This window comes from Myotis nattereri, assembly GCF_964212035.1.
Source record: "Myotis nattereri genome assembly, chromosome: 3".
Classification (NCBI taxonomy): domain Eukaryota; kingdom Metazoa; phylum Chordata; class Mammalia; order Chiroptera; family Vespertilionidae; genus Myotis; species Myotis nattereri.
This window is the reverse complement of record NC_138077.1, coordinates 7,379,838-7,446,289: the sequence shown is the minus strand read 5'-3', so window position 1 is coordinate 7,446,289 and position 66,452 is coordinate 7,379,838. Positions and strand designations below refer to the sequence as shown.

Sequence of the window (66,452 nt, the reverse complement as noted above, 5' to 3'; positions counted from 1 at the left end):
CTAGGATGGCGGCTGCAGAACAGCGTCGGCTGGAGTGTGAGGCCCAGCAGTGCTTGAGGAGTTAACCTCCTGCTGTGGAATTCACAGACAATTGAGCTGCTTCCCTGCAGAACGTCCGATAAGGGGCCAGCGGCAGCGTGGGCGGAGCGCGGGGGTTGCAGAAAGAGAGGAAGATGTTTTCAGGAGCCCTTCGTGTGTGGGAGGCGAGGAGTGTGCACAGCTGGCGGAGCATCCAAGGCTGCGAGAGGACAAACACAGGCACTGGGAGGGGACCTATGGGCCCAGCCAGAGGAGCTGAAACCAGGGAGGCTGTAGAGGGAGCAGACTCCCCACATGCTGACGGCAGAAGTTCATTGGAACCGAGCAGTGAGCCTCTCGATAGGGCCCAAGGTTGAAATGGCGACTTCAAAGCAGGACAGGTAGCCCTTCATCCAAACTGGCCTGCCCTTTGAGAAGTCCCCGCCTGAGACCGGTCCCAGGCAGGTGGGGCAGAAACCCCGACGGGAGTGACGGCTTTATGGAAGGATCTGCCTTGGGGTCTGCTCCTGTATTAGCACCCCCTGCCCCCGGGACAGCCCTGAAGCTTTTCCTGACCCTTGCTCTCCCTGATGGCTGGGCATGTGGGTTTGGGGCTGGCCACCTGCCGCTGTGGTTGCCCCGCTGCGAGCTGCAGCTGTGCCAGGAGTCCCGCTGTCTGTGCCTGGGGGTCAGGGAGCCGGCCCGAGTCTTTTGCTCAGAAGTAGCCCAACACTAACCGCCGGGAAGCGTGGGAAGTTCCCGTGCAACCTGACCCTGGTTTTTTGTCGATATGCGGGCTGTCAATTGTAGATTGCTGAGAGAGGGATGAAGACAACGCCCGCTGTGTCCCCTACACCTCTCCGCAGGCAGCTGGCGTAGCTTCATGTCACCCGTTCCTTTCCCTGTTAGGAGTTGTCGCTTCTTATTGGAATTTGCAAGTGAGATCACAGCGCTCTGCAGGTGGTAGTTCTGGGAGGAGCTGTGGGCCCTCAGAGGCCGCCTTCCTCATGTGTGCACATGCGTGTGTGCAGGTGTGTGTGTGCACGCGCACACGTGCACGTGCATGTATGCGTGTGTGTGCATGTGCAGGGGTGCATGTGTATGTTTGCGGGTGCATGTGTGCACGCTGTCAAATCCTACTCACGAGCCCAGTTAGCACCAATGGGAGCTCTACGAATCCCTCCGGTGCTGCACGTTGGTTAATCTCATCCCACCTACAAAACACACGCAGCCTCTGAGGCCTGCTCCGTGAATTCTCATCATGGCGGCTTACAAAAACACACAGCCCTTCACTGTGTGGGAAACACTCCTTTTCATCATTTGCAACCCGGATTAATTCTTTTAAGAGATGCTGTTACCAGGCACATGGGTTTGATGTAATTATGTGCACGGCAAAAGTAATAACCCGCCTCCCACTAATGCTATTACAGGTCCCGTGTGACAGGTGGGGTTTGCAACTGGCCTTCCACTCGTCTCCAGCTTAAAGAGGAGGAGAAAGTGCTGTGCGAAATGGCATAGAACTGGGAAAGGCGGACCTGTTTGGAAAACGGTGCGAGGCTTCTTCGGAAATGCTCCGTAGCTGAGGGTGTGTCTGTAGGGTGTTATTAATATGTACGCGATAGCACATTGTTATGGTATTAATATTACAGGAAAGAAAACAGCCATTTGCTTCAGCGAGAGAGCCAGCCAGGTTGGGGGTTTATCACTCTGGAATAAATATCCGGTTATCTGACTGAATGTAAACCTACCCAGTGACTGATTTGATGATCTGCAGAAGGAACTTTAATGAGTCACTGTTACATCTATTCGCTGCCTCTCCGAGGAAGGAAAAAGCCGCCTCTAAGCAAACAAAATGAAAACCAGAGAATGTGCTGCGGAGTTCTCTATGGCTAGTCTTTGCTTTAATTGTGGGGCAAGCAAGCAAAACTGCTGCAACCAATGAGGGCTTCCCAGCTCGCCTGCCTGTGCCCGTGTGGGCGTGGGAATGCTGACCCTGCACCGGGCCAGCGAGCCAGCGACTGCGCCTCGGTGAGGAGACAGGCCAGGGCGACCCTATGGGAGGCAGCGCTTTCTCGGCCCATGACATTATCTCAGTGTCCCTGTGTGTGTTTCTACACGAACCTCCAAAAAAGGAGCCAAGGGTGGCAGCGGGGGCTGGGCGAGAAGGGGCAGCGAGCCTCCCGCTGACCCAGGAGAAGGTGGGAGAAGACGGTTGGGCCCCTCGCATTTTGGAATGTGCTCATGTCAGTTTACAAATGTGTCCACACGCCTGCATGGCCGCCAGAGCGAGACAGGCCTGCCTCCCGTACTGACGCTGCCGCTCGAGAAGCCCCTTGGCGGGGCTCAGGCTCAGGTGTGCAGTCTCGGCAATGGGCATCAATGGCCTCCACTTCCCAGGGGCCTGTGACGATTCACCGAGATGAGCTGGCACCCGCCCCTCTGGCCAGCACGTTCTGCGGGGCACAGCCTGCGTGGGTCTGCACAGCAGGCCGGGTGGTGTTACTGGGGAAGGTGCATGCAGGTGGCGTCCTGCAGTGCCCACCTGTGACATAGGAGCTTCGTGGAGGAAGTTAGGGGACTTCCCCTCTAGGTGGCCCCTAAACTGTAGGTGAAGCTCTAACGGTGAAGAGAAGGGGGTCAGGAGGTCAGCGTCCTGCAGGGCACGTGTCAGAGGCGTCAGACCCCGGGGCCGGATGTTAAGGGCCAGGTCGGCCAGCATGCAGGATTGTCAGCGGACAGCAGTTTGTGAGTCCAAAGAGGGGCAGGAGGAAACAGAAGCTGGTCTTTGGGAGAAAGATTTGCTTCAGGATCCAGGGGCCACATCCATTCTCCTCCTTGGAGGGTAAGCGTTGCACAGGGAAGGAGAATGGGAAGGGAGGTGTGGGCGACCTGGGAAATGGAATCTGCGGTGACGCCAGGGGGGTCTGTGCTGGGACCCTGTCAGTAGACCACGGGGCTCAGCTCTCTTCTCTCTCTGGGTCAGCCTGTGACCAGTTACGAATATCATTGACTGAAAAAAAGGGAGAGAAAACTGCAAACAAATGATGAGAGGCCGGGAGGAGCCCTTGCCCAGGACAGGAAGGAGCACTGTAGTCATGCTGGGAGCACCCACCTCATTCCAGATGGAAAACGTTGTCCAGCTCAGCACCAGCGGTCCCAGGGGCTCCTCCCCACGCCAAGGCCCGCGTCTGTGCCTGGAGGCCTCGGCCAGCAGAGACACGGTTTCCTTGCTTTGTTACCGAGGCCGGCCGCTCTGTGTCTTTTCTTACTGTAGAATCGGGGTGACCAGGGATTTGTAGGGTCTCTGGGTCAGGCTCCCCTGACCCAGGGGCCGTGGAGAGTTCCCCGTGGCCACACTGGATCCGGCTCTGTGGGAGCGTGGTTTCAGGGTCATTATCTTTCAGGGAGTGAGAATATCATGAGGCACCATGTGACTTGGTTAATGTTATGTGAGTACGGGGTCTGTTTTATACAAAGTTTTACCTTATAAATTGGTAACTATGGAAAACAGTCATTTTACTGTATTGTTTTGGAAAAAGCAATTCCGGCTTCTCATGTGATATAAGCTAAGTTATTCCAGGAGTTTCAGAAGAGGCCAGGATTTTAATTCAAGCAAAGGCGTTCGGAGGCATTGCTTCAGACCTGGCATAAGCTGAGTCCGGGAGGACACCATGCTCCCTTCTTATGCAGGGCAGGCGTCTCCATCTAAGAATGCGGTGCCGGGGCCCCGTAGACCAAAGGACTCGGCTCTCTGAGGGTGGGCCTGGGAACCTGTGTGTCCAACAGAGCCCCCCAGCCCAGGTGGGCGCTGAGAGCCGTGGGAGAGCCTCTCCGTTGCTGCACAGCTGGAAGCCCCGATCTTTGTGGCTGGGGCTGGGTTAGGGCAGGGGACAGGGCGGGCATCGCTGGTGAGGGTGGGGCCCCCTGATGTGTGGCTCCCAGCCTCAGGGGGAAACCCGCATTGTCTCGGCCCCTCGGTCAGGATGCTGGCGACCACAGGAAGAGATTGTGGTTGCCATACAGGGAGGTTAAAAGTTGATGAGCACTAACGGGCCGGTGCCATCCCGATTGGCCTCCCAAAGGAGACACGCTCTCATTAGTGCCTTTCAACATGAGTCACCGCCCAGCTGCCCCGACATTTGTCTGCGCTTACCCGCATGCATTCAGGGGAGTGGTGACTGACAGCTTGTCCCAGAATGGAAATGCAGATGACAGGAGCGCCATCAAAATAGAACAGGCCGGGTTTTTAAGACCTCACAGTTGGAGGCACAGCTTGTGCTGGAAATGAAGTCGAGGTGGCCTTGAATCGGAGTGCTCTGAGCTGCAAAAACGTGACTCAGCAGGACCGAGGGAGAGGCTTGCCGCCCCTGAACGTCTCTCTGTGGGATCCCCCACTCTGATCGCATGTCACGCTCCCTCCCCCCGTGGACTTTAAACTCCCCCAGGACTGTGTCTTACTCATCTCAGCAAATTCCATAGCATCCAGCCCGATGTCAGACACATAATAGGAATCATTTTCTTTTTTAAGGAACGGATCCATACAATCAGCAGCACCTGGGAGGTGGAAGATGGAACTGCCTCCCGTTGGCCTCGTGGAAGATGGCATTCCTCGGAATGGGTGCTTCTACCAATCCCTGAGATTATTTCTGCCCATTTTCTGCTGCCAGAACCAGTGCCTTGTAATCCTTTAAAGTAGGGAGGCCCATGGACCGTTCATTCATGACACGGGACAGAGGCACTAGAAGGAGAAACGATGAATTGACCTGCGGGCACAGCAGCCGGGCCCTGCAGCGCAAAGTTCAGGCAGGCTTTGAGTCCACGCTTGTCGTCTCAAGGTGACAGTTATTAGGGTGAACCCTGGCCTTCCCATCGTCACCCTCAGGTGCCTTTGGACAAAGAGGAGGCTTCCGAGAGCATCTGCTTTGAATGAGTCACACTCATGTCGGGCACTGGCACCGCGGGCACCTCCTGAGACAGCGGGCACGTCTCCGTGCTGCTCCTGCGGGAACAATAGCCCGTGTGCCCGGCTTGTGGCGGGGACGAGGCAAGGTCAGCCCTCGGAGCTCAGGAGCAGGCTTTCCTGGGCAGAAGCCTGCAGGAGCAACGGGCCATGCGAGCTGTTTGCTTGTGGACACTCCGAGTCCCCCAGGAGGTCCTGTCTGGGTGTGAGGCCCTGCCATTTGGAAGACAAGCACTGAAAATCACTTAAAATGTTTGTTTTGCTGGATGCACTTGACCAGATGTGAGCTGAGCAGAGCGAGGGCTGAGCGTGGTGGACACTTGCTCCCCGTGACAGATCTCACTGCGGCCCCCGGAGACGCTAGGCATGGGCTGGCACCGGGGAAACCCACTTGAATTCGCCCCTTGAGTCCTCCAGCCTCCGCTGTATAAGTTCTTCGAGAGGTAATGTCGTGTGGAAAATGCCAGGTCACACGCTGAGAGGGGAGCCTTGCGGGTCGAACGGGCGGTGGTTTGTGTGTGGCCAGCAGGTCCCCACATGGTCCGTTTCTCCCCCTCTCAACAGACCGTGGCGGTTTCCCTCTTCCCGATGAGAAAAACAATCAATTGCAAGAAGGCGCCTCCGTGACAGAAAGCTCTTTAATAAACTCACGGAGAGACGGAAGACATTGACCGCGCCTTGTGGTTGGGCCGCAGCCTAGAAATGCAGCTGGAGCTGATCGCCTCGGCGGCCACAGGACTGTTCGTGGCCGGGAGGACGTGGACTCCCCCGGGACCGGCCAGGTGATCCAGTCCTGGGTACCCGCTGGCATTCTGGTTCTGAAACCACAGGAACCAACACCCACTCAGCAGCCAATATGCCCCGAACTGAGGAGAAGGTGGAGAGCAGACTCAGCGGGGGGCAGGCACCAGCTGGGAACAGTCGGGGGGTCCAGGGAGGGTCGGTGACAGCGCTGGGGCCTCAGACACTCGCCATCACGGCACGGCCACCTTGGGACACGCTGTCCTCCACGGCAGCGCCCGGCCGCCGACGGTCCTCATCATTACATCACCCCTGCAATCACCTGGGAGAGCCACGAGCCTGCACCCACTTCCAGGGAGCTGCTCAGACTGGTCCTTCTGGGTGCCTCTCCCTCATCAGGGGGACGCGAGGGCCGGTAGCCCTGGGCTGTCCAGCGGTGACCGTGCAAGGCCCCTGGCTTCTGCGAGCCTCGTTTCTTCCCCTGTGAGACGGGGAAGCCACACCAACCTGCGGGTGTGGGGGGCCAAGCTGGGCTCACGGTGAGAGCCGGCCCCGCTCTAGAGCCCTCACGATCCTCTGCGGCTACTACAAACCCAGAAGCCTCTCTGCTCCCCAGAAACACTGCCGGCACCAGAGCCGTCCGCGGGAGGAAGGCGTGGGCGACCGGAGCCTGCCGGGAACGCAAACGGGACTCTGCTGTTTTCCAACTGATAATAAAAAGAGAAACAGAGAAGTAGCCTGTGAATGCATCTGATTCATCCACGGCAAAAGATTTAAACTCCTCGACGCCAGGGAACCTCAGCCTCACAGACGCCCGTGGTATAAACACTCATAAATACAAGCAGTCCCGACGCCCAGGGCAGCCCTGTCCTTGCCTGTCCCCGTCTCCCGTCATTGGCCACTCGTCACACAACACTGACACCATCCAGCCCGGAGGCGATGGAAAGCTGTCCAGACGCTGATCCGGAGAGGTTCCCGGGAGGCAGAGTGGGAGGGAGAAGGAGCAGGAGAAGCAGGACCGCAGGAAGGGAACCGCGTCAGGTCTAGTGACCGCTCAGTCCCCTGTCATCTCACCGACCCTCCGCGGGCTGTCTCCCCACTGTGACCCCTGCTGCGAGGTGACATCACCTGTGAGGACAGGTGCCTCTGTAGAAACCAGGCGGGGGATGAGTGTGCCTTCATCACCGTGGCTTCCCCTCCCTCATCTCGGAGCCGAGAGGATCAGATGGAGGACGTTGAGATTTTGCTGTCACAGAGAATGGTGAGGTGGATGGGGGCATGGAGCACTTTGGGGCGGGGGGACAGGCTGGATGGGACTCTCCCATGGGTCCTGGGTCCCCAGGAAGGCACAGGGCGGCTGGAGGCCGGAGCTCAGAGCACAGAGAGGCGGGCGAGTGCCAGAGGCAGAGGGGCCTCCTCACGACTGGTAAGGAGGGAGGCGTGGCTCAGCTCTTCCTCCCGTCTGCACCCCGATTCCATGACACAGAAGTCAGGCCACCGCCTGGCCACGGCAGGGCTCTGAGGGCTGGCCTGTCCTCGGTGGGAGCACAGACTCTGGACAAATCACTCACAAATGAACTTGGGATGCAACCTACTCAGTTTTACGTCCATCTGTAGTCAAGCTTCAGAACTTTCTAGAAAGTTTGGCTGAGATCTGCCCCCGGCCCTGTCACAGGACAACGCAGTGACCAGAGGCTTAGAAAACCTCAACCCTGCACTTCCCCCAGGAGCGACGGGCGCTCTGCGCTGTCAGTGCGCACGCGGCCTTCACAGGACCAGCTGCTGCAGAGGACGAGGGCGGCCCGCCTTCCTGAAAGTCTGAGCGTCTGTGCCAGGCCATCCTCTGAGCAACGCCGGCGGCTGTGGCTGCCGTTGCAGGAGGGAGGGGCCAGGCCCTTGGGCGCGGCCTGGACGCTTGCAGGGCCCCCTGACGGATGCGCTGGGTGCCGCTCCAGGCCGCCTGCGTGCTCCTCGGTATCACTCGCTGCTGGTGTGGGAGGAGCGGGGCTCCCTTCTCCCCCTCAGGCCCTGTCTGTTCACAGACCCCGTCTCTGTTTGCTGAGTTCATATTTTCCTATAATATCTTCCCAGCAACCAACACACACTCCCACAACCTGGCTCCCAACCACCTCCCCTAGAGCTGCGATTTGCTGAGCAGTAAGATCTGCTCCCAGGGGGTCAATGAGAACCACAGCCTGCCCAGAGCGACCCCTTTCCTGCCTCTGTAACAGCTTCCTCACTGCCCTCCCGCAGCCTTCTGTCGTGAAGGTCACAGGTGGGGACCGTCGGGGGTCGTCGGAGACTGTCAGGGGCTGCGCTTCGAACCTGAGCAGGACGCACGCAGCAGCCAGCTCCTCAGACCTCACCGGGCACCCTCAGAGGGAGGTCATGCTCGGGCACCGAAACGTTCCAGCCCAGAAGGGGCACACGTCACCCCGACAGTACGTTGGCCGGACAAGGCAGGGGCTGGCAGTGCCATCACTGCGTGTGCTTAGAAGGGGCACGAGTTGGAAATATTTGGCAGCAAGATGCTAATGAGACCCCCAGAGGACCACAGACACCAAGGACTTCCGGGGAACTCAAGGGAAAGGATGCGTTGTAAGCCCGTTGGGCAGCATCCAGGGCCGGGGACCAGCCCTGTGGGGGGCTGGCCAAGTGGCCAGGAGAGAGGACACACTTACTCTGTGGCCCATCGCCTGCTCGGTCCGTGCTGGCTGCACACAGGACGGGGTAGGAGGCAGCACACCCTGGATTTCACCGGAAATCCCGTGTTCCCTCCGCCACCTTCCAGGGTCTAATCCAGGGGCAGGTCCTGGATTTGTGTTCCAGCTTCGCTAGGGAGAAGGGCTCAGTGTTTGCTGCTCCCCAGCCCACATTTGCAAATGATTTGGGCAGCTTCGGAGGAGAGCCGGGTCTGTCCTGGGAGCGTCAGGAACGTCATCTGTCACCAAGCGGAAGGCCTCCAGTGGTTCCCAGTCCTGATCAAATCCCCTCCCGGCTCCGCTGAGTCACTGGCATTTGGGTGGTTTTCTTGCATTCCATATGATTTGGAGGCATCGATTTATCATTTCCCCTACTTGGTATTCCAGCGACATCCATTTCTCACTCCATCCTGCATTTCTATAAATAAAGTTAGTGGTAACTTGAGCTTCTTACTCATTTCCCTTCCCTTTCCACACCAGCGGGCGGGATTGATCAGTCCTGTGCTGAGGAGGTGAGCGAGGGACCAGCGCTCAGGCTCGCCCTCGTTGCTCTGCCCGCTCTTCTGTGGCCGTCTGCGTGGCACAGGTGTGAGCGCTGGCACGGGTGTGAGCGCCGGCCCAGGTGGGACAGCGAGGGTGGGGCTCGCTCCTTGCGCTCATGGGTTAGGTCACCAGGCAGGGCCCTGGGGGGACCGCTGCGTGGAGTCGCCCGACCTCTCGGGGCTTCAATGACTTTGTCTGGACGTGGCAAACGGTGTCTGACCCTGGTTCCCACAGAACCAGAGGCCGAGCAAGAAAGGTCTGGCTCAGGCAGTGACGTTGTTTGGTTTGCAATGACAGGATTCTAGAATTTTCTTAAAAACACACAACCTTTTAAGGGGAACGTGAGAATAGAATGGGGGCAGGTCAAGATGACACAGTGAAGGCGTGGTGTTGCTGACTGGTGAGTCTGGGTGACGGGCACCAGGAACGTAATCTATTTTCTTGTCTATTTTTGTGACGCACGAGAATTCCCATAAGAAGTGTTTTAAAAAAACCCACGTAAAACAGAACCACAGGGAAGCCTGGCTTGCTGTGGCTTCTCGGGTCAGAGTGGCTGAGCCTGGGCTCCCAGCCTGGCTGGGGAAGGACAGACAGACGGTGAGCTGCAGACACAGGCGGATGCTGACCCTGGCTCAGCCACAAAGGGCGAGGGGGTTGAGTGCGGTAAGCTCCCCGGGCCTCAGTTCCTTCATCTTATTAATTAATTAATTTGTTGTTAAAAGGAGGGAGAAGTGTGGGGAGGAGGGGGTGGTGTCTGTGTGGGAGGCCCTCCTGCGCTGGAACTTGATGTCTGTCGGGTGTCCTCCCTTCGTGCTGGGCAGTCCCGTCCCCGCACCTGTGCCCACCCTCCTCCCCTCTGCCTGCAGGCCCACCTGGCCCGCTGGCGCTGGTGGTCTGAAGCAAAGCGCCTGCCCTTTGGTTCTCGCACCCGTTAAATGCTCCCCGAGACGCAATCGGACCCTCCGACACCCAGACCTGCAGGGAGCGCTGGGGATCTGCTGGGCTCTTCCCTGCAGGGGACGCTGCCCTGGGTGCTGTCCTCTCCGGGCCCATCTGTGAGTCAGCTCTCAGGGGCCCCCTTGTGGCAGCAAAGGAATCGGGTTATGTTAGAACAAAAGGAAGAGACAAACAACAAAAACCGGGCCTCACTCAGCCTTTCAGACCCCAGGCAGGAGCAGCGCGCAGGCCCTGAGAAGTCGCCTGTCTCAGTCTGTGCCCCTCCCCAGCCCCCTCTTCCGTCTGTGGCGGAGGCCATGATACGGCCCTGCCTGGACCCCGCAGCACCACCGGCACCCACCCCGGCTCTGCAGCGAAGGCCGTGGTCATGGAGCCAGGATGGCCTCCGGTTTGGGGCATCGTGAGGGGCCCTGCACAAATGCCACCTCCCGGGCACCTGGGGCGGGGGTCAGCTGGGCTCCGCACGGTTAGCAGGACGGCGCGAAAAGCACAGGCCAGCGGCGACACCCCTGGTTTCCACGTTGCCTCTCGTCTGGCCTCAGCTTCCTCAGCTGTCAAGCAGCCTGACGTCACCATCAGCCCTGAAACTGATTGTCTGACCAAAATGGAACCTGGGACTCTGCCACCCAGACTGGCTTTCCTTCTGGCCCTTCCCTTTCTGACTCTTCACATTGTCTCCTGGTCGGCGATTCCCCAACGTCACCTTCCCTGCACCCCACTCAGTGCCACCGTCACACACTCCCTGTCACGGCCGGTATTGGCACCACCTCCAGGGCCTCTGCTCTGCCCACCGCCTGTGTCGGCCAGCACTGCCCTCCCCGGGTCCCCATCCCCAAGCCCACTCCACCCGCCCGCATCTACCTCTGCACACCCAGGACCTGGCCTGCTCTCCTGGCCTCCCCCCTCCCCTGCCCCTCGCCCATCCTCCCCCCTTGCCCTGCTTGTCTGGAAAAATCCTGTTAAGACCTCTGGGTCTGCAAGGACTTCCTCTGCATGGTTTGCTCCACCGTTCACTGAATTTCCTGCTCAGCTGTCCCGTCCTCAGAGACAGCCGTCAGGTATAAAATGCCATCTCCTCCTTCCTGACCCGGGCCCTGGTTTAATTTCTTCCTAGACCTTGGCCCCTGAAATGGCCTGCTCACTTGTTTGCTTGTTGTGGTCTGGGGCCCAGGGGCCAAAGCTATAAAGAGGACGGGTCGGAAGGGAGCCCCAGAGGCCGACAGGCACGTGGTCGCTGCTCACTCACCGTGTTAAATGAAACACATTAAGGTCAGAGTCATGTTTGCTTCTAAGAGCAGGGAGGGCCCGGGGGCCTGTTCTGGGCCTGGTAATCGTCTCTCCCTGGCCCTGGATATGGTCGCACGCTGTGCGTTTACAGCTACTGCAAACAGCGGCTGCCGGGGGCTCCCGGGCCGGGGCCTGGGTCTCCGTGATGCGATGCTGACGCTCAACCTCGGGGTCCCACATGCTTAGGGCGTCAATGCTGGAGTCCTTGCCTGTGGATACCCAGGAAGCGAGCCGCCTGCTTCTCGGGTGTCCACCAAAGCACCCCGGTTTCCTGGTGCAGACCCAGCCCCTGCGTGGGCCTCACTCACACCTACTTCAAGGCAGGAAGAATTACCTGCGTGTCTCAGGCCATCAGCTTAGTTTGACTCAAGGGAGCAAGTGCACCAGAAGGTGTGAGCCTCAGGTGACAGTGACACCAAGCAACCGGTGTAGGATAACAAAAGCTGACGGCCCTCCCTGTGCAAGGCCTGGGAGGAGGAGCCCATAGTACACTTGTTCTCTAAAGGGCAGAACATTCTGGAACACACTGGAAAAGGAAGCCCACGGGGAAGCTGTTACCCTAACTGGCTGCGTCATATGGAGGGGCCCCCCAGGGAGGGAGACCAGGTGAGCCCACCCCTCCTCCCTGGCTCTGTCTCTGGGGGCTGCCAGGACCAGCCCGGCTCTAATCTGGCCCGCGGCTCCCACTGTAAGTCTGTGCCAGCGTCCTGGGCACATGACCAGTGCAGTCACACGGGACCCTGTGCTCAGAGGGCCCCGTGCTTGGGGCTGAATGCTCTGCAGTCGCCGGTTGAAATTCTGAATAATGTCATCCCTGCCTTTGTGTTTGTCAGTGAAGCTGGTGGGACAGCGAAGGGGGTGCCGGGGACCGGAGCCGAGGCCCCCCTCCTGTGACCCCTCCTCCTACCGCCTCCTACAGCAGAAGACAGGAAAGCATTTTGTATTTCAGAACCCTGAACAGCACCCCTTCCTGCTTTTGAACGAGGGGCTCCTGTTTGCATCTGGCACAGGGTCCCGGTTGGAGAAGCGGAGGCCTGAGGCTCAGCCAGCCTGCGGCTCAGTCCAGGCTCCTTGGGGACAGTCCCCACCACACACTGTGGGCAATCCACAGCAGCCCCCGCATGCCCGCACCAGCCTCCGTCTGCTCTCCTGCAGCAACCCCCAGCCACACGGCCACACGGCTCCCTCTGTGCGGGTCCTCCAAGTGTGGTCCGGGCCAGGCCAGTCCTGCGCTGCTCCAGCTCCCGCTCAGATACGGAGACCGAGCGAGCGTTCACCAGCTTCTGCCCTGACTTGGCCGAGTGGTTTTATGCCGATAGAATCTGACAATAAGCCATTAGGACTTGTGTTTCTTTCCAGTTATTTTTTCTAGTAATTTTGTTTCCTTGGATTTTGCAGCTGCGATTGCAGGGGTGGTCCTGGTGTTTGACTTTGAGGGGCTTGTTTGTGCGGCTTCTTCGCTTTGTGACTGTGGTCCCACCCTGGTTCGGTCACAGCCCCTTCACCAGCCTGCATCTCAATCATCCTGGCACTTTGTGCAGATCTGAATGGGGAAATCTCAGGCGCATACACATTCAGGAGAGGCAGTGCCGTTTCCATACGAATGCAAGCGGCTGCGCCCTAGGGCTCTGCAGACAGGTACCTCAGTGGCTGCTCTGGATCAGGCAAAGTGCAGTGTGTGTGTTTTTTTAAAATTTTGTTTTATTGCTTAAGGTATTACAAAGAGTAGTACATATGTCTCCTTCCCCCCCCCCCCTTGACCTTCCCCCGGCCCCCCCCACCCCCCAGTGTCTTGTGTCCATTGGCATGCTTATATGCATGCATACAAATCCTTCGGTTGAGCTCTTAAACCACCCCTCCCACCCCAACCCTCCCCGCTGTAGTTTGACAGTCTGTTCGAGGCTGCTCTGCCTCTGTATCTATTTTTGTTCATCGGTTTATAATGGTCTTTATTATCCATAAATGAGTGAGATCATGTGGTGTTTTTCCTTCAGTGACTGGCTTATTTCACTTAGCATAATGCTCTCCAGTTCCATCCATGCTGATGCAAATGGTAAGAATTCCTTCTTTTTTACAGCAGCATAGTATTCCATCGTGTAGATGTACCAGTTTTCTAATCCATTCATCTACTGATGGGCACTTAGGCTGTTTCCAGATCTTCGCTATGGTGAATTGTGCTGCTATGAACATAGGGGTGCATATATCCTTTCTGATTGGTGTTTCTGGTTTCTTGGATATATTCCTAGCAGTGGGATCAATGGGTCAAATCGGAGTTCCATTTTTAACTTTCTGAGGAAACTCCATACTGTCTTCCATAGTGGCTGCACCAGTCTGCATTCCCACCAGCAGTGCACGAGTGTTCCTTTTTCTCCGCATCCTCTCCAGCACTTGTCGTTTGTTGATTATTCGCAGTGTATTTTTATATTCAAATCATACACCTTCTCCCTAAAAGTCGTGATGAAATCTTCCCGTCATGGATGGAGAATGTGTTTCCGCTGACCTGCTTTAACACTTGGCTGTGGGTCCTCATTTTCAAAAAGGGCAGGCTCTCATTTCTAAAGGCCTCCCTTCCTCCGTGGCTGTGGAAGACCGTCCTCAATACCTGTCCCTGAGCTGGGAGGCCAACCGCGGCCTCAGCCGCCTGTCACTCCACTCCAGATGGTGCTGCTCTTGGGAAGGTGCAAACAGGAAGTGGGTCCGCTTAACACCTGACCTCGGCCTTTGATGAGGTCAGAGAGACTTGGAAAGAATTCTCTGTGCATTACTGAGTGGCCTTTGTTTATTCAATTTAATTCCAAAGTGAGCACGGAGGACAGAGGTGGTGAGCAGGGGGCTGCAGCCACAGGGGCACGGGCCAGCGCTACCACCTTGACCCTTGTGGGCAGGGCCCGGAGGGGCAGCCGAAAGCCAGGGACAGGGACCCAGGAAAGGAAGCCGCTGGAGGTGGGCAAACACAGGATGGAAGAGAGAAAGAGACCTGGGCGCTGAGTGAACGGTGTGTGAAGCTGTGTCTAACCCACTTGGTGTTTGTGGAACTTTTTAGTTGGAGGAAACCCGTTAAACGTGGCAGTAACTTCTGTTATGAAAAAGCTAGCCGGCCTGTGAGGACAGGGCCATTCAGAAGACCTTCATCAGGCCTGGCTCTTCTCTGACCCTTGTGGGAATGACGATAGTGACCTTGACCTTGGTGGTGACCTTGACCTGCTCTGAGCACCGCCCTTCACGCTGTGAAGGGGCAGCGGGGAGTGCTATCCACGCATCCTCCTGAGGGACATGTGCGTCACGCAGACTTGGAAGATGCCTGTGTAGGAAGGTCTGAAAGCCTGCACTCCCGTGTGCGACTTCAGGGGCAGCCCGCTCCTCCCCTGTGTGACATTTCACAGTCAAGGACAAATCGTGGCATATGCCTTCAATTGCATGACTTACAAAACATCCTGTATTTGAAGGAAGCTCGGCCTGCTCCTCAGCAGGGTGGCCCTTCTCTGCTGGAACAGAAAACCAGGAACACGCAGTTCTATTGGGAAGTGAGCAGGAACAATCACCATTCTGATTGAGTTTTTTAAAAAAACATTTTATTTCAAAGGGTAGATAAGGGTTTTGCTAGGCAACAACCAAGAGAACAGTGGCCACGGAACAATCAGCCTGTCTTAATAAATAACAAATGCCTGTGAGCCAGGCTCCACAGCACAGCGCACACTCTAAATAAATAAACCGCCGTCCCAGGTGTCGGCCTGTGGGGAGCGAACACACTCTGCACTGGGACCAGCCACTGCCAGTGCCTCCCCCCTCAGCCCTCAGGCCCCTGCCCCGTCTTCCCGGACCCCACAGGGGCCCAGCAGTGTCAGGGCCCAGAGCTGGGGTGACCGGAATCCCGGGGGCCCTGGGGCTGGCATTCCTGGTGCCCCCGGGGCCCCGCAGGCGTGGATGCTTCCTCGCTGCTCCGTCTCACGGTGGCTGTCAGGTGGGCACAGACAGGAAGTGCCGGCAGTCCTGCTCCGTGGGTCGGACTCAGTTGCGAGGCTCCGTCTCTGGGAAGGGGCTGTTTGCGGGCTGCCTCCTCCCTTGTGCGGCGGGAGCCGACTCTCTTCCACGAGTGTCCTTGGAGTTCCCGCCCTCGGGCACTCACCCCGTTCGAGCATTCTACGCCGAAATACCTGAGAGACAGGGCACCTGAGTGTCCCGCAGCCCGTGCCAGGTGCCCCCGGGCTCCACCATGGCCACGGCACCTCCTCACTGCGGTCCCCGAGCGCCAGGCCCGTCTGAAACAGCGCCGGGAGCTCTCGAGGTGGCTTTTGTGTCTTCTCCAGGTGCATGTGCAAAAGGCAGGAGTAAGTCATTCTTTTCAACACAGGATCCTTTATTTGAACTTTTCCTTGAAAGACAGTTTGTGGACGGGCCTGGCGTCCCTCTGCAGGACTGAGTGGTCAGTGTTCCTTAAACCTGAAAGGAAAGGGTGAAATAGCAGCTGGTCACACAGACATGGGATGGGGGTGGGAGGACAGATGCCCCTGGCCCGGCACAAGCCCCTCGGAGGGAGTGCCAGCTTCCCTCCCCTCTAGGGGGGGCGGAGAGGGAGGGTTCCTGCCCAGCCCTGCCCCACCCCGCAGCCTTGGGCACCAAGGGGAGAGCGGAGTCAGGAAGGGGGCAGGGGCCGGCTGAGCTCTGGCTGCCACCTGAGAACAAGAGCCCAGCTCCCTGAGAACAAAGGAGGCCGTCTCCATCTCCCGCCTCCCGCCTCCCGCCTCCCGCCTCCCGCCTCCCGCCTCCCGTCTCGTCTCCCGTCTCCGTCTCCCGCCTCCCGTCTTTCACTCAGATCTTGAGGGGAGGTGACCAGGATCGATCCACACCAGCCATTTATGGGCAAAGGAAAAGGGGAGCTGGCGAGATGTGGGACGAAGGGAAGCGAGGAGTTGTCTTTCTTCTGTGAGAGCAGCCAGGTGTGGGCGGCAGATAAGCCACAGTGACGTCTGACGCAGCAGCGCTGTAATCACAGGGAGGAGGCCGGGGGGACTTACGGAACTTGATCCCCGGTCGCTGACCCTGGGCAGCTCAGCTCCTTGTGTATGAGGCGGATCAGGAACTGCACCCAAACAAAGACAAGACCACGGTCACTGCCACGGAGACCCCGAGTGCTGCCCTGCCCCCACTGGAGCCGCCTTCTAACCAGCCCATGCCAGCGTCTGCCCCGGACACGTCTTCAGAACATATAGGCCTCGGGGCCTGCGCACAGGCAGCGGAAGCCCAGCCACGGCTGCTGCTTACGAATCCCTGTGGAGGACGCGCTGCTGGCAGTGAGGCTGCAGGAGAGAGTGCAGCCAGAGGGACTCCAGGTGCAAGTCATGTTTAAAACGAAGTGAGCCCAGCCATAAAATGTCCCGGTGGGAAAAGACAGAAAGACAAGGTGACCCACAACCACGTGACACAGGGGGACTGGAGAGCCGCGCAGGGGGCTCAGAGCCAGGCGGGCCTTCAGCACGCGCTCTGGCGGCTGAGGCGGTCGTCCTGGGCACGGCCTGGCGGTCGGACTTGGCGCTCGCTGCCCGCCCTGCAGCCCCCAGGCGCTGCTGATGCTGCGGGTAAACCGAGGACAGCCCAGCCTTCGCCTTGCCGAGCTCTTCGCCTTCATGATCTTTCTCATGCCGAGAGGGCTCAGGACCAGCTCCCAAGTCCAGTCTGAATTTAACTGGTTTTCTTTGTGGGTCTCCAGTCTTCCCCCAAGTATGACGCCAGCCCCAGAAGAGCTCGCGGCCCACGGTGGGCAGTGCCCTGGGGCTCTGAACGGGTCCCTGAGGGCTGTCTGGTTCTGGGACGGGTGCCAGTGGGAGAAGGCAGCGGGCGCTGGGGAGGGTTTGGAGGGACGGCGTGAAACCCACGCAGGCACACAGGACCCAGGACCGAGCCTCAGCCAGAGCCTCAGCCAGAACCTCAGCCAGAACCTCAGCCAGAACCCCGAGGGAGGCTTCAGGTTCAAGTGGGAGCTTAGAAGTCCCTGGCATGTACAGACTAGAGAGAAGGGGCATTTTCTGACATCAATTCTACCAAGTTCCCAGGGGAGAAGTGTGGGCAGGAAGCAGCCTGTGATTATAACAAGCGGGTCACAGAGAGGAAGGGAAACAGGAGGAAAATACTTGCTGTTAGTGTCGGACAAGCCCTCAATAGTGGCGACAATTCTGAAGGACAGAGCTCAACCTCGGAAGCATGAGGAAAGTTCCAGCCTGTGCGCACCCCTCCCAGCAGGGAGGCCCCGCCAGCCTGGCTGTTGCATGCACCGCAGAGGGTTGGCTGGTGGATGTGAGAGCCCGGCCGCCCGTCTGACCACACGCCATGGGCAGTCCCCCTGGCCTGCAGGTGACCGGGCCGGGAGCCCCAGGGGGGCCTGCACTTTGCCTCTCTGCATGGGCCTGCAGCACCTGCAGCAGACGGGCCGCTTCTGCTGCTGCCCTTTGTTTAAACCAGGGAGAGGAAGGGTCTTGGGCAGCGACATTTAGAGAAGTGAGGACACGCCCCAGGCCCAGCGTCCCTGAGAGCTGCCGGAGCCCTCGGGGAAGGTGTCACATGGAGACTCACGAAAGGCTGCTTGACAAGGAGCCACAGACTTACCAGTAAGGCACAGGCATCTGCAAACATCAGCATGTAGAACACGTTGTTCCATCCCGACGGGGAGATGAGCCCGGCCAGCAGAGGGCCCAGGGCTGCTCCTGAAATGAGGCAAGTGGGCACGCTCTGCGTGAGGACGGTCTGGGGTGAGACTGTCTGCAGTACCAGAGCGGGGCTCAGACCCTCACTGATAACTAAGCAAAAGCATGAAAACAGCAGCATCGCTGCCTCACCTGTCAGAGTGGTGAGGGGTGAGAAGCTGAATTATATTCAGTCCTGCCCAGGGCACAATGGGAAAACCTTTTTCTAGACGCAAATCTAAAATATGTATTGTCATTAAAATGTTCTTTTGATCCAATAATCCTATTGAAACATTTTATAATAAAGAAATCTGAGTCTAATGCTATCAGAATACCATTTGGAGAAATGTAAGGTGCGTAGATAATAAGACAGTATCAATGCTAGTTTCCTGATTCTCATCACTGTTCTGAGGTCACGTCAGGGAGTTCCCTGTTTCGGGGAATACATACTGACTACATAGCTGCTGGTGAAGGGGCAGCATGAATGCAGTTTACTCTTAAGAGGTTCAGAAAAAATATGCTTATGTGTCCATAAGTGTACATGTGTGTGGATAGGTGCATGTTATAAGCGTGTGGGTGAGAGAATGGGGGAGATGATAAGGCAGACATTGTGTGAATTCTTTGTACTTGTCTGCAACTTTTCTTAAGTCTAAAATTATGACCACAATTTTTTAAAAAATTATAAAAACAAAAGAAAACAAATATTCCTCAAGATGTGCAAGAATGTCTGCGGGTGGGTTTGGCCATTATTCTCCTGCAGGGGACGGAACGATTGTGAGACGTGTGTGGATGGCGAACTGTCTGACGGGGGAGAGGCATGAACTCTGAGGTTTGGTCTCAGAGATGGAGGTCCCCACTTTACTCCTTTACGTACTGATACTCCCGCAAGTGCTTGCGAAGGGCACTTACTACTTTTGTAACCTGAGATGTGACTGTGGTTTTCTGTGTCTCAGAAGGACTTCCAGGTAAACACGTAGGTTGTTCTCTAACCTCCCAAACACCACAAAATGAACCACAATTGAATTTAAAACTCATAAATCCACGAAGAGAAGGGAGGTGAGAGGGCGTCGGTCCCTGGAGGGTGGGTTTTAAAGGACATGACAGCTGACGTGGCAGGTGCTACTTCCATGTTCTAGAGCAGTGGTTCTCAGCCTTCCTAATGCCGCGACCCTTTAATACAGCTCCTCATGTTGTGGTGGCCCCCAATTTCATTGTTACAAATTGAACATAATTAAAGCATAGTGATTCATCACAAAAACAATATGTAATTATATATGTGTTTTCCGATGGTCTTAGGCGACCCCTGTGAAAGGGTCGTTTGACCCCCAAAGGGGTCGCGACCCACAGGTTGAGAACCGCTGTGCTAGAGGAAGACGCCAGGGAACCCTGTTCAGGGCCAGGCCCAACCAGGCCCAGGAGGCAAGGGTGGGCGGGCGGAGCAGAGGGTGGGAGGGGGGCGGTGGGGGAGGAAAGGGGAGTTGGCTGTGGTCTTGTCTACAGCGCTGTTCCCTATGTCCCTCCGCCCCCCATCCCAGGTTTCTCCTCCACAAATACTCCAGTGAACACCCCCCTCCCCCAACACCCCACTCCTGCAGGCGAGCACAGCTTAGCCTTTGGAGAATCTGCACCAGAGGCTCTGGGCTCCGGGACACCAAGGCCAGTGTAGGGCACAGATGAGTCAGCAGCCAAGCACAGGGGAATGCAGGGGAGGCCACCAGCGTTGCCAAGCCGCTGCCTGCCCTCCCGCACACAGCAGAATGCTGGTAGCCAATGCCCCCCCTGGGCACTGGGGGCATCTCCTCCGGATTCCAGGCGGACCCAGGACCCTGAGCACCAGCAGCGACACGCCTCCCCTGCAGCAGGGTTTCGAACAGGTGCTCAGCGGCTCGTCCTGGAAAACGAGCATGAAGGGCCGGGCCAGGATCCGCCGGTACCTGAGGAACCTCAGCGAAAGCAAATAAGCAGGAAAGGCCGCGACTGGGGAGAAGAAACTCCAGGAGTGTAATCCCCTCAGAGCTAACGGGCAACTGCGCTGGGTCTGAAAACCGGGGCGGTGTCGGCGATTTCACATGACTCGCTCTAACAGCAGCCAGGAGGTAAGAGGAGGCCGCACCGAAGGGCAGGCGAACATACCGAATGTTAACACTATGCGAGCCAGAGGGAAAAGGTCACTAGAGGTCAGACCGTCAAGACGCCTCGGAGAAAGAAGAAAAACACGGTACAGGTGGGAAGGAAAGAAAGGAAGAAAAGGAAATGGAAGATCAATCCAGAAAGTTCAACATCTGCAGAGTAAGTTTTCCAGAAAAACCCCCACAGAAAATAGCAGAAAAAAATGTAACAAAAACAAACTGAGCCCCCTGTGCCAGCGATGAGGGCCCCCGGTGCCCGGGGCACAGCGGGCGAAGAGAGGCCTCAGAGATACAGATGTGAGCCCACGGGGAAACCACGGCCAGACACGAAGGCCATGCGAAGCGCCACTGTGGACTCCTCTGTGGGACACGGGACGCTTCTGCCTCAAACTCCGTGTCGACAAACTCTCCACGTGACAGCAGAACTCAGACACCGTGGCCTGGCCGGCGGGCATTTCCCCTCGAGCCTTTCTCTGCTTCTGCCACGTTGGGCAGCACTTCCGGAGAGAAATAATGAGGGAGACACCGCGGTGGACAAGCGTGTGCGGTTTCCATGGCGACCGCACCCTCGAGGCGGTGCACTGGAGCGGCAGAGCCTGGAGGTCCGGGTCCCTGCCAGGCCTCTGCGTGTGGGCTGCGGTCAGTGGAGGGGTCACACGTGGTTTGGGTGCCCTCTTTCGTCCTCTGTGAGGTTGAGGGGTTCCGAGCTGTGCTTGGGTTTCTCCCACACAGCTCAGCGCGGCCCCTTTACAGATGCAGCGACTCCCTCTGAGGCAGGTACCTCTGCTTCCCTCTTGTTTTGAGAACATCAAGAAAGATGTGTTTTTCTCCTCATTCATTCTTCCCTCTTTTTGAGCCCCGTCCTTGCTTTCTGGCAGCAACCAGTGCTGCCAGCAGCTGTGATGGCCTCTAACAGCGGCTCACAGGGGGAGTCGTCTGACTCACACCAAGGCCTCCGGGACAGGAGGCAGAGCGCAGGCTGCACAGTCCCGTCCACCATAGCCCGGCTTCCCATGAGCGTGACTTCCAGCTGTGGAAATTTCTCGTGGGCCACGTGAGCCGGCAGAGCGGGCCTGCTCCACGCGGGGAGTCTAGCTGCCCGCAGACACCAGCGGGCAGAGCACCCACCTCCCTTTCCTGGACATGTCTGTAGGCCCAAGAGATGCCCCAAAGGGGACGGTCTCACTTTAAAACAAACATCAGAGAGGTGGGCACTAGCCTCATCCAGCAAATGAAGGCACCAACGCTGAGGACAAACACGGGGCTGCTATGACCCTGGGGAGCACAGAAGCTTGAGCCCGAACTCCTAGACAACAGGCGGCCAAGGGCCCACACAGGTGGCTCCGGGGCCTCCGCAGGGAGCGGTCACAGTGCACATGACAGCTCCAGAAGGGCAAGGACACGGCCCGCTGCTGCCAGCCTTCGGACTGGCTGGTGAGAACAGGCTGGTGGTTTCCGGTGCCCACCTGCCCTCTCTGAGGATGAGTTTCGTACTTGACCACCTTTCTGTCCTTCAGAACATGCTACTGAACGATCTCCCAGAACCTCAGCAAGGCTGCTCACACTGGAATCCGGCTTTGGCACCTGTTATTTTTCCTGCCATTTCCATTTCCATAGAGTCTGTCCTGGAGATGACAGCGACACATCACTGGGCCAGTGGGCCGCGGCCGGGCCGGAGTTTGCCGACAGGCGGCTTTATGAAACCCTGCGTGCTTTCACACTGACGAAGAGTTCCGACCAGCCTCATGCCCATGTCGTCTCCGGAACCATCCGGCCAAAGGGGACAGGCTGTGCCCACCCCCTGGTCCCCGGGGCTTGCACGCGCTTCTGCTCTGCTCGTATTTTAAGAAGGCCGGCTGATCCCAACATCACCAAAGCAATTGGAATCGTGGCATCTGTTAATTAGGACGTGACCGTGCGGTTCCCCTGTGACAATTAAATTTACAGCTAAAAATACCCACGTACCTACAGACCCGGTTCCGTCGATGATGGCGGTCACGGTGGCGAGGGCGTGGGAGTTTCCTTTCAGACTCTTGTGAGTCCCCTGAAGAGAGGGAAATCGGTGTGAAGCTCGTCCCAGGGGCCTCAGGGGGAGAAAGGAGCCCAGCCTTCCACAGGGCAACCTACACAAGAACTCAGAGAGCAGTTCTGAGCGTGGGCATCTGCCCTAGAGCCCATCTTGGAAAGACTGACAAGGTTTCGAGTGGCTGTAAGTCCTGCACCCACTTCCCCTGTGCTCATTCCTTATGCTACGTCTGTTATAATTCACCACCCAGTATGTCATTCACTAAAATCTATACGTTATTTGGATAGCATTGGTTTTTTATCGGACCTTTAATCTCTTTCTGTCCCAGGTTCCCGTCCAGGAGCCCACATGACATTGAGTCATCGTGTTGGCTGTGACGGGTTCCCAGGCCCCCTTGTTCCTGGTGACCCCGACAGCTGTGAGGAGTAGGAGGCCCCTCTGTTGGGATCTGTCGGATGTTTTCCTCATGATTAGATGGGGAGAGGGTTTGGGGGAGAAAAACTAGAGGATAAGGGCCGTTTTCGGCCCTTCATATCAAGGGCACACGTGTCGACATGCTTATCACTGTTGTCATTGACCTTGACCCCTGGCAGAGGTCGGGTCTGTCAGGTATCCCTGAGTCACATTACCTTCCTGTCCCACCTGCCCCCCGTGGAAGGAGGTGGCAGACAACCCACAGGCGAGGAGCGGGAGGCTTGCTCCTCTTGGAGGGCCGAGTTTGGCACATGTATCTTCTCCCCATTTATCTATACAGGGAACTACTTTTAAAAGGTTTTTATTTTAGTGCTGTGCTCCCTTCAGGTGCCGGCATATGATACCGTGTGACATGTCTGTCCTCCACGTTGTAGGTGGGAATGGCCTGCCTCCTCGGGTTGGACTGGGGTCTCCGGGATCGGGAGTCACCTGTCACCTGGGCAGCAGGCCCTTCTCCAGGAAGATGGGCAGCGGTCCCTGGGGGTCCCAAGGCCGAGGGTGGTTCCTGCCACCATGGCATTGACATCTACCGTCCTGCACAGGAACTGCCTCTTTACCACAGTGGCTTCCTGTCTGGAACATGTCCTCCCAGGGCTGGGACCCCGTCTGGCTTGTCTGCAGGCCCCACACCAGTGGAGGGTCGGGCACAGGGTGGGCACCCAGAGTGGGCCGAACCCGGGAGGAGCGGGCCTCACTGCCACGGCCCCAGGGCAGGCTTGGGTGTACAGCCCCAGGGCCTGCGAGGCCAGCACAGAGGGGTGAGCCAGACCACTGGCCTCACCTCAGCCTCCTCGTCTATAGAATGGGGGCTACAATCTCCCCTCATTTGCTCAGAAAACTCTTAAATGGATAGATACTGGTCATTTAAAAAAAGTGCTTCTAGCCTGGCACAATGGCTCTGGGGTTGAGTGTCGACCTACGAACCAGGAGGTCACAGTTTGATTCCCAGTCAGGGCACATGCCCAGGTTGTGGGCTCAATCCCTGGGGGGGTTGAAGGGGGGTGGGCGTGCAGGAGGCAGCTAATCAATGATTCTCTCTCATCGTTGATGTTTCTCTCTCTCTTTCCTTCTCCCTTCCTCTCTGACATCAATGGAAGAAATTTTTTTTTAAAGTGCTTTTCTAAACACAGCACGGTACTGATGGAGACCACTGTTGCCAGGGATGGAAGCGGGGGCCACCTCGGCCAGCACTGCCCTCCTGTCCCCCGGCTCCGCGCTGAGACGCGCCCACTCACCAGGTCTGCGGAGACGGCGGTGGTGATCAGTGCGTACGGCCCGCTGACCAGGGCCCCGCAGAGCAGCAGCATGGCTGTGGGAACCAGAAACCACAGGGGATTTAGGGAGCAGAACTGGGCCCCGGGAGAGTCTCAGCAAACCCTAGGTGGGCAGCCTGGCATCAGAAAGGGGTCCTGCCCCAGTGGATGCTGGGAAGGTGGCCCAAATCCAGGGCGGGGGGCTGCCAGGGCCATCGCCATAAACACCTCCTTCAGAGTTGCCCTGAGACGTGCTTGGCCAGTCCAGCCACTTTCCCAAGAGTCAGGCTGTGCTCGGACCCGGAACTCCGTTCTCCCACCTCAATGGACAGCAGCTGCTGACACACCGAGGGGGCGAGAACCCGGGGCACCGAGTACACACGTGACCACACGGCCCCGGGATAGCAAATGCCCCTGTGGTCTGTTGGCCACCAGCAGCCACAGCCTTATCTGCAGGCAGGCCTTCCCTGCCCCCACATGCTGGTCCCCGAGGTACCACGGTGCCCGTTTCTGAAACGCAGTTACTTCCTAAACCGCCCTCTAGTTCACATTCCTCTGTGCAGACGCGTTTGGACCAGGTAGCAGCAACCTCCGTGATATCCCCCCGTTAGCAACCTGCCTCCCCGAAACTTTCCGTAACTTTCCATGGGATCACACAGCCTTCATCCCTGCCCATCCCACTGCTGGCTTGTTAGGATGGAAACAGTATTTCTAGGTGTCAGAGACATGAGCTGGCAGTGGAGTTAAAAACAGTCCTTCAGGGTTACGCAACTGCCCCCAGAGTGGCAGTGACAGGAGCCCGCTGGGAGGAAGGCTGGGGCCTGCCCTGCTCTGCTGCCTGCTCTCCCCTGCCGGGGGTGCAGGTGACATCCGGCCTCTGTGAGTGGCTCCTGGCCACTGGGCACCTAAGGCCCGTCACTGCCCGAGGCAGGTGGCCTGCCCCCTCCCACACTGGCTCTCAACCTGCACATGGGCAGGCCTGGTGCCTGGGAGCAGGAGTGGGCCTCTCCCAACGTCCCACCCAAAGAGGGTCATGGGGATTTTCAGCCTCGCCAAGTGCTCGTTACACCAGCTAAATGCTCCTTTGTTAATTTTTCATTTCATTTCCCCAAGCTGTGGGGTCAAAAGCAGGGCCTGTGGACTCACCGATGGTGGCTTCCAGGCCCATTTTGCTGATGGTGGAGAAGATGTAGAGCTGTGAACGGGCGGAAACAGGGTAACAGTGGGTTACGACAAATGGCTGAGAGAGTGCCCTGGAGTCTGTGCTTCCGAGAAGCCAGGCAGGTGGCTCTCAGGAGCCAGACAGGGGCAGCCCTAACAGAACGGAGGCTCTTCTCCCTGGCCGGGCGGGCTGAAGGCAGGCGTCTGTGGAGGACCCGGCACACTGGCCTTGTCCCCAACACACGGGTCCCGATCGCGCTCGCTGAGCTGGGGGCCCTGAGCTGGGGGACTCTGCGGTGCTTCCTTCTCTGAGCTCCTGGCCAGAAGGACTGGGTTGGGACAGTTCTCCTGGAGTCTAACCACTGACCCCACAGCTGCACTGGGGAAGCGGGGGCCCGAGGCCTGGGGGTCACACGCAGTTAGTTCCTTCGTGAAGGTTCTTGAGTGTCTGTGCTGGGCGGTGCCCACCACCGAAGATGGCAGAAAACTAGGCCTGGGTCTGGGGACAGTCACAGCCCAGCCGAGTGGCAGACCAGATAATGACGATGCAAGCTGGGGAGTAATAATGTTACATGTAACATGTTGTAAAGACAGTCACGATACAGTGTTCCTTTAGCCCTCACACTGACAATGTGAGGTGCTGCTGCGGTCTCCTCACTTTGCAGATAAGGAACCCAGCTGCAGAGCTGAAAGTCCCCTGCCAAGGTCGGCTCCACTGAATACTAAAAACAGTGCGACCTGCTGTGAACATGATGGGCGGGGTCAGCGCTGACGGGAGGTGGGGATGGTGCGGGGATCCTGAAGGGTCAGTGGGAGTCTGGGGGAGGAAGCGGGGAGGCCGGGGCTCTGCAGGCCCTCGGGGTTTGCAGGGAGGTCTGTGCCATGGAGGGAGGAGCCTGGGCCGGGCGGGAGAGCCGGCTGGTGGAGGGCAGAGGGAGGCAGCTCACCGTCGGGGCCGCGAGCAGCAGCATCAGCCCGCAGGTGGAGGCCCTCTTCCCCAGCCGATCCGAGATGACGCCTGCCAGGATCCCACCTGCCAGGCAGAGGGGGGTGCTGAGGGCTGCCTCCCTGGGCAAGGCCCCATGGGGAGGAAGCAGGATATACATATAGTCACAGCGGCGAGAAGGCAGTGACGTCCTCTCCCAAGTCCCCGTTCATGTCCCCGTTAGCAGGAAGCCGCCTCAGCGATGCCTGACCTCGAACAGGCCGATGTGTTTGTGGTCAGACACGAGTGCCCCGGAGGCACCTCCCAGCCAGACAACGGGGGAGCATTGGGTTTGCTTTAGGCCCTGAAAGCCCCCCTCCTCCCCCGTCAGGTTACAACACCACCCGCTTGCCGCCTGCTGGGCACCCGGCTCTGACAGAGCTCAGGTGCAGAGGCAGAGCCAGGACGCGGGAGGGGATGCGCCCACGCAGGTGGTACCCAGGGGGCACATCGTCCTCTCAGGGGTAAGCCAGCTCTAAGAGGTCCCGGGCCCTGAGTGCTCATGTGCCACTGTTTGTACGCACGGAGCCGGGGGTGGTGGACTCACCGAAGATCCCGCCCACGTCAAACAAGGTGGACAGCTCGCCCGCCTCCTTGGCGTCCAGGTGATCTGTTAGACCGAAGGGCGTCGCTGTGAGGAAGGTCCTCACACCACACCCTTTTGTTTCCTAAGCATGATGCACACCGAGGAGCAGCCAGCTAACTCCGATGGAGGAAAGCAAGCAGCCCCGCATGTGGCGGACACACAGAAAGGTGAGAACTAAACACCAGCCCCCCAGTGAGCACTGGTCCTGCTGGGTCTCACTGGCTCCCACTTTGGTTCAGTGTCGCCAGGGTTCCACGCAGCACAGGACAGAAGTGGGGCCGCTAGACAGGGAAGGATCCCCGATCTCCTTACTGCCTTCCCTGTCCCCCACAGACCCCGCCCCTGCTAATATGCCGGTCCCCTCACTGTCCCCTCAGCCTCCCTCCTGTGACAGTCAGCCCTCCTGCTCGGGCTCAGGCCATGTCCGCTTGTCCTCATGACCCTGGGAACATGCAGTCTGCACCCTGCAAACCCACATTCCACATTTCTCCTCCCTGTCCATTCAGCAGAGCCGGCATCTCCGCACCTCTCAGGGGGACACCCAGAAGTTCTGGGTCCTACTTGACCGTCCTTCCCTGACCATCCCACCCCGACCATCCCCATCCCCTTTCAGCCGAGGCTGCAGCCCCTGGATGCGGGACCTTTTCTCTTAGGAACGTCTGGACCCCTCTGGCCTTTCCTGTCACGGTCACACACGGGCGTGCACACTGCTACGGAGCTGGTATGTTCTGTCACCACCTACAGCAGTGAGGGCAAGCCTTTTGAGCGTCAGCATTTTGAAAAACCCTAACTTAACTCTGGTGCCGTGTCACATATAGAAATTTTTTGATATTTGCAACCATAGTAAAACAAAGACTTATATTTTTGATATTTATTTTATATATTTAAATGCCATTTAGCAAAGAAAAATCAACCAAAAAAATGAGTTTGCGTGTCACCTCTGACATGGGCGTCATAGGTTCGCCATCACTGCCCTGCAGCGTCAGCCCTGCTGGACTTGGGAAATAAGACAAACTGCCTGCTCTTCCCTCAAATGGAGCTCGTCCCCAGGAAGCAATTTCCAGGTCAGACCATCAAACACTTATTATCTCAGCTCCCCAGGGCCTCCCTCCTGCTCGCCACCGGCTGTGGCCCAGCGTCTGATGGAACTCGATTTAAACGCAGGCTGCCCTGGAACAGGGAGACCCCGTGGAACCAGCAGCCACGGCTGGGACGGACATGTCAGCCCTTTAACCCCATCGAGGTTAAGACCATGGCACAGAACGTGCCCAGCCCAACTGCCTTTTTGTCTATACATGTCCACTACTCATGTCGCTGGGCTCAGAAGTGTCTCTCACATCCTCACGCATCATGAGCCTCTGCTTTCCAAGTCCAAGGGACCAGCAGCTGAAGGGAGTTCGGATCCCAGCCTCCGCACAGAGCCTAACGCCTGTGCTTCCAGCCGCAGGCACTCACCGACACTTGTGATGTAGAGAGGGAGCCAGAAGAGGAACGTGTAGCTGACCAGCTTTGCAAAGAGCAGACACAGGGAGAACTCGACCACACCCTGAAAGAGAGCGAGCCGCTTATCCCAAGGTTCACTCACTGTGTTCACTTCAATATGCTACCGCGCCCCAGTTTCCCCGACGCCCATAGACCACAGCTCTGGTCTGGGCTGGCACCTCCGGTGGTGGGGAGAGGGGCCGTGTGGCTGCACAGGATGCCTGGGATGCGGGTCCTGGACAACTCCCGCAGGCTCCTACAGCTCACGGCTGCCCTTTAAGAAGAAACCCGTCTCTGCATCAGCTCAGTCAGTGACAATACTCACTGATGTGACCCTCACACCACTTCGCTCTGAGCACTTAGCTACTGAAGTTCAGGATGAAGCGGAGAGTCATCTGGTTACTGAGCATTTCATGGCTATTTCTTTCTCCCCTGAAACCAAAACTCAAACCACCGCACGTTATACAGTGACGGGGAGCACAGAACATGTGCCCATTCTCTGAGGGATGGGGGCTGCTGCGCCCTGCCTGCACCCAGACTGTGGGTGCTGGGGAACCCGGAAGAGCAGTGCAGATCTTCATGAGGAAACGAGGGCTGGAGTTTGATGGCTACCCGACAATGCCTGTCTGTGGTCCCTGGAGCTCTCCTTTTAGAAAGAGCGGGTGCCTGTGAGCCAGTTCCGGTACCGCCTGGGAAGTTTTAGTGAGAACAGGGGCACACCCCCCCCCCCCCCCCGGCCCTCCCAACGCTGCGTGCCCAGGCCCCACCACAGTGAGGCAAGCACACGCCGTCTATGCAGTGACCAGAGGACTCCTCTACGTCCTGAGCTCCTCCAGGAGCTCCGTGTTCAGGAGCTGATGTTTGCACAGGGGGTACCCCAGCGGGAGGGTGTGTGTGACTCACGGCATCCTCACCATGTAGCTGGCGTTGTGCTCAGAGCTCTAATTAAGTGACTCCTTCAACCCTTGAACAGCAGTAAGCATGGCACCAGGCATTGAGCTGATTGACGGATGAGGGAGTGGGGGCTCCGAGGGGCTGACACTTGCTGGGACACCCAGCTCCTCGGAGGCAGGGCCGGGGTGAGCCTGGCCGGGGCTCTCAGCCTGCTCTCTGCACAACCCCACTTGCATTTCTTAACTAGTGTGTACCCCACTTTCAGTAAAAGTATTCGAGGCAGCTACACAATAAGGTACAACAGAAAGGTTACTGGTGTTAACAAGACAATTTTAAAAATAACTTTCTATTTAAAACAGTGTTTCCTGCAGGCCAGCCCAGAGCTCTCTCTCTTTCAATGGCGGGCGGCCAGGCTGGGCTGCAGTGCCCTTGACTGAAAGCAGGTCCGGGCTCCGGGCCCATCTGTTCCACAGCGGGTCCCCCAAGTCCCTTTATGGCTGTGACTGCGTGATTCTACGCTCTGGGTGCGCCCTTCCCCCTCCAGCCCCACACACGCACTAAGGGGCCGCCGGGGCTGCGTCCCTCTGCCCCGCTCACGGAGGGCGAGCATCAATGAATTGGTCTTGGCCGTGTGAGAGCCATGCCGGCTCCATTGAGTACGAGTGCCCACAGGCAGCAGCTCAGGAGTTTCCAGAGCGGCCCCCACGGCCTGGCCGTCGTGGCCCACGGGGCAGGGTTGCTCTCCCTTTTCCTGCTGCTTCTGCTCCTGTGGTGCCCTCACCGTCTCTCTGCTTGCCGTGTTAGAAGAAAACGGCTTCTCCATGTCCTCTGACAGTCCCCTGTTCTCTGCTGAGGAGCCCATGCATTTAACACCAGAAAACTCGGAAGCAACAAGAGATCTCACCACTGCACACCGCCCCCAGCCCCCCACCTTTTTAAAAAAAAATATTTTTATTGATTTCAGAGAGGAAGGGAGAGGGAGAGATAGAAACATCAATGATGAAAGAGAATCATTGACTGGCTGCCTCCTGCACGCCCCCTACTGGGGATTGAACCTGCAAACCAGGCACGTGCCCTTGACTGGAATCGAATCAGGGACCCTTCAGTCCACAGGCTGGAGCTCTGCCCACTGAGCCAAACCAGCCAGGGCCCCCAGCCCCGTCTTGAACACCTTCTCCCCGAATCTCCTTCACATCTGGTCACATACAGGGCCCACCAGCAGGCAGTGCGCATGCCTGTCTGCCCAGAGCCAGGACCAGCCACCTCCCTGCACACAACTCGCCTCATCTTTAACAAAGAACAAACCCAGGTTCTGTGGCCCATCAGCTTTCCGTCTGCACCCTCGCCCTCCTTCCTGGTAGAGCACGGCTCAGTGAGACCAGCTCCGGGCTCCTAAAGCACTTTCATGGGTGAGGAAGTCGAGCGGGCGCACCCCGCAGAGGAGAACGCAGGGCTGGTGCCTCCCCGGGGCCACCTCAGGTCCTCAGGGGCCAGCAGGCTGGGAGGGAGGCGTGAACACAGGGCGTGGAGGCCCAGCAGGGCCAGGGACTCAGGTTTTTCAAGGGATGAGGAGAGGCCTGTTTGTCTATGAAATTTCTGAATTTCTAAATGGAGACAACTCATTTCAAAACTTTTTAAAACATAGTGTGAGGCAGACAGACACTGCGGCCCTGCTCAGGGCTGGGCTGCCTGTGAACTGGCCCCGCTGAGGTTCTGACCTGTGCACTGTTGACCACAGTTGCCTTTTCTAAGGCCAGTTTCATCCCCCACATGCACAGACGCCCCCCTTTGGAAGTCTCCCCAGGCCGGTACTCACGGGGATTTTCAAGGCCCCGGTGAAGCTGATGGCGGCCATGCTGCCCCCGCCCTCGGCTGGGAGGGTGATCACGTGGTTCTGATGGACAGCATACTTCCCGTCCGACAGCAGCAAGCACTGCGTCTCTGGGTCCTGGAGGGGGCCGTCGGAAAGAGAAAGAAGAGGCTGTCAATGCCTCTGGCGAAGGGAGGCCAGGGTTCCTGATGGCTAAGGGCTTCCTGAGAGCCTCAGGGCATCTTGGAGAACATTCTCACCGCAGTCATCGCTTAGAATCATTAGCTTGCCTGTGTTTTTAGAAGGCACTAACTAAACATGCAAAACCCTTTGACCCAGCCATTCTAGGAATCTGTCTGTGAAAAAGAATGTGGACGATGAAAAACTACAATAAATGAATGTCCACCACCATTGAGGAAAACTGGTTAAGTCCATCCATAGTAATAATATACCTTGCAGTTATAAAAAAAGTTATAGATTTTAATGACATGGAAATATGCTCAAAAATACTCAAAATTATATTTTATCATGATCTCAAGGAATACATACATATATTATGAATATTTATATATGCTTAAATATCTCTATATATAAAAGGCTAATATGCAAAGTGTCCCCTCAGGAGTTCGACCGGGAGACTAGGAGTTCGATTGCTTGCTATGATGTGCACTGACCACCATGGGGTGGCGTGGAACGAAGGAAGGCCCTGGCCAGCAGCCAGAAGCCAGCAGCCAGGGAAGGGAGGGGCAGGTGCCAGCCATGGCCACAACGTGGGCTCAGCCCAGCATCTCGCATGGGCAGCAGGACGCCATCCCGAGGGCCGGGAAGTGGCTTCCTGGCAGACATGGCACAGGGGATTGGCCTTTGGGTAAACATGGTCATGTTTATCGCACATGTGATGCTTCAGCATGACGATGACAAGCCCCCAATGTGAAAACACACTGTCTTCTTACGGCCAATTCCATACAAATACACGAACATGAAGAGCTGCCACTTGAGTTTGGAAGTAAACTTTTCTCTCATGAATTATGCTAGCTGTCCAGGTCAAGAGACTAAGTCACAGTTCTCAACCCTGGCTGAGCCCTGAGTCTCCTGGGGCTCTGCGCCAGTCTGGGCGCAGGCTGCTCCCGGACAATTACAGGGGTCCTAGGAGCAGGCCCCAGCAGGCCCAAGGTGCTGCCCCGGCTGAGAACTGCAGAACTCCACGGAGTTTACAAACACAAAGTAGGCAGTGCTGTCTGAAAGGCAGTCATGATGGGGGCTGAGTAACACTCCACTCAGGTCCTGTGGGTCTGAGCTGGGTCACTCCGGGAAAGGGGGTGCCAGGTTTTCCTGCTGAACTTGGGGGACACCCTGCCTGCCCGCCAGAGCCACCTACAGTGTGTGAGCTCTTCCTGCAACACAGGGCGAGGACCAAAGCTCGGTTAGTGCTCAGAGGCCCCTCTGAAAGGGCCAACAACCGCCTGATGGCGTCTGCACTGAGGTTGCCTGTGGTGCAGCCTCTAACTAGGTAACTGTCTGTTTGGTGACAGCTAGTAAACAGACTTTCATAGAAGGACCAGGAAAGGGAAGAGTGACATTTAACCAGAAGACGTGGCCAGCTTTACTGGTGAGTAGCTGCATCAGAACACGGGGCCTGAGGTGTTGCATAAAGGCAAAGGCATGTCTTCAATCAGTCGGAGAGGGCCCGGCAGGCCTGACCCAGAGGTTGAGCATCGCTCTATGAACCAGGAGGTCCTAGTTTGAAAAAAAATCCAAGAGGAATTGAGCCATTTGGACATCGATTAAGACCTGATGGGGTGGACCAAATATTTGTGTTCCTCCCAAATTCATGTGTTGAACCCCAATCTCTAATGTGATGGTATTTGGAGGTGGGCCTTTGGTCAGGAGGGGAGCCCCCTTGAGGGGATTAGTGCCCTTATGAGAAGAGACACCGGAGAGCTTGCTCCTCTCCCTGCTCTCCGTCTTCCTGGCATTTAGCTGGTGCTGCCCCCCGCCCCCTACAATGGGAGTCCCACAGGAACAAGACGCGTCACCGATGCTCGCGGCACAGCCTGACCTGGAGCAGTGCCCGCTGCACGGAATGCTGCAAATACTTGCGGAACGAATGAATGACTGTCAAATTTGATTTTAAAAATGTATAGTAAGCTTAGCCTGCTACCCAAAGAAGCCTAACAAGGACAAATTTGAGATTTACTGATGAAACGCGAGACCCAGTTTTGTGAGGACCCTGGATGTCTGGGACGGGTCCCTGAGGCAGCGACTCTGACCGCCTGCTCAGCGGCTCAGGGATGACTCACCAGCAGCTTCTTCTCGTCGGGCAGGGCTTGCTTCTGCAGCCGAAACCTGTGCATGCCATTCTCATAGCTTTTCGGATGCTGGGAGGAAAAGAATTAGTTAGAGCGAGGACTGAATCCACAGCCAGAAATTACACCTCACTTCACTGTAGCAGGGATGCAAGGAGCAGAGAGCGAGTCCTTACCGCCACCAGGGTGGACGAGCAGGCGATGTCCTTCGGATCTGAAAAATCAAACATGCAGTCATGTGTGAACCCGGGGCCAGGCGTGTCCTCCAACACAAAAACTAAATCAAAACAAGACCCATTTAATACTTTTACTCAAATTAACAGCAATTTCAGAAAAAAGACAATGCCCGAGGCAGCATGCCTGGTGGGGTGAGGGCGCAGGGCGGCCACCCCACAGAGAACCCACACCCCCTGCCCGCCCTCCGCCCCCAACAAATGCGAGCGGCAGGAGCATGAAGCCTGCTGTGCGATACGGAGAACAGGTCACACGTGACCCCAGACACGCCGAGCGCACGCACACCGCAGTGACAGCCACGCGAAGCGTGTTGGAAGGAGGACTTCCGGGAGGAAATTAAGGACAGGAAAAGCATTTCAGAACAGAAGGTTACAGGGGACATGGGTAAGGAGTTGCTGAGCGTATAGAATGAATTAGAAATGAAAATTACTGGGGACCAAACATCCATTTTAAAATAGAATAAAGTGCCTTTTATCTAAATGCCAGGAGGAAGGACACGTGAAAGAGTAACAAAGCTGGAAGCTCAGCTTTCCATCCTGTGCCTGGAAATGACTCTGGTGCATTTGGGCACCAGCGGCCAGCACAGCTGTGGGGCGCAGGGGAAGCACGCTCACCTCTCCAGAGTCCGGAGGCTGCCCTTAAACAGCTTGCTCCCTCCCCAAGCCGAGGCTGGTCTTTGAATCACTTGGTGAAACAGTTTAACTGCCTCGAAGCAAACTGAGCTAATGGGCTTTAAAGTTCCCACAGCTGAGCTCCTCCCCATGTGACACAGAGGGTGACCCAGGCCTCGCCGAGCACTTTCTGAGGGACTGGAGGCTCCTCCACGCTCACCCCACGCGCGTCCGCAGGGATGGCACTGCTGGTCCCACCTGACATGTGTGGTCGCCACTAAAGAAATGTCAGCAGCTCACCCGGGGTTTTCCGCAGCCACCCTGTGCCCCGCCCTGTGCCCCGCCCTGTGCCCCGCCCAGGGCCAGCCAGGAGGCCTCCCTGCTCCCGAGGCTTGGCTGGTGCCTACAAGAGGGCTTCTCCCGGGCCTTCGCCTGGGGGACATGAGCACACACGACCCTTGGCTGGGACACGTCCTAGAGCCGTTTCTCAGGCAGACACGAGGGGCCCACAGGTGGGTACCCTGTCTTTGGGGCCTAGCCCTGGGCAGGAAGAAGGAGCAGGTCACAAGGAGGGGGCACCCAAAGCTTTCGCTGCTCAGCCCCACACTCAGGGAGTAGGGAGAGGTGGGAACAGAAATGAACCAAGAAACCTATATGATTTTATTAAGGAGTGTCACCCCAATAAACTCAATTAAAAAATAAAATTTAAAAAAGATTATCATCTAAATAAAAAAACCTATTTTTAACTGAACCCATCCCAGGACCTAAGGGATCCATGGCCAGAGGTTAAGAAAGCCTGACCGGTGAGCTGGCACCTGGTCACACCCAACATCCCCATTTGCTGAGTGACCTTGGGCAGGTCTGTTAGCACCTGAGCCTCAGGCCCTTTCCCTGGGCAGCCACACGCCTGGCCCGGGCCTGGAACACAGGAAGCACGCGGGATGCGGTAGCCACTCCCTCTCACTCCTGAAAATGTCCTATTGATGACATGGGAAGAACAGCTGCAGGGAGTGCGCTCACTCGTTATTAGGAAGAATCTGAGAGATGTCTTCATTCCAACACAAATCACAGCCAACCTCAGATTTTAAATCGAGGGGCAGGTGTGACCTCAGAGGCAGAGCTGTGACCGTGGGAGACACTGAGGAGAAAGGGAGACCTGCAGCGGGAAGGCAGACAAACACCAAGTCTGGAAGGTGCCCTGTGGCTGTGAACCAGGGATGGGGGACCGGCCTTAGCAGAGGCTGGGGGAGGAGAGAGGAGTAGCCAGGGCAGTGGGACAAGGAGAGCCAACCTCCAGCAGCGATGAGCCATCCGAAGGAAGTGCCAGCTGTGCAGAGTGACTGCAGGAACAGGTACTGAGATCAGGTACTGAGATGAGGTACTGAGAGAGATGAGGTACTGAGATGAGGTACTGAGAGAGATGAGGTACTGAGATGAGGTACTGAGTGAGATGAGGTACTGAGATGAGGTACTGAGATAAGGCACTGAGAGAGATGAGGTACTGAAAGAGATGAGGTATTAAGAGAGATGAGGTACTGAGATGAGGTACTAAGAGAGATGAGGTACTGAGATGAGGTACTGAGAGGGATGAGGTACTGAGAGGAGGTGCTGAGAGAGAAGAGGTACTGAGATGAGGTACTGAGTGAGATGAGGTACTGAGATGAGGTACTGAGGGAGATGAGGTACTGAGATGAGGTACTGAGGGAGATGAGGTACTGAGATGAGGTACTGAGTGAGATGAGGTACTGAGAGAGATGAGGTACTGAGTGAAATGAGGCACTGAGATGAGGTACTGAGATGAGGTACTGGGGAGATCAGGTACTGGAGGACCAGGGCTCTGGTGGGAGACCACAGTGCACTGAGGACACTGCCCCCCAAAGTATGGAGCATGCGGGAGAGGAGGCCAGGGGTGGGGTGAGCAGGGAAGGATTTTGGTGGCACCAAGAACAGGGATAGGGGCCTCACTGGGGAGCTTGTGGAACCTTGAATACAGTTACTAATAAGGCGGGAGGCTAAGACTGTCGGTAAGAAAAACCACCAAGCGGAGGAACGAGAGAGCAGAGACAGGAGGGAGGCCGGGCTCGGCGGCCAGGTCCCGGTTCCTCGGCACCTCCCACCGCCGTCAGTGCTGGCTTGCGGCCAGGAGAGCCAGGGAGGCAGAAGGCACAGTGTAGGTCCGGAGGTGCTCACCTGTCCCCCACCTGTCCCCCAAGATCTCGTAGGACAGCCTTACGGGCATGGTCCCTAAGAGTGGACACAGGAGGAGAGAAACAGAGCCCTACGGTCACCACAGTACGGAGTGGGAAGCCAGCAGGGGGACCCCTGGAACCAGAGGAAGCTGACAAGAGGTGAAGGGAATGATGGGAAGGCAGTTCCAGGAAAGCCCTCTGTTCAAAATCTCAGCTTCGCCCCTCCCTCCCCAACCTGACACCCCGCAGGAGCCACAGGAGTGGTGGCTCAGTGGGAAGGAGCTCTCACTCATTTGATTACAAAAGACCAAGCCAACGCTTCCTCATTCTTGGAAATCCTGCCCCGCCCGGCCCTGCTGATGGACCTGCATGGGGATTGGCCCAGATCCCAGGCCAGGCCAGCAAGCAAGCTCCCGCTCTCTGCCACCCTCCGCCTTCCCCCAGCACCAGCCTCTTATCGGTTGAGGAAGAGAATAAAGGTCACTGTGGACTCCAGACGTCGGGCAGACAGTGCACTGCATCCAGGGAGCCCTGGGCTGGCGAAGAGGAAGTGCCTGGCTCTCAGGTGACTAATGCGTGAGGGACGCCCTGGAGAGCAGGCGGCAGGACCCAGCCTGGAGGAAGACAGGTGGCACAGAGGACCTTTCCCAGAACTCGGTGCCACTCGGGTCCAGTTAAAGGTGTGCGAGTCTGAGCGCCCTGGCATCTGGCAGCACCAGCTTCTCCATCGCTGGCACACCTAAGAACCTTTGTCCTGCTGGGCCTCTATTTTAAAAATTAATTTGAAATTCAATGAAAAGAAGTTTGGAACTGAGTCTAGAATGGAACACTCTTCCCCCAGGTAAGATATATGGTCCTAAGCTGTGCCATGGTTTTACAACACTGTCCAAGATACACCTTATCGGAAAGCACACAGTCTGGGTGAGCAGGTGCGGGCCGGCACCGCGCCCCTGGAGGTGAGCGACGTGGCAGGCCCGAGGAAGCCGCGAGACTCCCGGACACAGGAAACCCGCATGCCGGATGCTGCAGGGCAGGGGGACAGGTGGGAGGAATTTCAACCTGTTACTCCAGAAACCAGGAAACAGCAGGAAATCCAGCATGACCAGCAGAGAAACAGCTAACGGGGAAGCCTGCACCTGAAGAAGGAAGTCTACCTGGTGTGGGGGGAGCCAGGGCAACCACACACCTGCACAGGACAAAGCAACAGCCCGTTCTCTTAGCAACGCATGGCGCAGCCCTCCGGGGGTGGTCCTCTCTCAGGCCACGGGTACTTACGCTCAATGAGGAAGAGGAAGCACACGATCCCCATGGCTGCCACGATGGCCCCGGGCACGATGAAGGACAGGCCCCAGCATGTGGACACCCAGTAGCCAGCAATCAAGGACCCCAGGATGTTGCCCACTGAGGTGTGGGAGTTCCAGACCCCCATAATCAGACCTCGCCTGCAACACAAGACACAAGGCAGTAAATGATGTCCAGAAGCTCACGTGGGCCCGCTGTGTGGGACGTGGCATTGGTGCCACGCATGAGAGCTGGTCAAGGACTAGAGGTGGTGCAGGAACTTCTGCAGGACGCAGGGCTGGGATGCTTGCAGAGAACTGGGCTTCACCTCACCTCACCTCGGAGACTTAGGTGTGTTTACACATCTCGCTCAGAGCTTCTTTATTGATGATTTAAAAGAGGAATGAGTCCTTTTCCTGAAGTTCTTGGAAGACCCCAAATTTGAATGTGTGCCTCTGCAGACTAAGTCCAGTCGTTTGATGAACTAGCCCATCAACACGAGTTTCCGCTGACTGGCCCAATGGATGGAGTAGCTAAGTGAGGCTCAGGGAGCTGGCTTCCCGTTCCCGTTCCCCATTTTCAGTACCTCCCCACACTCCCTAAGCCTAGCCCTGGCCGGAGCTGTGGGCCACACAGCATCACTGTGGCATCTGGACTGCAGTCAGGCCACCAGAGGCCGAGCGCACCTCTGCTCCCAGGCGCTGGGTGACTAGTCAGGACTTGTCACACTTCCATGTGCCTTGGGTCTTATTTTTAATGTGGCCTGAAGCAGGGTGTCCTCTGCACGTCTCCCAGGCCCCCACGAGGCCAGAAAAGGCCATGCTGCTGGTCAGCTTTGCAGAATGACAGACCCACCCCGCCCACAGCAGGGTGGGCATCTCCTGGAACAAAGGCCACCTGCATTTCAGAACCTCTGGTCCCAGAAGTTTTAATGATTTTATTTCATCGACTAGTTAAAGTGTCCCCCCCTCCCCCACAATAAATCTAAAGAAAAACTGAAAATAAAGTATTTTTTAAAAAAATCTTTTACAAAATAATGCTGCTGGAAACAGGGTGGCCTTTTCTCACCTTCCTTTTTAAAACCTTTTATTTTTCTGTGACAGTTGCCATTCAATGTTATTTTGCTTTAGTTCCAGGCGTACAGCAGGTGGTTAGACAATCACTCACTTTACAAAGTCTCACCTTCCTTTTCCAAACCAGTTGCTGAGGCAGGTGACGACGCTGGGCCAGCCGGTGGTCTGCACCAGCCCGTTGATGACCTGTGACAGAGGGTGAAGGGAGGCTCAGCTCGCGGGGAGCACTGCTTCAAGGGGGCTCACGGACGCTGCCCTTCTCCGCACGTTTGGGAGCACAGCTGGCGCTCCCACAAAAGAAGGGGGTCAGACCCTATTTGATGTGAGGCCCAAGAGCCAAAGATTTTAATCTATACTTATAATTACAGATCTAATACATGCCTATGGTGAAAATTTTAGAATAAGTGGGGAAGAGAAAGAAAAGGAAATTTCTTGCTAGAAGATGAACTACTATTAACAGCCTGGGGCCAAGGGGTTCAATCGCTGTCTAATCCAAATTTTATAAGAAGAGAAAAAATTGTCTTCTTTAACTAGAAATGTGATAGTCCTATAAATATGGCTTGCAAATTGCATGCTTTCACTTCTTATGTTGTGAAGAAGGCACTGTTGTTAATGATACTCTGAAGTGAGATTAACTTTGATCTAAAGCCTGTAGAAAGTATTTCTCCTCCTTCTAAGAATACCCTGAGCTTACATTTCAAGAAGGGACTTAATGCCTGGCCAGTGTGGCTTAGTGGTTGAGGAGTGTCAACCTATGAACCAAGAGGTCACGGTTCGATTCTGGGCAGGGCACATCCCCAGGTTGCGGGCTTGATCCCAAGTAGGGGGCATGATGTTTCTCTCTCTCAAATACACACACACACACACACACACACACACACACACACACTAGAGGCCCAGTGCACAAAATCTGTGCACAGGTGGGGTCCCTAGGACTGGCTGGTGATCAGGGTCGATCAGGGCCAGGCTAATTGGGGCCCAAAGGCCCCAGCGGGGTCAGGAGAGGAGGTGACAGTCAGCTGGGTGTCAAAGGAATGGACGCCGGACACCAATGCTGCCATCATCAGCGCCCCACCACCATGCAGTTCCTTGCCTCTCCCCCTCCTCCTTCCCTTGCTGCTGCACCACCACAATGGCGGGCGGGTGGCGGAGGGCGGGTGGCAGACCGATAGGGGCCTGCTGGCCAAAGGCGGTTGGCTGTGGGAGTGTACTGACCACCAGGGGGCAGCTCCTGTGTTGAGTGTCTGTCCCCTGGATGTCAGTGTGTGTCATAGCAACTGGTCATTCTGGTCATACGGTCGCTTAGGCTTCTCTCTCTCTCTCTCTCTCTCTCTCTCTCTCTCTCTCTATATATATATATATATATATATTTATTTATTTTTTAAAGAAGGGACTTAGCAAGTGCACTAGTGAATGAGCTCACTTTAATCTCAGGAGCGTCAGGGGCAACTTTACAAGACGACATGAAACCAGGTCCAGCCTTGCACCTCTTACAATGACCACTGGGACAACCAGCTCTGCAGAAGCTACTGGGGCTGCACGCCGGTCCAGCCTCAGGGCCAGCCAGGCATGGCCTTCCCTCCAGGAATGTGCTGGAACTCTGGGGAAATTTTTTTCTCCTTCCTTATAATTTTAAATATTACTACAAAGTGTAACTTGCTTTTGTAATTAAAACAGTCCATCTTTTTCAAGGTCTGTGGCAACCTTTTTAAAGGTAAACTATGTCTAATTTGCTTTGATGATTTTATAACACCTGCTAGGCTATCTGGAGAGCCTCCGAAGTTGAACTCATTATTTTAAGTAATTTTCCATTTCTAGTAAATATTTATTCTCAAGAACGTTGGGATGGGCAGTAGCCAAGTGTTTCAGGAAGGGCCGGGCCCAGCTGGAAGGGCAAAGCCACAGGGCCTGTTTCGGCTTCACCTGCTGTGAGCACCCTTAGGCTCTCTCCTCCCACTGACGACCTCCAACCCTGTCCCATCGCCAATGACACCCATGTCCTCCCTTCCTCCTGCCCTCGCTGCACCCCACACCCCTCTGACTCCTGAGTGGTCTGATTAGTCACAGACACAACATCTAAACTCATCCAGATGAGGGCAGAGGGCTCCTGCTTTGATTCCCGGCTGGGGTGTGGACAGATAGGATTTCCTAAGAGGCAACTCCTGCCCGGCCTGTGTGGCTCAGTGGTTGAGTGTTGACCTATGAACTAGGAAATCATGGTTTGATTCCCGGTCAGGACACCTGCCTGGGTTGTGGGCTTGATCCCCAGTGTGGGGCGTGCAGGAGGCAGCTGATCAATGATTCTCTTTTGTCATTGATGTTTCTATCTCTATCTCTCCAGTCCTCTCTGAAATCAATAAAAAAGTATATATTTTTTTAAAAGAGGCAACTCCTGAAACTTAAGGAAAACTGCATGGATGTTGGAATTTCAGAGAAGACAGAAGAGAGACCTTACATGTCAGCACTGACCCTGATGTCAGACGGGATACAGGTCTGCCAGGCCCCCTGTCCCGATTCCACCCCCTGCCATCCTCTCCCTTGGTGGAGGGAGGGACCTGCGACATGAGCACCCTGTCCAGCTCATCATGGAAACCCCATGCGTGGCGAGCCATAGACCCAGACCTTACCTGAGTTACCACGTAGAATCCAAAACTGTGGATATTGTAGAAATACCCTAACCCAAACAGGGCAGTAAAGATACCACTGGCCAGCATTCCGAAAGTTAGGTAATACCTAATTGGCAGGCGCTCCCCTATTATGCCGCTGAGGAGGAAAAAAAAGACAAATATGAGAAAACAAACACACCCATAGTGCAAATGACCCAGCGATCTCCTTCCGGATGCTTTCCGGCTGTTCTCGGAGCTTTTAGAATTACAGAGCACTACTGTTTCCAAGAAGATTTAATCACAATGACCTCCCAATGGGGCGTTTATTAACCAGAAACTGGTAATTGGAAACATCTTTTAAGACTTTTTATTTCTAGTGACAGTCACTAACTGTCAAGTAATAAACATCAAACACCATGGCTTACACACATGATGGCAGCCAATTAAAAAACAACAACAACAAACTTGTCCGGCTAGTTAATCCTGCTTTTATATAAATAACAGTTAAAATTTCAACTGTCAAACTGTAGGCAAACATCATAAAAAGGAATCACCCGTGACCATGAGCAAGCCTCTTGGCCTGGGGCTGCTATTAACTCACCCGGAGAGGCTGATGGAATGGACATCATTCCATGTTTACCCGACTCTAGGCACGCACACCTGCTGACACCTGCCAGGCAGGAGCTGGCCGTGAGGTCCCCACCAAGTCTAATTGTATCTGCTGTGCCACACCATCCGTGCGCCGAGGTGGCGCTGAAAGGCCGTGCGCCAGGGGGCGGTGCACCCCCTGTTCAGTGGAGAGCCCACGTGGACTCCACATTGGCCAGATTCTCGTGGTCACGCTCAGTGGCCAGCTGCCTGAAAAAGGGTCTTTGCTGGTAAATAAGCAATGATAGAAGCACTTCATTTAAACCAGGTTTCTTCACCTCGGCACTCCTGCCACCTGGGGCTGGGTGACCTTCGTGGTGAGGGCTGTGCCGCGTGCTGTAGCATGTGAGCAGCACCCTGGTCTCTGCACACTGGATGCCAGGAGCACCCTTTCTCCAGCCGGGACAACCATATTTAAAAAATATGTCTCCAGATGTTGCTCTACGTTTCCTGAGGGACAAAATCACTCCCAGCTGAGAAGGACATTTAAATACTGTTTTCTAGTCACTGAGAGAAACATACTCCAGCTGTGGGTCTTTTATTCTATAGGTTGTTGGTGTCCAGTGAGAGCAATCTTAAAAGAAACATTATTCTTCAAGATGGGACAGGCTGGCAGCCTGGGTGCCACCCCGGCCTGAGAAGCCGGAGGCTTACAGGTACTTCTCCTGCTCTGCTGTGCACCACTCGCTTCAGCTTCCCTGTCTGCTGCCGCCCATATCTGCAGCACTGTGCAAATACGCAAACACAAGAAAGGACACCACCCTCCACCAGAGGGAACTGCCTGGCTGGCACCACCCACCCACAAGGGCATTGGGCTAGGGTGGGGCCCAGGTCCTGATGATGCCGCATCTGGTGGGTCTCAGGGAAGAGGCTCAACATGGACAGAATCCCCGAGATTCTCGAATCTCTAAAGATCTCAGTCTCCAAACAAAAGCCTCTTGGGCTAAAGGCCTTACTTTCTATTATGCTCATTTCCCGCACAGCCCGGCTGGACTGACATCATTCCAGTATTTAACCCGCCCCCAACATGTCCTGTTACTCATTTAACATGTACTGCCTTCCTAGTCCGTTCAAGAATGGGAGCAAGGAGAACCCAGGAGAGTAATCACGTGTGGCAGACGCTGGGCATGCGCCATGCGCCGGCACCGTGCTGAGCGCCCTGCATGCATTAACGCATTCATCCCCACCTGTCCTCTGGGGTGAGAACGACTATTTCCCCCCGTGTGCAAAGCTGTACAGGGACTTGCCCACAGCCACATGAGCAGGTGGTGAAGCCAGGATTCAGATCCCAGCAGTGTCTTTGCATCCTCACCCGCACAGCCCCTGCGCTCAGGTGAGGAGCCTGTGTGTGCTGAGCAGGGTGTCCCGGTGGACACGTGCAGCACACACTTGGCAAACCGTGGACTCAGGGATTTGGGACACGTAAACAGATGGCGGCCCCGGAAAGCAGAGGCGAGGATGCGCTCTGCTGAGCATCACGAGGAGCCACCACCAGCGCCCTGCTCCTAAGCGACCACATCCCGGCAGGGCTTGCCATGTGTCCGAAACCCAAGGCCAGGAAGGCATCGTGGAGAGTCCTCCCTGCCCAGCAGTGCGCACCGGCTCTCACTCTTTCCTGGTCTCTGAGAAGAGATTGGCAGGTAAGGGGCCTGCAGGCGGGGCCTAGTGTCACGCATCCTGCCTTCGTTGGCGCACGCACCTGAGAAGGTTCTGCATGGAATGGTGTCACGGGCCAGGGTCCCGCAAGCTCAGGCGGACCTACCTCAGGTACATGCCGATGGCGTATGCGCACAGGAAGGAGTAGTCCAGGGCCCCAAGCAGCTGCTGGTAGTTGTCCTGATCTGCACGGTGAAAAGCGACAGGCGGAGGTGAGTGGTGCTTAGCTGTCACTCAATGTCAGTGCGCGTTCCCGAGGGGCAACAATACACAGAACCTCTGCTCTCCGAGGAGGATGGAGAACGTGGCGGATGCGTGCTGCTGGGCTGCTTGGCAAACAGAAATACAGCCACCACATTCCAAACAACCACTAGGCAGTCCCTGTTTGCGTGGATAAACCCTCCTGCCTCAGGGTGAGCATCCATTTCTTCATTTCCTCCAGCGCCCGCCTGGGCCAGCCCCGCACCAGGCCTCGGGAGTCTCTCCCTTCCACCCCCAGTCTGTGCTCTGTGCGCCTTAACTTCCCACTCTGACAAGTACGACATGCAAACCGTGGTCAGATGTTCCCACTAAGAGGATCTTTGTTCGGCGGTAACACTTCTGCACACAGGCCCTGTGACAGAGCAGCGGCTGGGGGAGTGGGACTGTGGTAGGTCAGCTCCCTGGACAAGTTACCCTCGAGGACATGGGCACTGTGCTGAATTAGCAAGGCTGGAGGAGCCGGAGGAATGGGCTACGCCAGCGTATCCCAGCGCCCGCCGTGGAAGAACCCTCCCTGTGGGGACAGCCCACTTCAGAGCTGCAGGAACAGAGAACTCACCAAACGGGGCCCAGCCGCAGTCCGTCTCATTGTCCGGGAGCTGGGGAGAGGGGAGGGCGCTGGCTTTCTGGCTCTGGCTGTTGATTCTGACTTCAGCCTCATTCTCGGCAGCGCAGTACTTGTGGAGCTCACCCTGGGACACCCACGGAGACAGAGGCCAGAGAGAAAGGGCACTTAGCAGGGGTGCAGAGTCAGAACAGTGCCCCCCTCTTACCAGCCTTCTTAGGGGTCCTGGCTCTAGGGGAGGATGTCACTGTGGGGCAGTCGGCCTGGGGACCACAGAATGCGGGCAGGTACGGTTTCCCGGGCTCTCCCGCAGGTACGGTTTCCCGGGCTCTCTCCTGAGCACACAGAGCAAACACAGCATGTCCAGGACACCAGAGAGGACTGTTCAGAGCAGCTGTGCAGCTGAACGCTGACTGCCTGTCATCCTCAGACCGCCTGCCCCGTCATCCTGGGCCACTGCCCATCATCCTCGGGCCACCTGCCCAGAATGGACCAATGGGTTCATCTCGCTAGATCTATATGGCTGGGCTAAATGCTGCGGCGATACAAGAGAATAGTATGCAATGAATAGGATACCCCCCAAACAATAAGCCTGACACAAAGGAGCTCCAAGAGTAGGTCTCTATTTCCATTTATGATGTTCAAGGACAGGAAAATGCCTCCAAGGCGACCTTGATTACCATGGCCAGGCACAAGGAGCCTTCTGGGAATTGGCAAAGGGCCAGAGCTCAACCAGGTGATGATTTCCTGGGTGAGCATGGTGCATGGGACTCATTCACTCTGTGCTCATGTGGCTATGTCATCATCACCAGGGCACTGCCCTAAAAATCTAGCCAAGGGTTCTGCTTTACAAATTCTAAGTAGCTATCTGCCAAATAGCTTTCCTCAGCAGACCACTGACAGGGAGTGGAGGAAAGGCTGCAGAGGGCAACAGAATTAGTCCTGGGTCAGTGTCCTGCCAACGATGAGAAAGTGAGGGAGGGACAATCGATCTGTAATGAGCTGTCTTTGGCAAAGGACAATTTCCTTGTTCCTCCTACAATAAAGAGTCAAAGGCCACCCAAGCCTGTTGACAATCTATAGGCAAAATGATGGAATTCCAACAGGGTCTTGCTTTTCCCCAAGTTATGACTGGCTATTATGTAGGCTATAAAATCTTCTTTACTCAAAGTCAAGTTTAACTGGCTATTATGTAGGCTATTATCTACTCGAATCTTCTTTACTTAAAGTCTAGTTAAATGCTAGTTTAACAGCTTTCTGCCCGCCCATCACGCAAGCAGGAACTCGGCGTTCTAAGAATAATGAAGAGTCACCACCACAGCCCAACTCAGGGTCAAAGCATGATGATCATAGAAGCGATTTGGGGACAATTTAGGATTGGATGTTTTGGAGAGAAAAGTCACACAAGAATAAATATTGAACTATACTTTAGGATTCTGAAACTGTCAACTAATATTACTGAGAGTATACTACCTTTGAAAGTATAAATCCTAAAACATTTTAAATTCAGAAAAGAGAAACTTAAAAAGCAAAGCTGCAAAATAACTTGCTTCTACATAATTCATTTTCCCCATTTACCTTCCTTGCCCCCCCTCCCCTTGTCAGTTGTCTCTTAAAGTGACTAGTTCCTTACAGAGATTACAGGCAGGATAAGAGACTAAGTGTTTTATGATTTCTTACCTTAACAATGCTGATAGGTTTTCGAGATAAGTGGAAACTTGCATACAGCAAAAATGTCAAAATGAAAATGAAGGTTCGATACCTGAAACACAAAACAGTGTAGGAAATGATGCCCAATAATATGAGCTGCATGAGGAATACATGGCCACTGTAACTCTTAAATTTTCTTATGCTGCATATTATTCATTCAGTCATTATCAAGTATTAAATCCTATTGATCATCCTATATAATAAAAGGCTAATATGTAAATTGACCCTAACAGCTGAACGACTGGTTGCTATGATGTGCACTGACCACCAGGGGGCAGACACTCAATGCAGGAGCTGCCCCGTGGTGGTCAGTGTGCTCCCACAGGGGGAGTGCTGCTCAGCCAGAAGCTGGCTCACAGCTGGCGAGTGCAGCGGCAGTGGTTGGAACCTCTTCTACATCTGTGGCAGCGCTAAGCCAGCAGTCAGAAATCCCTTGAGGGCCCCCAAACTGCAAGAGTATGCAGGCCTGGCTGAGGGACCCCCCTGAGTGCATGAATTTCATGCACCTGGCCTTTAGTATCACTATAATATTATATTTTAAAAGTGAGACTTCTGTTCGGTCCAAATTGAAACTATTTAAACATTCATTAAAAAAAAACCCACTATAAATGCCCTAGCTGGTTTGGCTCAGTGGATAGAGCATCAGCTTGTGGACAAAAGAGTCCTGGGTTCGATTCTGGTCAAAAGCACATATGGTGGTTGCAGGCTCCTCCCTGGCCTGGGCCCTGGTTGGGGCGTGTGAAGGAGGCAATGTGTTTCTCTCACATCGATGTTTCTCTGTCTTTCCCTCTCTTCCACTCTCTCTAAAAGGTCAATGGAAAAATATCCTTGGGTGAGGATTAATAACAACAACAACAACAAAAACAACACCATAATCAAAAGAGAAATCTGGGACTCAGAAGATGAACACATGTTTACAAAGCAGACAGAAAGGAATGATTCTGTAGTCTGAAACAAAATTAACTGCAAGCTTCTTGTAAGTGGCTAACCTGGGCACTGACGATCCTATTTTTTACTTTTTAGCTTCTATGCAACTTTTCCGAAGGACACAAGCAAGGCAGAGACACAAATATCTCACTGACCTCAATGAGAAAAACCGAGTGGTGCTGACAAGCTATGAATAAGGCCAATGCATAAAAATACTGGCCAAAGCCCTGCTGCTCCTTCTGGTTTATGAGAAAAGCAGTCGCAGGGTGGGGGTTGAGGGGAGGGGGAGTGCTGAAATATATGGGCATCTAAAAAAAAAAAGATACTTTAGTAAGAAGATAAAAGTTCATTCCAGTCTAAAAATTTGAACCATGCTATTATGGAAAAACATTTCTTAAGGGGAAAAAATACACCAGGAAGAAAAAGTATTAAGCAAGAGATAATGAGAGGGGCTCCCCCCAGGAGGGCAGGTCCTTCTGTGCCCTGAGACCCAGCCCCTCACCCTGAAGAACTCATCCTCTTTCTGGCCTGGAAAGGCCGGTGACTTTCAAGTGGAGTGATGGCTTGGAGTGATAATTTCCCAGGACAGAGGCGGGGAGATAAGAAAGAGGCAGGAGGGGCCCCAGCCCACAGAGAAGCCATGTCCACTGGCTGTGGTGGTGCTGGGACCCTCCTCCAGGCTCCATCTACAGCTGTGATTGACACCTCAAGGGCAGCTTTCCTCCAATAACACAAAGAATCCTAGGGATGCCTGCCTCTTTGGCCAGAAGGGGACAAATAAATATTTCTGGATTAAAAACAAAAGGTCATATTTCAGGTGGGGAAAAAAGGTTGGCGGGACCAAGGGACTAGAACCTTTAACTGCCAGGATACCTGTGCCTTAGGGAGAGGAAAACACTCAGCAACTACTCCAGGAATGAGTAACGACATGCCCCTCTTCATCGAGGAAACTCACACTGAGGGTTTTCCTAGGATTGTTCGCTCTCCAAGCCCAGGCCAAAGACCAGACAGGGAAAAAGTAAAATAACCAGAAATGAGTGCATATTTTATCCCAACGGACAAAGACTACGCAGGTACAGGGGGTTTGTCCCAAAGTCCAGGCCTTTGTCCTTATGTTTCTGGAAACCATCTGTCTGAGTCAGCAATGACATTCTCTCAGTTCTTTGCCTGAAGCTCTGTTATCCCACCTGACTCTAGGCTCCTATGTGCCTGAAGTTGCCAGCAAAGGAAGATTCTAGGCCATCGGAACTCTGTAAGCCCTCAATACCCAAATTTCCAGCCCACAGGCAGATTCGCTGGCTATTTCTGTCCACACTAGATGTAAATTACAAGGGCGAGTGCAGCCTATGGGGACCCTGACCTGCCTCCATTTGGGTACAGAGATCCCTTTTCCAATCTCTACAAGGAGTATTTTGAAAAAGTCCTCAGACTGGGTTACCTTCACACCTCCCAAATCTGAGTATGAAGGAAGAATCTGGTGACAGGTATGGGACTTACCAGGAGAATCTAAAGTTCATAACCACCCAGCTAGGAAGGACTTTGAGAAAGTAGCTCTACTTAAATGGGCCGTGGAATAGAATACCCACATAGAGTATTCTATTTATAAATATTCTATTTATATTAAACATATTCACATATTTGTAAAATAGAGCAAATAACCCAGAACTGAAGAGCTCCTCCATATGTTCAGACAATGTCTAAAGAGTCCTGGGACCCGAATACACCTGCATTCTCAGGTAGTCAAGATGTCTAGGGTATCAAAACCTAGTGGCAATCCCTGGGCCATTGCCCCCCTTCCCTGGGCCTCCATCTCCATCCCTGGGCCCCTGCCCCTTCTCTAACTGGGCCTGGCAGCACAAAGGTGGTTCCAGGACTGTGCCTCGTTGAGGGATGCCAAGCAGAGCACATGCCCAGGGACCCTCCGTGAACACGTGGCCACAGAGGAGAGCAGCATCCGTTTCCAGCTGAACTGAATGTTCAGCTCGGTTTTGGGTGGAAGTGAGATACCTTGATGACTCAGTCAGCAGGTTGCCAGGTTCCCTCCGAGGCCCTTTTTATTTCTGCGGGATCATCTTGGGTTACGGGCTAAAGTCCTAACCCTCCTCAGTCCTTTGCCACTTTGTGGTTCTACCTTCATTGTCTTTTTTCCTTTATCATTCACCAGGCAAGGATTCTGGGTGATGTTTGTTTCTCTTTATCCATCTCGTACTGAGTTGCACACTGCCCCCCTAAATTCATGTCCACCTAAAAGTCTCAGAATGCGACTTTATTTGCACATGTAATTAGTTAGGCTGAGGCCATACTTAACTCATGTATGACCTCAGATTCAATGAGATCCTAAGTCCAGTGACTGACATCCTTATAAAAGCCACGTGAAGACACAGAGACAGACGGACAGACAGGAAGACCCTGTGACAATGGCACAGGAGGGCAGAGGGCTGCCAGCCACTGCCAGAGGCTGGAAGAGGCAGGAAGGACTCCTCCCAGAGCCCGCAGTGGAGCGGCCCTACTGACACCTCGATCTCACACTTCTGGCCTCCGGGATGGTGAGAACACATGTCTGTTGTTTTAAGCCGCCCAGTGTGTGGTACTTTGTTACAGCAGCCCTAGGACACTAATACAGTCCTCTGCTTTTGTGTTCTGTGTTACTTTTAGGCTTGTGAATATTAAGAAAACACAATTAAAAATGAATGATCAGATCCTTTCATTCATCAGTGTCTCACTTACTTTGTGCAGTAATGCCTGACTCCAGCATTCTCTGCATCTCCCAATACTGCAGGAAGAGTGTTTGGGTTAATCCCAAGTTTCTAGCAAAAAAAGCCCATCTTGACAATGATGGCACAGGACAGGTGCACTTTCCAAGCTTCCTTAGAAATGCTCCCAGCTGAAGAGCAGCCTGCTCCACGGTAAGACTCAATGCGGAATGTGTTTCCTCCTTTGCGTGTTATTTATCTCAGTCATATGCAAATAAGGAATACACAAATGCTTTAGATGAGAGTCACTGAGCAGTCTGACTTGGCACCGAAATTAGCCCAAAGACACCCTTAATTTAGAAACAATGACACCACACAGCTGTGATGCGAGTCCTTTTCACAGCGTCCTAGGGAGGCACATGACTTCGGTGACGTCAGCCCTGATCACTTGGTTAAGGGGCTGCCTGCCAGAAACCTGCCCCCCCACCCCCCTTAGGGAAGCTATAACCTTTCTCTCTAAGTAACTAGTAAGGGATTTGTGGGAACACACTTTGAGATTAAGTAAATAAGCTCTTCCTCCAACTTTCCCCCAAGGCTGTGCGTCCCTTGGTGATGCTCGCCTAAACGAAGCATTGCCAGTGGTGACAGATTGGCTGTCCAGGTTACGGACACTCCCGAGTCCTTAGGAGTGCCCTTCTGCTGTGGGGAAGGGCTTTCCTTCCTCCCGCTTACCCACTTACTGAATTATAGCCGCGTGGACTCACTGGATTCCAATGATATTCAAAGGCTATAATCCATTACTAGTATCATTTATTTTAAATATCAACTCATCTCAGACTTGGCAGCAAGAGCCCTTTTGTTCTTAAGCACACCCTTATTTTCTGGCATGAGATATTCCTGGCTCCCCTTTCTTCCCCTGCCCCAGAGCTGACATAGCCCAGTTTCCGAAGATGCCCAGCTCCTTCTATGGGAAACGGCATATAGACACCAAGATCTGGCACCAGGGGTGCTCAGTTGCTGTTCCCAAGGCCTTTGGTTGGCAGGGATAGGACATTTTACACACACACACACACACACACACCACGTACACACACACAGGCATATATATCTAGTTCTCCCCTGCTTTCTCACCAGTTCCTCTTAATTCCTATCCAATACCACACGATTCATTCAGTCCCTCCCTGCCCATATTTTTAACTCCTTCGCCATCAGTGAGCAGCTGTTTCCCTTCTGTGGTGTTCTTGACAAAATCTGAATCTAATCAGGAGGAAATACTAGATACATACCAAACAAAAGACAGTCTGTTAAAAAAAAGGCTTGTACCTTTCAGAAATGTCAAGGTCATAAAAGACAAAGAAAGGCCAAGAAACAGTCCAGATGAAAGGAGATTAAACTTACAGGACAGCTAAATGCAGTGTGCAGCCCTGGACTGCATCCTGGGCCAGGAAGAAAGCTATAAAGACATTATTGGACATCTGGTAGGATTTTGAATATGGACTATGGATTAGATGATAGAACCTAATCGGTGTTAAATTTCCTGATTTTGATCTGTGTGTGTAGCTATATGAGAATGTCTTGTTTAGAGGAAATACTTGCTGATGTATTTAGAAATAAAACAACATAATGTCTGTAACTTACTCTCAAATGTTCATAAGGCATTTTACACACACACACACACACACACACACACGCACATGCACGTAGAAGCAAAAAACACCAGTGCTTTGGATTTGTTTGCAGGTGGAGCCCGGGCCTCAAAGCTGCCCTAGGTCGCTGTACTTGAGATTCAAAGCCCAGGAGAGAGACCTGTAGTCCCTACTCCACACCCCTGCCCCTGATTCCGCCCTGCCTCCTGCTGCACCTGCACTGTGCGCTGTTCGAGGAAGGTCCTGGGAACAAGGCCTCTGCCTTGAGGGCCTCCACTGGTTGCCGTGAGATGGCAAGTCCTGAGACTCACCTGCCTATCCCAACTGCACACAAAGGAGGGATGTCAGTTCCCCAACGGAAGTCAAAGTGAAGCTAGAAAGGGGCAGGTGTGCTGGGTAGAAACACATAGAAAATGTCCTTCGTAGGAATGTTAAAGCCAGTCTCTCTAGGATTGCTAAGTCTCAGCTAAAAATAACTTTTAAAGGTCAAAGAGCAAGTTGGAGGCAGAGATGGAAGAGAACTGAGACAAATACTCTGTACCCTTGCTACCCAAAGTGTGGCCAATGGACTGAGGGCACATCGCCTGGGAGATGCAGACTCTCAGCCCCCCCCCCCCCCCCCCGGACCTATGAGTCAGAATCTGCATTTTAACAAGTTCTCTGGGTGATTCACATGCTCACTAAAGTTTGAGAAGCACTGCTCTATCTTTGTAGGGCTCACCCATAAAAAAAAAATAAGAATCTGTAATACACAGGAGTTCTTTGTAACATTCTTTTAATTTTCTTCTGTGAGTTTGAAAATTATATCAAAATAAAGTTATAAAACCAAGAAGCTAAACTCCCCCCAAACAAAAGGTCAGTGTTGGAGCCCTTGTGGCTAGATTTGCAGTAGGCATGAAATGAGTCAATGAGGGGACTGCTCTGGAAAGAATGACATGTCTGAAGTCCCACCTGACACCCAGCAGAGGCCTGAGAAGATGCAAAGGGTGTGGAGGCCACAGGTGGGTTGTCGTGATGAGATGAAGGAGTCCAGAATATGCCACTAGGGCATAAAAGTATTTTGAGGGGAAAGTATTTGAGTTCCTGAAATCTCTTATCTGTCTAAAAGCAGAGCCCCCGAAAGAACTCAACTGTCCCAAGTCCCTCCCTGGGAGGACACAGGGGAGACCGACTCATTTCTGAAGGTGAGAAGTGTCCACATCACACCCACAGACACTACCAACATTATTAACTCTGCCGTCTATTCTCCTAAGGCCCATGTACATTTCCAAAAAGTCATCTGCTTTCCCATCAGTGCCCCTGTCCTCCTCCTCTCCCCCCATTAACGTGGCATATTAGCCACAAATTCTAATACCTCGTGGAGTCACATTTTTCTGTAAACTCCTACATATATGTGATTAAGTTTCTTTTCTCTTGTGAATCTTTTTGTCAGTTTTATTTGCATGCTCCCAATTACGGAACCAAAGAGGGCAGAGGAAACCTTTCCTTCCCAAATAAGATCAGGCGGGGAGACACCACTGAGACTGCGGGTTAGAGGCCAGAGAGCCCAGCTCTAGACTCGGCCCTCGCCATCGGCTTCCTCCAAGGGGCACGGAATCCATGACCACTCCCGCCCTTCCCGGAAAAGGATTCTCAGAGCACACAAGCAGGGTGTCTCGGAAGAGAGAGCTGCCTTCTGGTCAGCATCTAACTTGTTAAGATTTCACTTTCTCTCTGGGAGCTCTGCCCCAGTTAGGCCGCTCATTGAGCTCAGAGTTCATATACTTCTTTCACTCACAGGCATGTTATAACCCTGTCAGTGGTCGGCGGTCATTTTTCGGTGGGAGCTGTGATTATTACAGAACCCACTGAAGACCATGAAGGAGTCCACATGCTACCTGTCAGCGCCAGAGCCAAAGACGGAGGACAATGGCAACGTTCCCCACAGCTTCCACCACCGCTCAGTGACTCCATGGTTACAGGGAGGACAGCATCCCTGTGCATTTTATCATGAACCCGGGAGAGCCGGCTGCACAGTGGCCCTCGCCCACACTCAGGGCCACGCTGGGGCCAGAGCCGCCAGGACTTACCACTGGTCCCGGGAGAATGAGATGATGAAGCGAATGCCGGCAGGGAGTCGAGCCATTTACACGTGGACCTCAGAGCTTTGGCCACGAAATCAGACGCTTCAGAAAGAGGTTAGTAATCCTGGCTCCCAGTCTCTCTCCCGTCTCTGCACTCGCACAGGCTGGAAACGAAGCGGAGATGTCCTGTTCGGCTCGTGCCCCCTCCTCCTTTCTGCAGAGGCTTAGGTCTCTACAATGAGAAAGAGGAGTTGAAAAGTCAGGGGTGCTGACAATGGCACCCTGGAGTCCCGGGCAGGAGAAACTCCCCATATAGTTGTTAGCCAGCCCAGGTCAAAGCTGGCCTTCCCGGGTGATGGGAATGCCCACCGCCAGGGCCACTAGGTGGCAGCACAGCGTCTGCCTCGGGAGGGGGCGGGGCTTGTTCAGAGATCGCTGAACTGAATTTCACATGATGTTCTGATGATATAAAAAGAACCACTGAGTTCATCTCTATCTGGAAGGCATCTAGAGATCAACCCATTCAACCTTAGTCACAATACTCTACAGAATATTGACATTCACGTGAACCCAGTATGTGCCCAGTGGTTACAGAGCAGGCCAGGGAACCGGACGTGTTCCATTCCACCCACGCTGGACCTGGCCACAGCTGAGCCACAATAACAGAGGGGGATGTGGCCTGGACAGGATGGCAGGCCACCAAACCAATCATTTAATTGTGGCTTTGCAACTGAATCAAAATGCATCTAAAGCTGAGGGAATGAACTTCACCTCTTAGCTGCCTCTCTGTTTCTCCTGAGGCCACCTCAGAGGCCATGGGAAATGACCCCATTCTGAAGGCAGAGCTGAAGGCAGAGAGGAATGCGTAGGGGTGCCCCCCAAACCGAAAAGGGGCCCCAGCACACCAGGCAGGTCTCCTGTCCCAGAGCCATGGCTTGTCGTAGTTTTCATTCTTCTACACTTGGCAACAAGGAGCCTTTGGACCAATGTGTTAAATAACACAATTCCCAGGGTATACAGAGCATGGGCCGTTCTGTCTTACACTCACTGAAAAATCACAGGTTATATAATTTTTAAAAAGAAAGCTACTTTTGAGTAAACACTAATCTTGATTTAAAGAAGCTGATATTTATTTAATGTCTTCAAAACATTTCCTTGGGGTAACAGACAGATAACAGCAAACAGTCCAGACCTGGAGGACTTACACTTTAGATTCGTAAGTGCCTGTCTTTTCATTTAGACCCGTTCCCCGCGTTCATTCCGGCCATCACTAAATCAACCAACCAACCTCAACTCAATTCTGGTCAAACCTGTAACAGCAGCAACAATCCAGAAGGCGCTGGAAAAGCAGTGGGAAGAAAAGCTTCCTTTCTTTTAAAATTGTGCGGGCTCTTCCTCCTGTAAACCAGGTGAGAGCAAGTGCTACAGCCTTCATAGTAAGTGCAATTAGGGCACGTGAAGACGGTGAGTTAACATGTGGGGTGTTAAGAGCTCAGTGTCATCCGGGGAGGGGTCGATGGGGGGAAAGGAGACCTATGTAATTCTTTAAACAATTAAAGAAAAAGAGCTCAGTGTCATGAGTCCTCTTCCTCCAAAGCGCGAGCAGTGCCCTCAGCAAATCATTCCACTGAGTGCAGGCGGGACCTCGAGGCCTCCGTAGGTGAGCCCACGGCCATTCCGAGGAAGAGGCAGCCTGTGCTCACCCCAGAGGAACAGTGACGCCAGCTGCTGGACCAAGTGGGCCCAAATCTGGTCGGTCCAGTTTCCCTCAGTCCCCTCCCCCTCCCCCTCACTTCCTGCGGCCCAGCCCCTTCAAGGAGAGGGCAGCAGAACTGGGAATCATTTGACTTGACCTGTGGTGGGCACAGGGCCCAAGCACATCAGAGGGCTTTTTGAAAAATGGCTCTCACTGGGCGCCCCTGGACCTCACCACCACAACAGGGAAAAGTGTCAGAATATCGGTTTCATTCTGTGGTCAGAGAGGAGCTTGGGAAACACCCATTAGAGCATCTTTATGAAAATGTGCAAAACACACGTTTTTCTACTTGTCTTCCCAACAGCCCAACTAGCCAACCGTTAGGAATGGCCCGAGGGAAGTTAGCATGGGGGGGGGGGGGGCACCCGCAGACTCCCCCTTGGTGATCGGTGCAGCCAGAGCAGAGCCCTGTGCTCTCCGGAGAAGAAAACAGTGAGACTCGAAAGTAAAGGCCAGAGTAAGGTGGAAGGTCTTCCCAGAGCTGCAGCGCGGCTGTGGGTACTCAAACCAGCCCACGGGTGTTTTAAAGGGCCCATTAAAGACACAGTTTCTCCAGTGGATCGTATTTTAAGGCAAAGGTGGGTGAGAACTGCATGTCCCCCCAAAACGTGTTCTGAGAGAGGAACAACTTCCTTTCCAGAAAACACTTTCTGTGGTTTGTGCTTTAAAGGCTCTGCTCCAGGTGAACTATGAATGACAATGGCCCTCGCGCTTCCCTGAGGCTTAAATACAAAAGCGCATCCTCTCCTCCCCTAGGACCAAGGCCAGTGCAGGCCCAGCAGGTGCGAGGAGCCAGGGCTGGGGCAGCGGCAAGCTGGATCTAAGGGAGTTTAAGGAGCGAGCAACGGGGGTAAATCTGGGCTAGTTGCCCACGCAAACCACCTCACACAATTTAAGTTCAAGGTCAGGCGAGCTTTCCGGGTAGTGAGCCCCGCAGAATAAAGGAAAGACAGGCTTAGGGTTCAGCCTTTAGAAGACTTTCCAGAGTCCTCCATTCAAATGCGTCTCCAGTCGCCTGCTGAGGCAGCGTGAAGCTGGGAGAACGGAAACAGGCGCGCGGCGGTGGCCGGCGGCTGGGGCACTTGCTGGCGCCTCACGCCCTACAAACACAGAAGGCGCCGTCGCCCGTGTTGGCTGGGAGGGAGACTCACGGGCTCGGAACCAGCCGCTCAACAAACAACCCGAAGGCCCGGGTGCTGACGCGGAGCCTCCAGGCGGCTTTCCGAGCGGCTCGTCCCGGTGCCGGTCCCGGCGCAGGTGGACCCGGCGGGCACGCCCACGTCCCCACAGCGCGGCGGACAATGCGCGGGTCTCCCCCGGCCCTGTCCCTGGGCACCGGCTGTTGACTGTTATCACGGCCGGGGCGGGTGGGAAGGCACCCGGCGACAGCTCGTGCCATTCCTGCCCGGGGACCAGCGCGCGGCTCTGGCCCAGCCCGGCGCCCTCGCCTCCACTTGCCTGGATGCCGGCTCCGCGCAGCCCGGGACGCCGGCAGGGGCGCCGCCGCGCCTCGGGACCCCTTATTCCAAAGGCCTCGGAGAACGAGATCGCCCCGCCCGGCCACGGACCAGCACAAAGACGGGCGGAGGGGGAGCCAGGCGCAGGGACTGGGTCCCACGGGCGCGGCGCCCCCACAGCGCGGGCAGCGGGCGCCCCTGCCCACGGCGTCCCCGCCTGTCGCCCGTGGCGGCAGGTGCAGCGCGGCCGCGGCCCCGCAGGTGCAGGCGGCGAGGAGGGTCCCCGCGTGGATCGATCGCAGCCCCCGCGCCTCACCTGCGCCGCCGGGCCCGCTCCGCAGCCGGCCGGCTCCCGGAGCTTCCTGCTCGCGACTTCCTGGGGCGGCGCGAGGCCCTGCGGCCCTTTCGCTTTCCTGCGGCCGCGGGCGCGGCGGGCGGTGGCAGCGGCTCGGCCCCTCCCCTTTCCTCCAGTCCCTGCCTGGTCCTCCCCAGGCCTCGGGGCGGCCCGGGATCCCAAACAGCCCTGGGGGCGCCCGGGCTGGTTGTGGCCATCCCCACCCCTCACGCTCCAGATTCTTGGGGCCTCCTGTGTCCTTGCACCTGGCACTTCTCCACTGGCCACCGGGAGCTTCCCAAAGGCCCTGTGTCCGTAAGGTAGGTCTGACCTAATGGCCGCGAAGCCAGGACCAGCCAAAGGGGGCCGCCTGGGCCTCCCAGCCTTTCCGCCGGCTGCCCCTTCTCAGGGGTCAGAACCATGAAGCTGGCGCTCTACTAAGTGCACATGGGGCCACCCCCAGGCTGTGTTGAACCATCTTCCATCACACCTGTACACGCGTGGCATGCAGCTCACACGGCTGTTCTGGACTCCAGCCTGGCCCCAGTCACTTGCACTGACACCCACATTGCTGGGGCCTCACAGACAGTTCCCATGTCAACCCAGTATCAGCCCAGGAACACCTTTCCGAATTCCACTCTCGATTCTTGCCAAACATTGACCTTGGGCAGCCCCGAGCAGGGCTGGATCATAGATGAGCCTGGGGGTACCCACAGAACACTCCCAGCACACACTGAGTCCAACACAGCCAGGTCCCAGCTCCCAGGGAGGGCAAAGAGAGGCAGAAAAACACCTTGTCACAAAATTCCTGAAAGACTGCCCCTATTAAAACAACCCTTAAGGCTAGAACCCACCAAGGCCAGGCTGTAAGTGCTCCAAAAGGTCTGTATGAACAGTGCCCTGGACCTCGAGGCACACTGCCCGGCCCTGCCCAGCACCCCTTAGGCAGGCCTCCTCCCTGCCAGGTCTTATAGGCCCCTCCCCCCTTTCCAGAGCACCCTTATACCTTTTCCTGTTGGTTGAGCTGGGCCATGTCAAATGCACCCCTTCTTTATGCTTTTGACAAGTGTTTATGCAGAAAGGAAACCTGCTGGCCTCACTGTGGCCCCAAGGTACAGCAACAGGGTGCCTCCTACCCTAGCCCAGGGCCTCTGGACTTCTCTCTCTCTCTTTGGCAAGGACTCTTTCTGTGGAATTCCTCTCTCGGCCAATTCCTTCTCCTTCGCCTAACGCTCTATTCCTGGGGATGCCCAAACCAGCCCAGTCTGCTTCCATCTGGCTCACACCACAGTCTGCTCAGGGCTCCTCCGCTCTCCTGGAACCTGGGCATCAGCCTCCCCACTTCCAAGCTCTCCCTCAGGCAGAGCTTTCCCAGCTGCCTCCAGCTGCTGTCCTGAAGCAGGTCGGATTCTGTCATTCCTGGACACCCTTCAGGATCCCTGTCACCTGTAGGAATGAGAGCACATTCTTTAGTACCTGGAAAGCAAGGCCTGAGCTCATGCTTGCAGCCTCCTGCCCAAACCTTCTGGATGGCTCTGCAGTTTCCAAGACAAGCGCTTTCTCACAGGTCGGTGTTTCTGTCTTGGCCCTTCCCACCCCAGCCTTTCCTAGTGAGCACGAACTCTGAGGCAGGTCAGCATTCTGTTCTCTCTGGACATCTTCACTGCACTTCCGGGCACTGTGGACCCTCTTCATCCTCACTTATCACGTGAGCCGGGACTAGTTCCTTCTAAATCTATCTTGGGGGTCAGAGAGATTCCCCAGGTTGTGCACTGACTTGGAGGACACTGTTCCATGTTTGCAAACTGTACGAATGAATGCAGTGTGGACAGTACAGGGCATCCTGATGTTTTTCACATAGAAAATATCTGTATGGCACGCTGGGCAAAACCAGAGGGGACCTGCCTGGGTGGTCCAGATCATATTTGCTAATTGGAAAGATTAATCTTCTAATTTTATAAAGATTAAGACTTAGTTATTTAGCAAATATTAATCTTTTATAGGATTATAAGAAATACTTAAAACATGCATTAGAGGATTCAGTAAGTTTGTGTGAGACTCCCACATAGAAGTTCCCATTCTGAAATGAAAGCTTGTGATTGGTCCGACGAACATCCAGACTTCATGTTGACATGGCTGCACACAAGCTCAGGACAGAGCAGGCAGCTGGGACATCACTATTGAGATGTTTTTTCTTGCAGGTAGCTAACATTGAAGCCGTTATTTACAATCACACAAATTTTACAACAGTTGAACTGATATTTAAAGACTCGACAACTCTCCCTTTTCTTTCATTGATGTATAATATTGACATATCTGGTGAGAATCGACTGAATTTCCAATCCAGTTGGATTTTTCAGATCCAGTATTTCAAAATCATGACCAAGTGTGCCAGGCCAGCCGCGGGCTGCCTTCGGGCTGCTGTTGACACTGTGGTGGCCAGGGTTCCAGGTGCCCAGACTCCGGGCTGCCAACTGAGCACACTGCCTTGGCAGGGCCCTTAACCCAAAACGTTCATGCTTGCTTTGCATTTGTTTTGATTTTATTTCAGTATGAGAGGAGCACTAAATGAGGGGTTTGTTCACTCTTACCCAACAGGGGCTAATTGGGTGCCCAAAGAGGCCAGCCCTGTGCCAGCGCCGAGGCCTCAGGTCAACAAGGGGTCTTTGCCTTTGCAGAGTTCATAGAGCAAAAGCCCAGGTGGCAAGAACAGGGAGGCGGATGTGAGGGTGAAGGGAAGGATTTATATTCATCCCCTAGGGCTGCCCTAACCAAGTACCCCACACTGGCCAGCCAGACGTCTGAGAGAAAGTGCTGGCAGGGCCATGACCCCTCCAGAGGCTCCAGGCCACAATCTGCCCGCCCCTTTCTCTTAGCCTCTGGTGTTGCTGGCTCTCCTGGTGTTTCTTAGCTTGTAGCTGCATCACTCCCGTCCACCTCTGTCGTCACAGGGTGTCTTCCTGTATGTCTGTTCATAGCATCTTCCTTCTGTGTGTCTGTGTGTCTGTCTCTCCTCCCCTAAGGACACCAGTCATATTGGATTTAGGGGCCACCCTCCTCCGGTAGAGCTTCAACTGAACTAGTTACATCTGCAACTACCCTAGTTCCACATAAGGTCCCATTCTGAGGTTCCAGGAAGGAAATGACATTTTTTGGGGGGGAGGGGGGGTCACTATTTAACCCAACACTGGGCTATTACATAAGGGGAAATGAGTGAAAAATGCATCCCCAGGCTGGCAACATCAGGAAGCTGTTAGCACCCTAAGCCTGAAGAAGGAGAGAGCTGAGGCTGCAGAAGAAACTGCTAGACAAGAGGAGGGGCTTGGGGAGGGAATGCGGCCCCTGTGAATGTACAGCCCAGCCGGGAAGAAGCAAGAACAAACAGCCCACTCTCCTTTCCTCCTGCTTCCCACCGACCAACCCAGGCATGGAGGCCAAGAGCCCCACTGATGCCCCTCCCCTCAAATGAAGGCAGTAGACAGGCAACCAGCAATCCCAACACTGCTACACATTATAATAGAGGACACACCATGGGGTGCAAGAGGGGGTCACCTCGCCCAGACTAAATGGTCACAGGTGGTCACATCTCCGCAGCAGAGGAGGAGTTGGCCAAGAGCACAATGCAAGCTGCAAGCTGGTTTGGGGAGCGGCGATGGTGCAAATAATATGGAGAGGGGAGGAGAGCTCCTGAGGCAATCCAGGCCTGAGTTATGGTTGTTGGGAGTCCAGAAAGGTCTAGAAGGTGAGAGAAAGGAGGCAAGGGAAAGAGAGGAGCCGGGATGACACTCAGATGTCTGGCCTGGGTGGCTGGGTGGGTGGTAGAGTCTTCATGGAGAGAGGGAACATACAGATTATACACAGACTTGGGGTGAGACTGGGCTAGGAGTTTACTTGTACTTATTGAGCATTTGGTTCCTGGGGGATTTCTCAGTGGAGATGGTGACCAGGGTTGGATTTGTGGGTCTGGAGTCTCTGGAAGAAGCCTAGGCTGGCAAGGGAGGCCTGGTATTGACAGCAACCGACAGCATGAGACTAGACTGAATCCCCAGGGGGGCTAATATTTCAGGGCCAGGCAGGGAGGTGGGGGGGGGGGGGGCAGAACCATGGATGGAAGGTGGGAAAAGCCAGGAGAGTGTGATGTCCAGGAAGCACAAGGAAGGCAGTGTTTCCAGAATGAGAGAGAGTGGGGTGCTGCAAAGAAGCCAGGTCTACTGGCTTCACCCAGAAGATCGTGGCTGATGCTTCCATGAAGGTGGGGTGGGCGGCAGCTGCTGTGGGGATTGAGTGGGCGTGGGGAAGAAGAGGCAGCAGGGAGCAGACAGCGTTTCAGGAGAGGAGGAGAGAGAAGGGCCCAAGGCTGGAGAGGGACTGGGGGAGGAGGAAGGATAGGGATGTTTAAATGTTTAAATGTAGGGATGTTTGCGAGCATATACAGAAGTCGGGAGAACACTACAGTAAAGCCCACGTACCCAATACCCAGCTGCATCAATGATCAATGCATAGCCAACCTTCTTTCCTTTCTGTTTTGACCCACTTCCTTCTCCCCAGGAATATTTTGCAGCAAATTCCAGACATTCTATTTCATTTGTAAAGTTTCAATGTGGATCTCTAAAAGATATGGTTTTAAACATAACCACAATACCATCATCAGGGCTCCCCCAACAAGAACAGTTCCATAATGGCATCCAGTACCCAGCCCAAGTTCTCACTTCCCTGACTGTCCTGAAATTGGCCCTCAGTTTTGTTTGTCTTTCAGTGGGGATCCAAACAGTCCACACGTGTATGGCTTGTGTCCCTAGGTCTCCCCTCTGTAGATTTCCCCAGCACACCTCTCTCTCTCTCTCTCTCTCTCTCTCTCTCTCTCTCTCTCTCTCTCCCCCTCTCCCCCCCCCCCCACCGCCCCCAGCAATGTGTTGCCGTCATTGTTATAGAGGCCAGGCCACTCGTCATGCAGTCTCCCTCACTCTGCTTGTGCTGATGCTGTCTTCATGATTCGGTCTAACATGTTTTTCCTGAAATTGACAATGAGAGCTAGAGGCTCAATCAGACTTGGGTAGATTCAATGCAAGCACATGGCATCTGGTCAGCTTTCTGGTCTTAGATGTTCCTTGTCTAGGTTCATTAATTCATCAGAAGTCAGAATTCACAGAAGTGTGAAACTGCTATTTTCAGTCTTTCTTTCCCTCGTTGCTAGCATACTTCTGTAAAGAGGACTCCTCATCAATTGTTTAACATCAATTAGTGGACCCTGAGGTACAGTTTGCATAGGAAAGGCAGGATAAATGCAAGCTCCCTCTTTTGCCACTTTTCAAAATGAGTTGGTTTTCAAGTATTCTTCAAGTTACCCATGCACTTCTTTGGCATTTGATGGTATGCGCCAGTGGACAGAGTCACAGTTGGTGCGTTTTGACCCACTGCAGTGACGCTCCTGACTGCAGCTCATTTGCCTGTCTTTGGCCAGTGGGGGCCTCTACTAATTTTCTTGAGTCCGTCTGACATGACCCCGGTATATGATAGTGTCCTTGCTTTCCACTGTGACAAGGTGTTGTCCTGAGCTCATTTCATACAATTCCTGCCTCAGACCTGGAATCTGCCATTTCTCCTAGGAGGCCGGCTCCTCAAGAAGTCAGAAGAGAGGACGCCAGCAGGTATGTACAGGAAAGGAGGCCGCACCCTCAAGGACACAAGTCCCCTCAAAGGCAGAATGAAAAGGAATCCAAAACACGGGAGGAGGAATGAGCCCCAGGTTGGAGAAGCACTCTGCAGGCAGCTCATTGTAGGTGGGAAGACAAGAGCTGAGAGTTCGTATCTATTTTTCCTTTGTTGCAGGAGGTAAAGTCAGTGGCTGAAAGCGAGGAGAGAGGAGGTGGCCTCTGGTGTTTGAGGAAACCGAGGATTTAGGGTAACAAGTGAGAGCACTGACTAGGGATGGCTGGAAGGAAGGAGATGGTTAATTGCTATGGGTGCCCATCTGTGTGGCGGTGCGAGGGTGCCAGTGAGCCCAGTGCCGAGAGGACAAACAGGTGGATGGCCCAATTTGAAGGGAGGGCGTTTGCCATCCCCCACCCGCAGTGAGGAGTCACTCCTTTCCTGGGCTTAAGAGGCAACTCTGACACCTACTGGAAAGTTTGGTCTTTCACCTGAGAGTCACTAGAAGGAGAATGATTTTATGTGCAGAATAAGGCCCGTGCTAGGAGCTGGGGTTGTGATGAGAAGTAAGACTTTTCAGAAAGGACCTTCTGTCCAGGAGCTCAGTCTCTCCAGGGAAGAGGACTGTCCAGGTGAGGGGCGTGTCCCCGGGACACACTATGCGTGGTAAGGGGCGCGGTGGCTGAGAAAGGCCCCAGCGCCCTGGGGAGGAACTAGAGCCCAGCTGCAGGGGCTGCCGGCTTCTCTTCACTGTAGGTCCACCGAGCGCTTTGTGAGGCACTGTCCTTGCTACAAAGGCGAATCGGACAGGTCCATTTTTAGGGAGCTCACAATGTAATCGGAATAAGACTACAGAGAACCTCAAGCCACAGGACCTAAAAATCCCCCAGTCCTTATTGAACATGCTACCCATTTTCTGGTGGCAATGATTTTAAAACTCTTTTAGGAAAAAATATACATTTATTGAATACTGTAATTTTTATGAATCAAACAACCTTTTGACTGTACTAAGGGAACTAATCCAAGGAATGAACCAGTGAAGTGAGATTACTTTCTCATAACTGATTCTGCTTATTTAATAAATGCATAGTTTTACATTTCCATTCTTGTTCAACAGGACACGTTTAGGGCCCCTGCATGGAGACCCTGTACCCAGTGCCCTAAATAAACAACACTAAGCTCACGAGCTCCAACTCTGCCCGGAGGCGGTTGCCAGGGGCCTAGCGTGGCCCAGAGTGGATCCCGGCCAGGCCCTTCTCAGTGCCAGACCTCAGCGTGCAGATGGTGCGGGGCCAGCCCTAGGACACCCAACACCGCTGGCCTGGTTTAACTCTGCCTGGCTCTCGCCTCGGGAGAGGGGAGGGAAATGATTCATCCAGTAGCCCTGACCACCGTACTTGGTCCATAACTGCCCAGAGGCTTGGCCTAGGAGCCAGATCCTTCTGGGGAGGAGAGAAAGACAGACAGACAAGGGCTGACAAAGGGCTTCTGGTGATGGTCCCAGAGTAGGTACCCAGAAGAGACACCTGAAACGGTATTTTCTTAATAAAGTAATGGAACACAATATGCTCAAGTACCGCCCCTTCCTCCTTCACACTGTATTAAACATGTCCATTCATTCTTTCGTAGAACCTTGAGTCAACTATCCTTAAAGTGAAATATTACTTTTGTCTTGTAAAACACTTTTGAAGAAGTTTTGACATCTTCACTACATAATGGTCTGAGATCATAGCAAATAAATGCAAATAGGTATGCATTTAAAATGTTTAGAACAGCGGTTCTCAACCTTCCTAATGCCACAACCCTTTAATACAGTTCCTCATGTTGTGGTGACCCCCAGTTTCATTGTTACATAATTAAAGCATAGTGATTAATCACAAAAACAATATATAATTATATATGTGTTTTCCGATGGTCTTAGGCGACCCCTGTGAAAGGCTCGTTTGACCCCCAAAGGGGCCGCGACCCACAGGTTGAGAACCACTGGTTTAGAAGGATTCACACCAGAAGGCCAGGACTGGCCATCTCTGGGAGGTGAGGCTATTGATCATCTCCACTTTCTTCTTTATCTTTTACTGTACCAGTATTTTCCCGATTTGTCAACAGCATTTAGTAATTTTAATAATCGGAGCCTAGACTATATGTCAGTCTCTGTGCTAGACTGGGGGTGGGGCGGTCAGGCCCTGGGGGGGGGGGGGCGACCTGGAAACATATCACAACTGTGCAGGGACAGAAGCAGCACAGCAATGGTCTGAAGGGGCTTGAGGCAACGAGGAAAGGTGTCCCCAAGGAGGTTACATCTGGGTAAGGTAGTAGAGCTGAAGGTAGAGAAACATGGGCATCACATTTCAGGAAGAAGGGACAACCACTCAGACAGATGAGGGCATCCTGTAGAAAACGGATCTAAATAACGGACAATAGTTAATGTAGATGAGAAATAACCTTTTGGGGGAAGGGGCTTACCCTCACAAATGACCGAGAAAGAGAAAGTAAGGCACCATGAGACGCTGCTCTGCCCATCACATTAGCGAAGAAGAAAAGTTACTTACAGCAGGGGAGGGAGCAGCGGGTCACTGTGCGGAGAGAGCTGGGGCTGGGCCATTCTAGGAGGCAATGGGGTAGATAGTATGGATTTAGTTTTAATGCTCGACCCCAGCGGTCCCGTAATTCTTCAATGTATATAACTGAACTCCAGAGCGGGATGTGAGATGTGGACAGGGACCTCTGCCCTCAGATGTCCACAGTGATTCTGTTCATTCATCCCTTTATTTGGGGAGCGGTTTGCACAGGTGTGCCATTGCATTACTTTGCTACATTACTGACAGAAGTGAACGGGTATTCTTCTGTATGCATCAAATATTACATAATCAATGACTTAAAAACCCGAGTTAAATATACACATTACAGTTATGGAGCACCTGGTTTTTCCAGAGCCCTTTTACCCGCATTATCTTATTTGATCCTCAGGACCTTGCTGCAGGGTGGGCAGGGCCTTATTCTGAGAGAAGAATGTGTTGGGAGCCATTAAAGATATTGGCTTAAACAAAGCCATCTTAAGAACTATAAGTTTCTGGTTCCTCCAGAAACTCCTAATTACCAGAAACCACCTGTGTCTTGCAAATTGGCCAGCAGTTACAGATAAACTACCCTCACACAGCTGCTAAATCACACATCTCCACTGATAAACACACAGCCATCCCGGAGCCTGCTAAACCACACATCTCCGCTGATAAGCACAGCCATCAAAAGCCTAATAAATCTCTAGTAAAAGGTTACTGCCCATAGACCCCTTTACCCACCCCCCTTTCCTAAAACAGTATATATTCTGCCGCTGTGAGAATAAAGTTTGAGGCTTGATCAGAACTTGTCTTGCCTCCATTCTTTCGTGTCCCTTGTTTGTCTCATTCTCCTAGGGTGTCTCTTCGTTCCCCCGTTGTTGTCCCGCGGGACGGGACAGTCTGGCGCCCAACGTGGGGCAACTTGGGGACCCCCTGCGAGAACGTCTGCTTGAAGCGCCTGGCCAGGCACCCCTTAGAGTCGCCACGCAGTATTGACTCGTGAGTGAAGACTCGGCATCTTGATCGCCATGGTTTCGCCCGCCCGTGAGACAGATCGTTGTGAAGGTAAGCAGACGAAACTTTTCAAACAAGAATTTCAAAATACCTCTTGAGAGCCCTCACCCTCTTTGGCTGGCCTTTTTAGTTTTCTTGATCTCCCTCCAGTCCACTAATAAGCACTTCACCTCGCCGTTCGGGGAAGAGTGAAAGGTACCCGACACCGGCAGTGAAAACTCTGAATCACTGGGAAAAGTAATTCTTCTCTGGCCCGACCTGTGTCGCCCTCTCTGGCAAACTCTGAGCTCGCTATGTCTTAGTGGTTGCAATCCTGGTATGGGGCTTATACATCCCAACCTATGACACGCGAGCAGAGGCCGTAAGGTAAAAGGAGAGCGGTTACATAAGGATCACCAGAGATTTAAGAAATTCCCAGCTGACCTGGCACGGGGTTTATACGTCCCAGAGGCTTACGTGGAGGAGGAAATCTTGAGAACTACCCAGCCAAAATAATGGGCAACTCATTGAACTCTCATGAGGTATTTCTA

General features: G+C 54.4%; 1 protein-coding gene across 1 annotated transcript; it reads right to left on the bottom strand.

The window, feature by feature from the left end:
• Positions 1–14,758: 14,758 nt before the first annotated feature.
• On the bottom strand, positions 14,759–56,780 carry SLC37A1 (solute carrier family 37 member 1). Its single transcript, XM_081088008.1, has 20 exons — positions 56,684–56,780; positions 53,161–53,386; positions 45,796–45,877; positions 44,110–44,242; positions 43,396–43,474; positions 41,007–41,142; positions 38,489–38,565; positions 37,301–37,467; positions 33,168–33,205; positions 32,986–33,063; positions 30,692–30,823; positions 27,955–28,045; positions 26,461–26,523; positions 25,876–25,961; positions 24,914–24,962; positions 23,750–23,823; positions 21,980–22,058; positions 17,809–17,906; positions 16,224–16,288; positions 14,759–15,648 (listed from the first exon to the last, which is right to left on the bottom strand). Exons 2-20 carry the CDS (start codon positions 53,214–53,216, stop codon positions 15,633–15,635), a joined length of 1,599 nt encoding a protein of 532 aa, XP_080944134.1. The 5' UTR covers positions 53,217–53,386; positions 56,684–56,780; the 3' UTR covers positions 14,759–15,632.
• Positions 56,781–66,452: the final 9,672 nt, after the last annotated feature.

What these genes read in the sequence shown, in the direction of transcription:
- SLC37A1 (XM_081088008.1), bottom strand. Translation starts at nt 53,216, where the DNA reads ATGGCTCGACTCCCTGCCGGCATTCGCTTCATCATCTCATTCTCCCGG. An exon ending in GATTCTACGTGGTAACTCAG is followed by an intron (nt 38,566 to 41,006) that starts GTAAGGTCTGGG and finishes CCTCTGTCACAG; the next exon opens with GTCATCAACGGGCTGGTGCA. An exon ending in CTTCCTCTTCCTCATTGAGC is followed by an intron (nt 33,206 to 37,300) that starts GTAAGTACCCGT and finishes TTGATTTTTCAG; the next exon opens with ATCCGAAGGACATCGCCTGC.